This window comes from Ictidomys tridecemlineatus, chromosome 8 (assembly GCF_052094955.1).
Source record: "Ictidomys tridecemlineatus isolate mIctTri1 chromosome 8, mIctTri1.hap1, whole genome shotgun sequence".
Classification (NCBI taxonomy): domain Eukaryota; kingdom Metazoa; phylum Chordata; class Mammalia; order Rodentia; family Sciuridae; genus Ictidomys; species Ictidomys tridecemlineatus.
The window spans coordinates 68,694,404-68,766,492 of NC_135484.1; positions in this window are offsets into that span (position 1 = coordinate 68,694,404).

Here is a 72,089-nt window from a genome sequence, read left to right on the forward strand (position 1 = left end):
GACCAAATTTAAGAGTTATTGGGATAAAAGAAGGCATAGAGTTCCAAACCAAAGGAATGAACAATCTATTCAATGAAATAATATCAGAAAGTTAACCAAACATGAATAACTAATTGAAAGACCAAATTCAAAAGGCTTACAGACACCAAATGTATAAAATCTCAACACATCCACACCCAGTCACATAAAAATTCCTAACATACAGAATAAAGAGAGAATATTAAAAGCCACAAGAGAAAGGAATCTGATTATATATAGGGAGAAACCAATCTTGTTATGTGCAGATTTTTCAACCTACACCCTGAAAGCTAGTAGATCCTGGAACAACATGTATCAAATTCTGAAAGAAAAATGGATGCCAACAAAGAATTTTGTATCTAGCAAAATTAAGCTTTAGATTTGATGATGAAATAAAAACTTCCCATGATAAACGAAAGTTAAAAGAATTTACAGCTAGAAAACCTACACTAAAGAACATCCTTGACAAAATATTCTATTAAGAGGAAATGAAAAACAACAATGAAAATCAGCACACTAGTTATTACACTAAAGGAAAAGCTAATCAAAGGAGAAACCAAGTCAAGTTAAAAAACAAAAATGTCTGGGAATACAAATCATGTCTCAATAATAACTCTCAGTGTTACTGGCCTAAATTCACCAATCAAAAAACATAGGATAGCTGATTGGATTAAAAAGACCCAACAATATGCAGCCTCCAAGAGACTCATCTCATAGGAAAAGACATACACAGACCTAAGGTAAAAAGTTGGGAAAAATCATACAATTCACATCACATGGACTGTGGAAGCAAGCAAGGGTTTCCAACCTCATATCAAGTAAAGTAGAATTGAAGCTAAAGTTAATCAAAAGGGTCAAAGAAGGACATTTTATACTGCTTAAAAACACCAACAAGACATAACAATTATAAATATATATGCTGCAAACAATGGAACATCTATGTTCATCAAAGTCTTATGAATTTCAAGAGTCAAATTGACCACAACAGAATAATTCTGGTTGACTTTAACACATCTCTTTCACCACTGGATAGATCTTCCAAACAAAATTTGAACAAAGAACTACAGAACTCAATAATACAATCAATAAATTAGACTCAACTAGAGTTGAGAATGTTTCATCCTTCAATGAGTGAATATGCTTTCTTCTCAGCAGCACATGAATCCTTCTCTAAAATAGATTCTATATTATGCCATTAAGCAACTCTTAACATATACAAAAAATTAGAGATATTACCCTGCATTCTATTAGATCATAATGGAATGGAATTAGAAATCAATGATAAAATAAAAACTACTCCAACAACTAGAGATTAATAATATGCTACTGAATGAACAATGGGTTGCAAAAGACACCAAGAGTATATTAAAAAATCCTTAGAGGTAAATGAGAACACTGATACAACATATCAAAATCTCTGGGGTACTATGAGGGCAGTACTAAGAGGAAAGTTCATTGTATGAAGTTCTTTACTTAAAAGAGAATACGTCAACAAATAAATACATCTCAAAGCCCTAGAAAAAGAATAAATCAACACCAAAAGTAGTAGAAAACAGGAAATAATTAAAATCAGAGCTGAAATCAATGAAACTGAAACAAAAGAAACAATTGAAAAAAATTGACAAAACAAAAGTTGGTTCTTTGAAGAAATAAATAAAATTAGCAAACCCTAAGCTATGCTAACAAAGAGAAGCAGAGAGAAAACTCAAATCACTGACATCTGTGATGAAAAAGGAAATATCACAACAGACACTACAGAAATACAGAAGATAATCAGAAATTATTTTGAAAGCTTGTTCTCCAATAAAATAGAGAATATCAAAGGCATTGACAAATTTCTAGAGGCATACAAGTTGCCCAAATTGGATCAGGATGTTGTACACAATTTAAACAGATAAATTTCAAACAAGGAAATAGAAGACACCATCAGAAGCTTACCAACCAAGAAAAGCCCAGGACCAAAGAGATACACAGATGAATTCTACAAGACCTATAAAAAATAATTAATCCTATACTCTAAAAATTATTTCATAAAATAGAAAAAGAGGAAGTACTTCCAAACTCATTCTATGAGGTCAATATAGCCCTGATTCCAAAGACACATCAAAGAAATAAAACAAACAAACAAAAAAAAAACATTAAAAACATAGTGCACCACAATCAAATGGGGTTTATCCCAGGGATGCGAGGCTGCTTCAACATATGAAAATCAGCAAATGTAATTCATCTATCAATAGACTTAAAGTTGAGAATCATATGATCATCTCAATAAATGAAGAAAAAAACGTTCAACAAAATACAGCTCCCCTTCGTGTTCAAAATGCTAGAAAAATAGGGATAACAGGAACATATCTCAACATCATAAAAGCTATCTATTCTAACCCCCAGGCCAACCTTATTCTAAATGAAGAAAACTTGAAAGCATTCCCTGTAAAAACTGGAACAAGACAGAGATGTCCTCTTTCACTACTTATTAACATAGTTCTTGAAACATGGGCCAGAGCAGTTAGACAGATGAAAAAAATAAAGAAATACAGATAGGAAAAGATGAACTCAAATAGCACTATTTGCTGATGATATGATTCTACACATAGAAGAGCCAAAGTATTTCACAAGAAAATTTCTACAACAAATAAATTAATTCAGCAGAGTAGCAGGACACACAAACAATACCCAGAAATCAAAGGCATTTCTGTATATCAGTGACAAATCCTCTGAAAGGGAAACAAGAAAAACTATCTCATTTACAATAGTCTCAATGAAACAAAACAAAACAAAACAAAATACCTTGAGAATCAATCTAACAAAGAGGTGAAAGATTTATACATTTAGTGTAGATAATACAGATTTCAAATATACAGATTTAATGCAATTCCAATTTAAATGCCAATGGTATTCCTCTTGTAAATAGAAAAAGTAATCATGAAATTAATCTGGAAAAATAACAGACCCAGAATAGCTAAAGCAATCCTTAGCAAGAAGAGTGAAGCAGGTGGCATCACTCTAACAGATCTTAAATGATAATACAGAGCAATAGTTACAAAAAAATTATGGTATTGGCACCAAAACAGACTTGTAGACCAATGGTGCAGAATAGAGGACAAAGAGACAAACCCACATAAATACAGTTACCTTATATTAGACAAAAACATACATTGTAGAAAATATAGCCTATTTAACAAATAGTGCTGGGAAAACTGGAAATCCATATGCAACAAAATGAAAGTAAACACCTGTCTCTCACCATGAATAAAACTCAACTCAAAGTGGATCAAGGACCTAGGAATTATACCAGAGACCCTGCACCTAATTGAAGAGAAAGTAGGCTCAAATCTCCATCATGTTGAATTAAGCCCCAACTTCATTAATAAGACTCTTATAGCACAAGAATTAAAATTAATAATTAATAAATTGGATAGATTCAAACTCAAAAGCTTCTTCTCAGCAAAAGAAACAATAAGTGAAGTGAATAAAGAAGCTACATCTTGAGAACAAATTGTTACCACTCATACATCAGGTAGAGCACTAATCTCAAGTGCATATAAAGAACTCAAAAATCTTAACACCAAACAAAACAAAACAAAACAACAACAGAAAATAACTTAATTAATAAATGGGCCAAGGAACTAAACAGACACCTCTCAGAAGACGATATACAACCAATCAACAAATATATGAAAAAAGTGTTCAACATCTCTAGTAATTAGAGGAATGCAAATAAAAACTACTCTAAGATTTCACCTCACTCCAGTCAGAATGCCAGCTTTTAAGAACACAAACAGCAATAATTGTTGGCAAAGTTGTTGTGAAAAGGCACACTTATACATTGCTGGTGAGACGGCAAATTGGTGTAGCTAATATGGAAAGCAGTATGGAGATTCCTTGGAAAGCTGGGGATGGAACCACCATTTGACCCATCTATCCTACTCCTCGGTCTATACCCAAAGGATTTAAAAACAGCATACTACAGGGACACAGCCACATCAATGTTTATTGCAGCACAATTCACAATAGTTAAACTGTGGAACCAACCTAGATGCCCCTAGGTAGACGAATGGATAAAGAAAATGTACTCAGCAATAAAAGGAAATAAATAATGGCATTTGCAGGTAAATGGATGGAGTTGGAGAATATAATGCTAGGTGAAGTTAACCAATCCCAAAATACCAAGTGTTGAATGTTTTCTCTGATATAAGGAGGCTGATTGATAGTGGGGTTGGGAGGGGAAGCATGGGAGGATTAGATGAACTCTAGATAGGGAAAAGGGGTGGGAGAGCAAAGTGGGGCATAAAAAATATGGCAGAATGAGATGTATATCATTACCTAAGTACACAGATAAAGACACAAATAGTGTGAATATACTTTATATACAACCAGAGACATGAAAAGTTGTGCTCTATATGTGTAATATGAATTGTAATGCATTCTGCTGACACATATAACATATTACGATAATAAATAAATAAATTTAAAAATAATTTTATAAGATAGAATACTTTTGACTACAAGAAATGCAGTACCTTGAAAAAGTGGCTTTCACAATGAGAATGTGGAAATTATTCATCTTACAGTAAGACAGAAATTAGACAACTACAGAGCTGGGAAGTGGCTCTATTTTGACATCAAGATACTAGATACATTCCCTCTTTAAATTATCTTTAAAATATATAAAACCAACTATTTAAAGTCTCTAAAAATTTTATTAAGAAAATATAGTGCATGTAGAAAATTAAAAATATCTACAAAGTATCAGTAGGAACATCAAGAGTCATGGGTCTGAGATTCCATATAGGAAAGTCAAGCCTATAGAAGAAAAGGCTTCTCGCCTCACAAATGTTCTATTCATATAACAGGGGTGTCACTTTGACAGGAGTGAGAGGAGTCCCTGCTCCCAGTTCCAGAGAGTGGCACAAAGTTTCTGTCTAGAATAAGATATAAGTTCAAAGAATAAGTCAGCCTAAGGGACTGACTTTAATTAGAACAGTTTGGAGATATTGAAACCTAAGGCACTATTGAAAAAAACATGAGGATTTTGGTAGTGAGCCATTAAAAAGATACTGGTTGCTTAATGATAGAAACAAATGAAAGAGTAAACATGCTAGAAGGTTATATGGAGAACCAGAGAGGCTATTAAAAAGAGGTCACTTGGTATACAAAAACAAGAAAAGTACCCCTGAAATGGAACTTGAATTTAATTGGATCAGATTGTGGAACAATTTATTTTCCAATGAATTATCAAAAACAATAGAACAGTAAAGTAGCAATTAGTGAAGGCCAACAGCTTATTGTGGTATCATTTAAGGGAAATCTGAATATTTTTTCAATGCTGGGAATTGAAGCCAAGACCTTGCATATGCTAGGCAAAGACTCTACCACTGAGCTATAGCCCCTTACCCAACTTGAATTTTTATGAAGATGAGAGAAAATAAAAGAAAGAATAGTGAAAATCACTGACAACCAATGGATTAACAGAGTCAGGGTGATGGCAAACACTAATTCTGCTTGTTCTGATTAGTGACATACAAAGCTACGTACTATGAGAAAAATATACTTCCCTGTGTTCAGCAAATTCACAAATAAATGAGAAAATCAAAATCTATATGAGTATTCAGGTTGCTAAAATATATTATCTTAAATGTCTAATTCCATATAAGAAGAGGGAGGAAGAATAAGAATAAAATAATTTAAAAAATAAGGAGAAGAGGGTAAGTAGAAGTACAGGGAAGGAGAAGGAGGGAAAAGGGAAGAGGAAGAAGATAGAGTTAAAAAATTGTGAACAATATACAATAAAAAAGCAAAGTCAGGCAATTGGAACTTCCTTTGACAAGTTCCAGATGTCTAACTTGACAAAAATTATTATCAAAAACACATTACAAATGTTTAAAGAAGTCAAGGAAGTTGTTGTGACAATGTTTCATCAAATATAGTATATCAAGAAAGAGAGAAATTATTCACAAAAAAAAATAAAATAGAAAATCTGAAATTGAGAGCTCAATAGCAGAAATGAAAACTTCACAATGATCCTCATCAGAAGGTTGGCAAAAAAAGAATCAATGATTTGGAAGGTAGATGATATTATACAATGTGAAGAACAGAGAGAACAAAGAATGAAGAAAAGTGAATATCACTTCAAAAATGTGGGATATATTAAATATAGTAAAATGAGTATGTATATAAGGAATAACATGGAGAACAATGAAAAATATGACTGATATGAAGAAATATGACAGATAGTTACTAGGCATGATGAATATCAACAAACTCCCATTTGTATAAACACAAAGAGATCCAAACTCAGAAAACCCAATAGTCAAAATGTTGAAAGACTCCACTTGGAAAAGGAGGAACATAAAAAAACAACATGATAGTCAAGAGCCCACAGCATGTATCCCATCATGTTGGCAGAAACAAGATAGACAGCACGTTCTCCTGGCCATGGACTTAGTTTCCTGACCGACAAGCCCTAGATTTATTTTTGAAGAGATTTTGACAAGTTATTTGTGCTCCATGACCTCAGGGGAGGGGGATTGAGAAGAATGTCTCTTTGGGAGCCTATACTTTCTAGGAGTCCAGTAAAATGTATCATTTATTTAAGAAATCATAAAGTGTATTGCATCATTATTTTATAAATCTGAGTTTTTCACAAAATATATCTTAAAAATACTATGGTTTCAATTAACTTTCACATTTTGAATTTCATAGGCCTTCAAGGAAAGTCAAAATTTGTTCTGCCTTTAACTATTCTTAGAAATACTTAATTCCCAGGCAATAGCTATAGCCTGAGCATTCTGCTAATCCAAAGGCCTCATTTACATTCTATTTTAGCTTCCCACTTAGGATAGTTTGGGGGAAAATATACTGGAGTAGGACAGTACTACTAGCCTCTTCCTTTCCTTATAATTCAATGCTTTTTCTTTTTAAATTTTTTTATTTATTCTTTTTAGTTGTATATATGACAGTAGAATGCATTTTGACATATTATATGTACATTGTATATATTCTTATGGTTGTACATGATGTGGAGTTACAGTGGTGGTGTACACATATATGAACATAGGAAAGTTATGTGTGATTCATTCTACTGTCTTTCCTATTTCCATTCTCCCTCCCTTTTTGTCTAATACAGTGAACTTCTATTCCCTACCAGCCCTCATTATTGTGTTTTAGCATCTGCATATCAGAGAGAATATTTGGTCTTTGGTTTTGGGGGGGGGTTGACTTATTTCACTTAGCATGATAGCCTTCAGTTGCATCCATTTACAGGCAAATGTCATAATTTCATTCTTTTTAATGACATTAATATTCCATAATTTATATAAACCACATATTTTTTATCCATTCATCTCTTGAAGGGCACCTAGGTTGGTTTCATTGCTTAGCTATTGTGAATTGTGCTGCCAAAAACATTGATGTGGCCACATTACCAAAATATGCTGATTTTAAGTCACTTTGGTATAAACAGAATAGTGGGATAACTGGGTAAAATTGTGGATACATTCTGTAGGGCATGATGTAATATATGGGGCATGTTGCATCAGAAAAGAGAAAACCTAACTTGCTGGCTGCTACCCGCTTCCTTGTCCTGGGGCCACAAGTGGCTAAGATAGTGCCTGGCGATCAGCCAGAAGGCATTACTGTGGGTGTGACGAAAAGTCAGACCACTTCTGGGATAGACTTGGAGCCCTTCAGCCCTTGTGGACAACTCGTTGGATGGGGGTACACGTGAACTCTCCCCACCCTGATGACCTTTATCCTGAATGGTTCCTGTACATTATATTAGCTGTGTGTGTTTTCTCAATAAACTAAGATCCTGCTTTGACTGGTCTCCCTGATGCATCTGATTGTCCTCCTGCAAGGGAGGGCTGGGTCAGTTGGCCGGCCTTTTCCTTTCATGGATCATCCTGGTTGGGGCTTATTCTCCCCATCTCTCCCGCAGGTCAGGAGGGAAGGGGGGTGGCTAAAACCCCTGACACATTCCATGTTTTCTAAGGCATCTGCATACTGCTTTCCAGAGTGGTTCCACCAATTTGAAGTCCAACCAGCAATGTATATGTGAAATTTTTGCCCACTACTCATCAGTATTATTGATCTCTGTATTCTTGATAATGGTCATTTTGACTATAGATGATAACTCAGTGTAGTTTTGATTTGTATTTTTCTAATTGTAGGAGATTTTGAATGTTTTTTATATGTTTCTTGAATATTCATATTTTTATCTGTGATGTGACTGTTCAGTTTCTTGGCCTATTTATTCATTGGCTTATTTTGTTTTTTGGTGTCAAGTTTTTTAAGTTCTTTATACATCCTGGAGATTAATGTTCTATCTGATGTACAAGTGGTAAAGATTTTCTTGTATTCTGTAGGCTTTCTGTTCACGTTCTTAATTGTTTCCTTTGCGGTGAAGAGTTTTATATATAGTTTGATACCATCCCATTTTTTAAATTTTTATATATAACAGCAGAATGCATTACAATTCATATTATACATAAAGAGCACAAATTTTCATATCTCTGGTTGTACACAAAGTAAAGTCACACCATTCGTGTCTTCATACATGTAATTAGAGTAATGATGTACATCTCATTCCACCATGTTCCATACCCCCATTCCCCCTCCCTTCCCCTCCCTCCCCACCATGCCATTATTTGATTCTAAATTTTACTTCTTATGCTTTAGGAATCTTATTGAGGAAGTCTGTTCCTGAGCCCGCATGATGGAGATTTGGGTGAACATTGAGTTGAGTTTTGTGCAGGGTGAGACATAGGGGTTCAATTTCCATCTATAGATTTCCAGTTTTCCCAGAAGTATTTGTTGAAGAGGCTGTCTTTCCTGCAATGTATGTTTTTGTCTAGTATGAGATAACTGTATTTATATGGGTTTCTCTTTGTGTTTTCTATTCTGTACCAGTGCTCTTCATGTTTGATTTGGTGACAATACTATGCTGGTTTTGTTACTCTAGCTTTGTAGTATGATTTAATATCTCGTATTGTGATGCCTCCCATTTCACTCTTCTTGTTGAGGGTTGTTTTGGCTATTCTGCACCTCTTACTTTTCCAAATGAATTTTATGACTGCTTTTTCTATTTCTGTGAAGAATGTCATTGGAATTATAATAAGAATTGCATTAAACCTGTATACCACTTTTGGCTTATGGCCATTTTGGCAATATTTATTTTGCCTATCCAAGAATATGAGAGATCTTTCCATCGCCTAAGGTAGTCTTAAATTACTTTGTTTAGTGTTCTGTTCATTGTAGAGGTCTTTCACCTCTTTTGTTAGATCGATTCCCAGGTATTTTATTTTTTCAAGGTATTGGGAATGGGATAATTTTCCTGATTTCTCTTTCAGTTGCTTCATTACTGACATGTAGAAATGCAATTGATTTATGGGTGTTAGTTTTACATGCTGCTACTTTGTGGAATTCATTTATGAGTTCTAGAAGTTTTCTGGAGGTGTTTTTTTGGGGGGTTCTTCTTTATATATAATCGTGTCATTGGCAAATAGGGATCGTTTGAGTTCCGCTTTTCCTATTCCTATCCTTTTAATTACTTTCTTCTGTCTAATTGCTCTGGCTGGAGTTCTCAGATCTATGTTCAATAGAATTGCTGAAAGAGGTTATCCCTGCCTGTTCCATTTTTAGAATAAATGCTTTAATTTTTTTCCAAAGTGTCTGCACCACTTATTTTTCCACTACTGCTGTGGGAGACCTCCAGCTTTTTCACAACCTCATAAAAATTCAGTTTGCTTATTTTAATTTTGCAATTGCTAAATTGCTATCGAATTTCATAATGACTAGTGTTCTTGGTTAGCTTTTTGTGCTGATTTACTATTTATTTATTTGCATGAATGAAATTTGTTCAAATAATTTGAATTCTTTATTGGGTGGTATTATAAAATTTTGAGATTTTGTTATCTAATATGGATATAAATTATTTTCATCATTTTTATTGGTGCATTATACTTGCATATATTGATGGATCTGTTGTTTCCTATTTGTACATACACACATTATAACAATATAACTTGGCTAATATCACTCCCCAGTGAATATAAATCTTTTCTTCTCTACAATAACAAATATTCTGTTCTGGTCTGTGATCTTTACATTAAAATTGATGTATTTGTATAAACATTACATAATATATACATATATCAAATCATCACACTGTATCACATTAATATGTACATTTTTGTGTGTTTTTGCATAAATTTAAAAGCTCAATACAGCTAAACAGAAAAAAAAACGGTGTTTTCAGAATAAAAAGATAGGAAAGCATGTTGTATAGTTTAAAATAAGTTCCAATTTTGTAATACTTTATTATGACAAGTTTGTAATTTACACCATTAGTGATTTCTTAAAGAAATTATTTTATATTTCATTTATGTTCTCTTATTTTTCAATATTCTGAATCTAGCCTTGCATTCATATATGTGGAATATTTTTTTTCTTTTAATTGGGGTGCATGAACTATATTTGAAGTGATTATCAATACGACTGTGTTTAAATTTATTGTCTTCCCTTACAATCTATTTTCAAGGGATACTTTGTCACTTTACCAATAATATGAAAACCTTATAAAAATGCACTTCAGTTTCTCTCCAAAAGATATGCTGTCATTATTATTATTATTATTATTATTATTATCATCATCATCATTATTATTATTTTGGTTCTGAGGATTATACCCAGATATTCCTTAACACTGAGCTATATCCCCCAGCCCTTCTAAGTTTTTGAGACTGGGTTTTATTAAGTTGCTTAAGGCCTTGGTCTGTTCTTGAGGCTAACCTCAAAACTCTCTTCCTCCTGCCTTAGCCTCTAGAGGCTCTGGGATTAAAAGGTGTGGCCCACAGTTTTAGGGTATTGTCAAACTTTTTACTTTCTTATGTTATGAATAAACATCATGCTCCATTGTTATTTTTATGTAACTATCAATTTCCTATTGGGGATATATAAATAATAAGTAAATACAGTTGCACAGATCCATATTTCCTTGTTGTCTTTCTACTGGAATGAAGACTTCTAACATTTCTGATGGCCATGACTTTGTTTAACTCTTGTTTCTCAAGACTCTGATTTCATATTTATTGTTAAAAACTATTTTAAAGAAATAGATAATGCTAAGATGACAACATTTTTCTTTAATTATTTTAAATGTGACTCTACTATTTTTTATATTTTTCTACATAAAACATGCTGTCGAATTTATCTTTTGTTTCTCTCAACATGTATTTTGTTTTTTTCTGAAAGCTTGTAAGATGTTTTTATTACATTACTGAATAATTTTATTCTGTATGACTTATGGAAGTTTTCTGTATTTTTCTTTACATCTTGTGTCAGCTGAATTTCTTAAACATATTTTTTATATCTGGAGATCTTCATACCATTATCTCTTCATGCATTTTTTCTATTCTCTCTCTGCTCTACTTGCATTCCATAACATTTCCATAACATTCCATAACTTTAATTAGATTGATTAAAGTTATGCCACAATTTACTGATTATCTGTTCATTTTTGAAAATAATTCTATCTTTTCTTTTTGTGATTTCAGTTTGAATAATTTTTATTGGCATGTCTTCAAGATCACTAATTTTTCAAAGTATTTTAAGATTATTTTTAATAATATATATTAGTGTACATTTTGATATAATCATAAAAGCATGGAATACAATTTGCTCTAATTCAGTCACCAGTACTTTTCTTTCTGCCCTTTTCCCTCCTTCAATTTCCCTCCCTCTACTCTCTCTACTCTACTTATTTTTCTATAATTTATTTACAGCTTTTTTTTAATTAGTGTCTTGTGGATATACTTGATATTGGGTTTCACTGTGTTGGTGGGACTGCAAAATAGCACAACTACTCTGAAAAGAAATATGGAGAGACCTCAAAAAATTAATGATGGAACCATCATAGAACCAGTTATCACACTCTTAGGCCTATATCCGAAGGATTTAAAATCAACCTACTACAGTGATGCAATTACTATTTTTTTCTGCATTAGTCAATTGTCTCTTGGGAATATCTACTGGGACTGGAGATATAGCTAAGTTGATAAGAGTGCTTGCCTTACATCTTCACATGCACAAAGCCCTGGGTTTAATCCCCAGTTCCAGAAAGAAAGAAAGAAAGAAAGAAAGAAAGAAAGAAAGAAAGAAAGAAAGAAAGGAAGGAAGGAAGGAAGGAAGGAAGGAAGGAAGGAAGGAAGGAAGGAAGGAAGGAAGGAAGGAAGGAAGGAAGGAAGGAAGGAAGGAGCAAGGAAGAAAGGAAGGAAGGAAGGAAGAAAGAAAGAAAGAAAGAAAGAAAGAAAGAAAGAAAGAAAGAAAGAAAGAAAGAAAGAAAGAAAGAAAGAAAGAAAGAAAGAAAGAAGCAAGGAAGAAAGGAAGGAGAAGGAGGAGGAGGAGGAGGAGGAGGAGGAGGAGGAAGAGGAGACCTACTGTATCATTTATCTGACATTGCAGTTTTCATCTTTAAATGTTAAATTTAGGGCTTTTTATATTACTCAGTTACCTATTTTAATTTGGAATATATAGAATAATTATCATGACTGTTTTAATAGCTTTGTCTGCTACTTAAAACATCTATATCAGTTCCATGTTAGTTTTGATTGATTGGCTAATTTCTCCATTGTTGGATACACTTTTTCCCTCTTTGTTTGCCTGTCAAGTTTTGATTGTATGTGGCTAATTTCTCCATTGTTGGATACACTTTCTCCCTCTTTGTTTGCCTGTCAAGTTTTGATAGTATGACAGATTTTTGTAAATTTTAACTTTTTGAAAAATAAATATTTTTTAATCTAATAAGAATGCAATTTGATTCTTTGAGGACTTGTTCTTAACATTTTGCTATGAAAGACCAGTGTTGTACCCAGTTGAGAATTAATTATTCCCTTAGGTAAGAAATTCTGGATACTCTACTCAGTGCTCTGTAGATTTTGAGAACACCATTCTGGTTGGTGAGGACAGGCATGTTTCCCAGTTCCCTATGATCACTAGGCACCTTTCTACAATCATTATTTTGGTTTCTTCCCAGGGTCTGTATAGTGTCCTCACTCAAGTAATGATCAGAACACAGTTAAATACTACAGGGAAATACATGCATATCCTAATGAGTTTTCTCTGTGCAGCCCTCTGTTCTCTTGTATTCAGTTCTGTGAACTCTAGCAATTTTGGCCTCTCCTTACACTAACCTCCCTCTCTTTAACTCAGAGAATATATTAGTTTTTTCCTGAGTTCCCTCCTTCCTATAACAGAGACTGGAAAGCCTTTTAAAACACTAAGGCAATTAGAGGACTTATATTATCAATCGGACGTCACTCTTCTTTGCTGCTTGATGTTCAGTCCCTCTGTTGTGATATCTGCATCTTTTATTGTTGTTTCAAACAAAGTATATACAATCTGTATCATTCAATCATATTTCCACTTCTTGTTTTCAGTTGTGGGAATCAAAATCTGAGCCTTAAACATGCTAGGCAAGCACTCTCCCAGTAAGTCACTTCGCCAGCACCAATATTTTATTATAATAATTCAAATATTGAGGAATTTATTTTGCAACATCTTAAGATATATTATAAGCTTAAAAAAGATACAAGTTCATGGTCAGTATGGTCTTCTATTTTATATACTATTGACTGCTGGCTAGTAACACTGTGTAACACTTGATAAATGTCTTTACCACTCCTCCAGATCTATTCTTGACAATACAGTGTATACAAACTTTTAAAAAATATTACCTATGATGGTATTAACAGATCAGTCTCTACATCATATATTTTTTCACACTTCAAAACCACATAAATGGAAAAAGATTATCTTTTTGAGTTTAAACTGAGTAACTAAACCTTCTATTTCTCTGATAAACCATACTTCTTCAATCTCCCCTTGTGAATTTTATTCTTGTGCCCCAAACTCTAGTACAAGTTCAAACTTTCCTAAGTCTCTGATAAAATTAATAACTTGTATTCATACAGACCACATTTTTTTCTTGTATCTCCTTAAAATACCTCTCTTATATAATTACAAGGATGATGAGTAAATGTTTATCAGGAAAATGTATACACACACACACTGAATATTTAATTAATGGGAGGTACAGAATATAACAAGAAAAAGAATTATGTATGAAATGAGAAATGTGGCATTTTATTTTAATTCCAAAAAAGAGCTTTTTCTTCCACTTGCATGGACCAAGACAAAAAAGAAGCTAAGTATAATATTATATATAATTATAAAATATTATAGTCAACAAAGAGCAACACATTTTGGATATTAAGAGATGATAAGAAATTATTTCTCCTTACAACTTTTAGAAACACAAATCTTAAACATTTACTGTCTTAAACACTCACAAATTTTAAAAGCAACTAACAACTTAAATAAAGCAGTTGTACGAAATATGACACAGCAAAAAATGAGTCAATTGTAATGTAGTCCACATAACATAAAGAACACACTCAATCCATGGACAGAGGACATGACGAAAATAAAATATGTAGAGAAGAATGCATCTAAATAGTCTGTGCAACAATAAACCAATGTTCTCCATATTTGAAAACTAAAAAGAATTTTTTTTAACTGTCAACAAGGAAAAGATATTCTTTTTACTAAACAATGTTATGTATACACTTAAGCTTAATATTTTGGGAAAGCAACAGTCCATCATCCCATCATCTGTTACAAATATTAAATAACACATCCTTTTTTTTATTTCAAAAGTTTTCCTTAGAAATTTATCCTAAGAATTCAGATAATATTTCTTATATATTTTTTTATATTTTCTGGTGCTCTGACTTCATAATTAGAGGAAACAACAAATTATTGTTATGATTTTGAAAATCTAAAACAGATATCAACACCAAGTATGATTTTCACCTCTTAAGAAAATGAAGCAATATCTAAATAAACTTTTCTTTGTGTTATTCCTTTTACATTATATGTACACACACACAGACACACAGACACACACACACACACACACACACAGAAGTAACTGTAGATCCTTAGTAAAAGTTTATTTATGTAGATTTTTTGGAAGTAAGTTAACTTTCTTGCAAAAAATGAGGTTTAGGTGAACTTCTGATTGGTGATTAGCTACACAATACTTTTCTGACATTGATTTAAAAAATACCCATCTAGGTACATAGTGATAAGAATAAGGAAATAGAAAGTAATGCCTATATAGATGAAATAATTGACATATTGCTCAGACACTATGAGCTAATGGTATTTACTAAGAGAAGACATGTAGCGAAACATGCTTGGTATATATCTTATCCTATCAGTAATACTAATAGCTTTTGTCTAATGAAAATTTACCATATGCTAAGAACTTTGTGCACAGTAGATTTATTTACAAAGAACCTAAAAGTCATGTGTCAGTTTTATAGAAAAGAAAACTGGGTCAAGTGATTTTTGAGAAATTGATTTGAGTTGCACAATTATTAAATATTGAAAATAAGATTTCTGAATAGGTCTCCAATACTTAAGATAAAAGTTCTTTTTTTCCAAATTAATTTTTTAGATCTCTTGAACTCTTTAATGTTAAAGGAGACCTGGTAGATGGTATTCTGCACCCCAGTCTACCTCAACCATCTTCTATCCTTTCCCTTTTTCATTTTTTCTCTTTTGTATATAGGAGCTAATGATAAGATTTTATTTGAAAACAAAGGATGCAATCACAGATGAAATGCTCTCCACCAAATTGCACTTCTCTGTCCTCTCTCTCTCTCTCTCTCTCTCTCTCTCTCTCTCTCTCTGTCTCTCTCTCTTACTTTCTGCTCCTACTTTCTTCCATCGTTTTGGTTCTTCCTTTTTGTAGTTCTTCACTACCTTAAAAAGCTCCTTGAAACAAAAATGAATACTTTATCAAGGATATAAACATGAAATCCATAAACATTTATCATGTAGGTGAAAGGGGAAAAAATTCTGAATTTAACTTGTTTCCAAAACCTGAAATTGTTATATTCTCTATGCCAATACATAGCTCTGCATCAGCTTTTCAAAAAAGAAGTTGTTTATTTAACTGCTCTAGAGGCAATGGTTGGAAAATGTAGCTTTATTAAAAGTCACCGAGGTCAATGCAAGATTTTTGTGCAGATGGAATATATGTGTCCCCAAAGACTTGCCAAAATGACGATTACAAGTATAATTAGAGAGGTTTACTGAAGCTGCAACTGAATTTAAGGTTCAAATTCATATATTAAAGTAGATGTACTTAAATTGTTTATGTCATGGAACAGAAGTTCACAACCATGGGGGTGAATCAGAATTACTATGTCACCTTATAAAAACACACAAACATGAGATTTATTCACAACAGTTGAATCAAAATCTTCAAGAATAGTTACATTTGCTTCTAAAATTTTTTAAAATTCTGTAGGTGATAATGATATGAAGGATACAAAGCAATTTAAATTTAAGTACATTAAATAGCATATATCTTCATTATTGTAAATACATACACAAAAACACATACATATATAAATCCATACACATGTATATTTATATTAATATTCATATGAGTCCTTTAATTAGAAATGCTCTACCTTTCACTTTGCTTTTACTTTGTTCTTGATAGCTTAGATTTAATTTTGACCCAAGCTAAAATTTAAAATTGACAAGGTCAGTGATAATTATAATGAGACAGACTCTCACTGAGATGTTAATGTATTGAACTGAACTCCCTTTAATATTAATGGGAGCTCAATGGGGAGATGACAGTGATAAATATGTAATATGAGTTTTCTTCCTAAAATAAAAATCAATTTTAAAAATATGTGAAATAATTCTATTTGTTTGTAAGTTAAAGGGAAATAGTTAATTTAATCTTTTTTGAGAATTAACTAAAAATTTGAAATGTTAGGCATTTGTTTCTTGTTTAAAATTTTATTTAATTACCTTAAAATTAATATTCAGGCATAGAGAATTATAGATACAAACCAAAGAGATACTGGATGATTTACTATATCTTTCTGAAACAGCATAATCAGAGTATAGAGAAAGTTCTATTAATTTATTCTGCTACAAAATGAAAGCCTATTTTCGAAAAGCTAAAAATTAGTTTTCTACTTTTAGTAATTCAATTTACAAGGAAGGTTGCAGATAATTTGTGAATAATTGTTACTAATTTTTCAAAGAATATTTCAATATGGCCTTTTCATCTTCTGTCACATAATACTTCATTACATTCTCACTTGATTGATAACAGATTGCATTTGTGTGAATTTTGTAACTCAAGAAATGGGTTTCTTTTTATTGGTATATTTAATCTGCACTGAATTCCTACAAAGTAGGTAGACACATACTACTAACCCTACTTTATAGATTAAGAAACTGAGTTTCCCAAATATATACACCAGTTTTTCCAACAAAAACAGCTAGTGTCAAAGGTCTTTTCATTCCAAGTCCATAAAATTAAGGGATCAATTATATACTAAAAATTATTATTTTTTTATTTTTATTTATTTATTTTTAGAGAGAGAGAGAGTTATTTATTTATTTTAGTTTTCAGTGGACACAACATCTTTGTTTGTATGTGGTGCTGAGGATCGAACTCCGGGCCTCAGTCATGCCAGGTGAGCACGCTACCGCTTGAGCCACATCCCCAGCCCCCTAAAAATTATTTTTTGGGAAAAAAATTAATAAATCATAACTGTGGAGTTTTTAAATTTTATTCATTTAATATCTTTTGTTTCATTAGTGCACTTTAGTTATACAGAATTATGTATTTCATTGTGGCATATTTATACACACACATATTTTGAATTTTTTCCTGTTTCACTAAATTACTGAGATTAGATTAGTAACAAATTTAAAAACCACATGAAATGTTACACAGGTAATCTAATTTCCTAATGATATATTTATACATATTTTGATATATTTATACACATTTTTACATAGAACATTAAGTATGCAGCTCAGTGACTGCTGCAGAGAAGCCACTCAAAGGTTTGAAATGTGATTTCTTTATAGAGATAGTATTGGTCATTTGAGGTTTAAAAGATCTATCATGTGCTCTACTTATGAATTGTTCATAAGTTTTCAATCTTTCAGAGAGAGACTTGCAGTCACTCTGCAAACTGACATATTGGCAACTAGTGGAGGTTAGCTTTGGATATAGGAAGTATCCAGGAAGTCAGATATGAGTATTTTCTTGGCAAAACTTGGAACACAAGTGAATTGGAAGTCCCTGTGATGCTATTTCACAATTTATTTCCAAATCCATCAGTGAGAATAGTATTACCTAGTGTACTTCTTCCTCTATAATCTCAAGGAATCTACTACTGCAAGTATCATTTCCTGTAATTTTCTTATGTTTGTCATATACACATGGAAATAAAGAGAGAGAGGGACAGAATCTCCTCCATAGAGGAAGGGGTCCAAGTTGATGCCTGAGGGAGTGGGGTATCCTGCCCCTTTCTTCTCATTACTTCTTCTTCTCCTCTTATCTTGCCTATATGGCCAAAAGTGAGAAAGGAAACTTCCAGGGGTACAGACAGGAAGAGAGTAGCCCAGGGTGCATTCATTAACAACTGCCACAGGGAACAATTCCCTGGGAACAAGTAACCTTAGCAACAGGTTGGAGGAAGGGGAAGTTTTCTGGAGACATTAGCATCCAATTTGTCTTGAATCAGCCCCCTTCTTCCTGACCCAATCTTTTGTTACCTACACTGACTGTGCTTTTGCTCCCTGGCCTCAGTAAGATACCTCTGTCTCAATTCCTGGTATAGCTTAAAAAAAAATGTTGAACCAGATTTTTTTGGTAAGGTTTTTGTAAGAATGACAACACAGAATTCGAAGAACAGCTATTCTCAAAGGAAAGTCCATGAAAATTCCGGTGAGTAAATTTTCGGTAAAAATGCTTTAAATTAAGTATAGATAACTATCTTCCTGTGATTAATAAAAATAACTTATTGAAGGATCTCAATAGTTAATTACTAAAACTTCAATAAATAGAGAGTTATGAAATGGTCAGCAATAAAAAAATGTGGTTTCTGAACAAAGTTTCTTTCATGATTGTGGCTGTGAAAATAGATAGTAATTTAGCCATGTCTAGAGCATGTGATACAGTGGGGATACTGTCCACATGAAGAGGATGCTCATGCACTAGACACTTGTAAAGAACAGTGGAATTTGCAGCCACTGCTGAGTTACCCAAGGCAAGTTTTCCTGCTCTTATCTTTTCAATGTTTTCAAAGTATTTTTCCCCTTTAGTAATTTTCATGCTACTCTCATTAATTACAATCTATACTTTGCATGATGATGGAATGTGAAAATTTTTTGAGAAGATAATTATTGTCACTTTTATTTCTCTTTTTTTTCTTTTCTTTATCTTCTCCATTCTTTCTTTTTATCCTCAGAGGTGGTTTTTTTTTTTTTTTTTTTTTTTTTTTTAACAGTGGCCCACTTCATGCTTTGAATATAGCCCTACCTACTCTGCCAGGGAGGCTTATTTTAAAACCAATTTTGGGGGGCTATGTAATAGCTCAGTGGCAGAGCACTTCTCTAGTATGTGGGAGGCCTGGGTTTAATCCTTAGCACCATATATAAGTGAAACAAATAAAAACATGAGACCATCTACAACTATAAAAAATAGATAAATAAATAAAGTAAAAAAATACAGTTAAAAAAAGAACTTTTTTGTTTGTTTGTTTGTTTTCTATTCTCCCTCTCTCTCTCCCTCACCACCTCACCTCTAGGGAAATAGGACTACTTTTCTTCTCCATCCTAGGTTGAGTCATCTGTCCTTGAACACACAACAGCCTTTGGAATGAAGTAATCAAGACATCAGGAATGACCAGAAATTCTAAGAAATCGCTACCTTCCAAACTAACAAGTGAATTACAACCCTTGTGGGGGCACACCTGGAAGATAGTATTGAAATCACCTCTTTAAATACCCTGTGTTCCCCTTGATGGGCAGAATCACAGCCATTGTGACAGGAGTACCTTGTTTCTCCTTTGCTATCAAAGCAATAAGACTTCTCTTTCCTTTTTCTCAAAACTATGTCCTCATTATTGGATTGGCATCTGAGACAATGATCAGGCTTTCGGTGACTGTTTGGGTTACTGTGTGCGTATATTATATCTTGTAATCATTTTTCACTCAAATGATGGCCCATTCACAAAAAAAGTTTATCTTTTTTTATTTTTGCTTTTTCCCCTCCCTCTAAAAAACATGTGACAATTATCCTAATTAACAAGTTTCCTGTGTATCCTTTAGTTTATATATGCACTTTAAAATGAATGTTGCTTTGTTAGCAGCTAGTGGGTTGCAACTGTTGTTAAGCTAAATTGCCACAAAATAAATCCCAAACTGTAATATCTCAAAAAAGATGGGCTTTTATTTTTCTTTCTCTTGTTGCATTCTGGAGTCATCATTCAGGGCTCAGTTCAAGGTTTCTAGGAAGTTCCTTAGGGAATCAGGATTTCTCATGCGTTGTTTCCCTTTGGAACCTCTCTGATTCTCTTACAACTGGTTGCAGCTGATAGAAATGAGAAAGCAAGCATGGAAAAGCCAGCCAGATGTTTATGGCCTTAGTGAAGAGATGACACACACGAAAACACTCATAACCCATTGCCAAGAACATGGGAAAATGGCCACACTCAGTGCTTTGAGACCTGGGAAAGCTATTCCTAGCCAGGTGGTCACAATTCAGGGTAAGTCTGCTTCTGTAAAAGAAGGGAAGAGCAGATTTAGAGCAAAATGTAATAATTCGTTTATATACATATTTAATTTGCACGGTTTATGTCATATATCTCCTTCTGTGTGGGGGTAGTTGGGTATGTATAATTTTATCATTAGGTTTTTCAAACTCATTCTTTTTCTTGTGTATTTTTATAGGCTATTACTTCTAACTTATAGAAAGTGTTTACATACCATGGAGTGATAGTACCATCCATTCTAAGATATTCAATTCCTAATTGTTTCTTGAATAAATTAATAAACCCAGCTAGGCACAGTGGCTCATGCCTGTGTCCCAGCTACTTTGGAGGCAGAGACAAGAGGATGGAAAGTCTGAGACAAGCCTTGCAACTGAGTAAGACCTCATCTCAAAATTAAACAAATAAATAAAAGAATAAAAATGGCTGGGATGTAGCTCAGTGGAAGAACTTATGTAGCATGTTCAAAGCGCAAACTTCAATCCCCAGTACTTAAAAAAATATATATATATATATGTGTGTGTGTGTGTGTGTGTGTGTGTGTGTGTGTGTATCAAATTAAACACATACATGATGTTGTATTAAAGACATAAAATGCTACAACATAGTTTTGATTTTATAATGGTACCAAAGCAATACACATTGTGAAAATACTATTTTGAGCTCAGAATCTTTTTCCAAGCTAGTTATATGCAGAAAAATAGTCTTGTGGTATAGGGCAGGAGCAGCAAGTGGGAGTTGCCAATTGGTTACTCCAACAAAAAACAAATAACTGGTACTCTACAGTGTTCTGTGTTGCTAAGTTATGTTGATTGGCCAGTTAGATATATCAAATGTATTCTTTAACTTACTATAGTTTCAATGTATAATTAGTTTTTGAAGTTGTAACTCCATTATGAATTGAAGAACATCTGTGACCCCAAATAGCACATTCAAGTCCACCTGGAACATTCACTAAGTCAGTTGATAAAATGACCATGAAAAGTATCATTAAATAAAAGCTTGACAATTTGCATCACATATTCTCTGAACATAAAGGAATTGATTAAGAACCAATATCAATTTGTCTAGAAAATACCCAGGTATATGTAAATTAACCAGCAAAATATAAATGACTTATGGGACAAAGAAATATCAGAAGGGAAATTAGAAAATATTTTTGAGCTAAATGAGAAAAAAATGCAACACATCAAAGTGTGTGGAATTGCAAATAACTTGGTATCTGGTGGGAACTTTAAAGCCTCAAGCACTTCGAATTTTATAAAGAAGAAAGATTCAAAATCAATAAGTTTCCATATTAAGTTGGAAGGCAATAAAACCAAGAGAAGAAATCAGCAAAACAGAAAAGAGAGAAACCATACAGAAAATGTAATAAAAATTTTAAAATATATATTTTTATTTAGTTTATATAGATTGGTAATCTTAAAATGTACCAAAGAAGAAAAAATGAGATGTAGCACAAACTACCAATATCATAAATAAAAAAGAAGACATCAGTAATATCTTACTTATACAAAAATTTTGTCAGTAAATCTGAAAACTTAGATCAAATCGATTAGTAACTAAAAACACATCTTGTAAAAGTATATAAAATAAAACATAGAAAGATCAAAATAAACATATCTAATAAATAAATTTCATTAATTAAAAACATTCCCATAAAGAAAGTTCTATTCTCAGATTATTTCTCTGTGAATTTAACATTAAAGATGTTAAAGTACAAAACTTATACAAACTCTCTCATAATTCTTCTCAAACTATGTTAATATGACATCAAAACAATAGAGCAAAATAAAATGAAGACATTTTAGTAATGCAGGACAGAGTAACAATCTTTATAAATATACATGCAAAAATTCTTAATAAGATAGTAGCAAGTTGAATCCAGCTATTTTGAAAAAGAATAAACCCAACTGTGGTTTACTTCAAAATATTAGTTTGTAAGTGCTGAAAGTGTGTTAAGTGTGATTAAGAGGATTTAAGAATGATATGTCTTAGTTTTTCTAATTTATCATGATTATGTAAGATGTTAATATTAGGATTATTTAAGTGAAGAGTATACAAGAACTTTCTGTACTATCTTTGCAACTCTCTTCTAAGTCTAAAATTATTTCAAAATAAAAAGTTTTAGAAAATCTTGAATAAAAATCAGCATTGTAACAGAATAAAGGAAGACAACCATATAAGTGTTTCAATAGGATTGATTATAAAAAAAAAACTTTTTACAAAATTCACTATTCATTATTTCTAAAGTCTCTAAAAACCTTTGAGAAGGAATTCCTTTGATTTAATAAAGGCTATCCATAAAAAAATATCACAGCAATATCTTGTTGGGAATGGTGGTTTCAAAGTTTACATATTAATTTAAAGTCATCAGACTATGCACTGAAGATGTGTGATTTCATATTATACAACTTTGCTATGCATATATGTATACACACATACACATATATATATGCATGTGTGTGTGTCTATGTACATATATACATATATATTCATGTATGTATCTAATATGATTTTTGCTTTATGATATTTTCCATGTATAGTTGTTGATTGGCACTCAATGTCCATTACCACATGGCTTTTGAAAGACATGATTTGAAAAAAATTTGAATCTATAAAGTACCTTTACTCAACTTCCTTGCAGCTGGAGCTCTAGATGAAAATGTAGTTTCACCAATTCTTGCATCTGTTTCTGATGGCAGGCAACTAATGAAGACAGGCATTCCCAGAATGGGCTGCAGCAGCTGACCTCAGCATTCCTGTCTAGTAATTAGCTTCCTGTGGGTTAAGCAGTGATTTGGGCTGTAGCAATGAAACTGGTTTGCTACCATGCAGATATGGGAGACTTTGAAGACAATATTAAATTATTTAGCTTTAGGAAAAAATAAGATATTGTTCTATTCTCTGTATTTATGCTTTTAATCACTTTTTGTTATAATTCATCATGAAAATTGGAGAAATTCTCCTCTAAATTTTAATTATATTTACATATGCTTATAACTGAACTTGTTATCAAATTTTTTTCTCTCTTCTATTAAATTGACTTTATATTTTGTAACAGTTACAGGTTCATAACATTATTGACCAGAAGATGCAGAGATTTCTCATATATGTATTCTATCCACATAAATACAGGCTTTCTAAGAAAAAGTCCCTATGCCAGAGTGCTATATTTACAAAACAATATGGACCTATGTTGACACATTGTTACCACCCAAAGTCCACCATTTACTTGCTGTCATAAATTATATACCTCTCTCTACATGTATATTACTGTGAATATGTATATATTACACTATAGTGTAATACATGTAAGACCACTATAGTGTGATATATGTGACAGAACTGCAATATTATACAGAGTAATTTCATTTCTATTAAAATCCTCTGTGCTCTACCCATTAATACTTCCTTAACACCTATTCCCTCTCACTCTCTGGTGCATTTACCATGTCTGTAATTTATCTTTTCTAGAATATAATATAACTGGGTTAACCCAGTATATACCTGTCTCATATTTGTTTCTTTAACTTATTGATGTCCATTTAACCTTCTTTCATGTCTTTACATGGTTAACAACTCATTTGGTTTTAGCACTATATAATATTCCATTGTATGGGTTTATTATACTTTATTCACTCACAGACTGAAGATTATTCCCAGTTATGAATAATGAAGCTATAAATACCCTTATGTAGGCTTTCATTGGGACATAGATTTTAATTCATTTGGATAACTATTGAGGATTACAAATGCTGGTTCGTGTAGCACAAGTGTATTTAAATATATAAAAATAATTGCCATATCCTTTTTCAATTAGCTGTACCATCTTGCTTTCTCACTAACAACTAATGAGTTTCTCTTATTCCACATCCTTAACAACTTTGTCTTGTCATCGTTTGACTTTTAGCCATTCAGTAGGTTGGTGTGTAGTAGCATTTGATTGCTTTTATTTGCAATCCTCCAATCACACATAAGTTGATCCTCTTTTCACCAATTTTTAATCAACTTGTTCATTTTTAAATTGTTGATTTCTAAGAATTATTAGTATATTTTGTAAAAGTCTGTTACCAAATATGACTTTAATGAATATTTTCTTCCAGCTTGTAGCTTGTTTACTCATTCCTTTGACTTTCACATAGTGTAAGTTTTAACTTTAATACAGCCAAGTTTATCTGTTCTCTTTTGTGGCTCCTACCTTTGGTGTTATATCTAAAAGTTCATTGCTATATCCAATGTCATCTGAGTTTTCACATATGGTATCTTCTAGGAATTTTATTGTTTTGTATTTTACACATAGAACTATGATACATTTTCAGTTGAGTTTTATAAAGGGGATAAGTACTGTTGTGTAATTTCACTGTTTTGCATGTGGGCATTCAGCTGTTTTAGTACAACTAATTAAAGACTCTGTTTTCTCCCTTGCATTATCTTTGCTCATTGTTCAAAGTCCAATATGTTATTGAGAATAATGTAATTAGAGGAGACATTTTTACACTGTTACTCACCTTAAAACTTCTATTTTCCCAATATTAATAATAACATTAGTTATAGGCAAGTTTTTGGGAGGCAAAATTGTAAAATTGGTAAATTTTGGTAATTCTTCTCTTTTCCTAGTTAATTCACAGTTTTTAATCATGAAGAGATGCTGAATTTTTCAAGTGCTTTTTCAGTAGCTATTGACATGACAATATGATTTTTTTTCTATTTTAGTTTATTGATTTGATGTATTACATTGTGATTTTTTAAATACTGAAGCAGTCTTTCATACATGGAATAAGTTCCACTGTGCAATGTTACATAGTTCTTTTTATATGTTGGTAGTTTATATTTGCTAATATTTTGTTGAGGATTTTTGCATCCAAATCCTTGAGAACATATTGACCTATAGTTTTTGTTTTTTTGGACTATTCTTATTTTGGTATTGATGTACTAATAGCTCCATAGAATAAGTTGGGAAGTCATCCCTCTGCTTTTATCTTCTGGAAGAAAATGTAGAAAATTTGATATATTTTCTTCCAAAATATTTTGTAGAATTTCAGTGAACTCGTCCGTGCTTTGTGCTTTCTACTTTGAAATTTAACTAATAATGGATTTAATTTATTCAATAGAAATAGATTTTTTCAGTTTGTATTTTTCATCTCATTTAAGATTGCTAGATTGTGTTATTCGAGAAGTTGTTCCATTTCATCTAGGTTATCTAATATGTGGGCACAAAGTTGTTCATAATTATCCTTTACTAATCTTTTAATGTAAATGAAATCTGTAACAATTATATTTATTTCTTCGGTAATTATAAGTAATCTAGACCATTGTTTAAAATAATTTTTGTTAGTAATTTTCCTAGAGTTTACAATATATATTTCAAATTCAACCCCACTTCAAAATAACAGTACATTTTATAAGTAGTATAACTCTTATAATTCCTGGGCTGTTGTTGTTGTTGTTGTTTTATTTCATTGTTTCTTTATTTTTTCAGGATTGCGAGGTGAAAAAACCTCAGAGTTTCTTTACCAGTGAGCCCTTTTTATTTTAATTGAGACAGGGTCTAACTAGTTGCAGAGACTGGTCTCAAACTTGTGATCTTTCTGCTTCAATGCCTTGGGATGATGGGATTATAGGTATGTGCTACCATGCCCTGTATAATAATTCCTTTTCGGAAACTCTGATTTCCTTCCTTCAGTTTGAATAATTTTTGCCATACATTTTACTTAAACATAAGGATATATAAGCATATTATATGCATTACCCTATGTAATCTAAAAATTTATGTTCTGTAAGCATAAACCCACTATGGATCAAAAATATTTGAAAAAAATTACTTAAATTCCCAAAATGTAAAGTTTTGAATTTTCTGAGCACTAAGCACATCCCTGAATGTATGCAAATGAAGAGACCTGCAGGCATACCTTATGTAGCCTCCTGCCATTTCACAGATCCTCAGTCTGTCTCCAGCACTCCTTTGAGCATCGTTTGGCTTGCATCTCATTCATGTACAGGTAGTTATGCCTGTATTGCTTGTGTCTGTGCTCAAGATGCACAGACTTTTTTTTCCTTGCCATAATTCTTTAAGCAATATAATGTATCTACCACTTGCATAGCATTTGCATTGGGTTAGCTATTTTAAGTCACCTAGAGATGATTAACTGTATATAGGAGTAAGTATGTAGGTTACATGCAGACATTATCCCATTTTACACAGAAGATTTAAGAAATGTGAATTTTTTGCATTCTGGGAAGGGTGTGTCTATGGAACCAACCTCAGATGATACTGAGACATTGTTGTATCCTCTATTCTTTTTCTGTCCTTTTGCAGGTTCTAGTTTCTGGTGCATATCATTCGCCTTCTCTTGAGGAAATTCTTTTAACATATCTTGTAATGTACATCTACTGGTGACAGATTCCTGCAATCTGTGCATGTCTGAGAAAGTCTTCACATTTGAAAGATAATTTTACAGAGTACAGAATTCTAAATGTTTTTTTTTCCCATCAACACTATAAATATTTCACTCTACTCTCTTTGCCTGCTTTCTGAAGAGAAGTCAGATGTAATTCTTATCTTTGCTCCTCTGTAGGTAAGGTATTTATTTCCTCTGGCTTTTTTCAATATTTTTTTTATCTGTGATTTTTTTCCAGTTTCAATAGAAATACATAAGCATAGTTTTGTGATATTTATCCTACTTTCTGTTCTCTTAGCTTCCTGAATATGTGGTTTGTTGTATGACATTTTGGGGGAAATTTTCAGTCTAATGAGAATATTTGCTTTGAATATACTTTTGTTTTTTTTTTTTCTCTTTTTCTTCTTGTTCATACATATATTCCAATTCTTCTTAATTTTAGCCACAGTTCATAATAATCATGCTCTGGTTTTTTAAATTGTTGTTGCTGCTGTTGTTTAGTCTTTTTTCTTTTTTGCTTTTCAGTTATAAAAGTATCTGTCTTTATAGCCTCAAACTCAGATATTCTTTTCTCATACATTCACTTAAAACCCCATCAAAATCATAATTTCTGCTATGGTGTTTTTAATCTCTCACATTTTTCTTAATAATTTCTTAATATTTTTAATTTATTTGCTTATTATATTATCCATTTGTTCTTGCATGCTATTTACTTTTTTCACTAAAGCCCTTGGTATCCTAACTGTAGTGGACTAAAGCTAAGGCCTGTATATGCTAGGTGAGTACTCTACCACTGAGTTGCATGACAAGCCTATGGATATTTTATTCTTGCTCTGAAATTTCCAACATTCCTACTGTATTTGACATGCTTGCTCACTTTCTTCAAATTGCTTTTATTGTTTGCATTTTAGTATGCCTTTTAATTTTTTTTTTTTTTTTAATATTGACATGTTGTAACGGATAAGCTTTTATGGTAAGGTTTGGGGAATGGAAACAGTATACAGTCCTATGGTTAGGTCACAGACGTTGGTGGGCCTGTACCCCTGGTCTGTGAATGTACAATCCCTTCACAGTGTCCCACTTCCCTTCTGATGGCAAAAAAAAAAAATGGCTAGATGGGGCTGGAATTATGTATTTTTTTCATTTCACATCAAGACTGGTGCTGGCTAGAATTATGTATTGCCATTTTCTCTGTAAGTCAGGTTCTTATAAAATCCCTTCAGGTCAGGCTCTGGTAAAACATTTTCTCCGGAGGATAGGCCTTGTTAAATAAAACAAAATGCTCTGGCATGTTTCAAAAAGGTTTCTTTCTGCTTCCCTCTACCAGAATCATGAAAGATTTTTGTCTGATGTTCTCTATGAGGACCTGGTAGATCCCCTGTAGGTAAAATTCGCAAGACTGGGAACCTGACTATGACTGGGTCCCTCTGAAGTTTTTGACTCATAGACTTGTCCATGTGGAGACTTTAGCAGTTTGCCAATTACACTTTAGGTTTTCCTACTAGGGCACTGATTTCCACGAAGGCTTCTACTCATGAGTTTCTGCAGTGGGGAGATGTGTTCCTCTGTATTGCCTATGTGTCTCTCCAATGTGGGGTACAGCAGTTTGCCTTGTGGCTACATTTCTCTGATGCATTTGAGAAAAGTTATTGATTTTGAAGTTTGTTCTGTCTTTTGTTTTTTACAAGGACATAGTAGCAACATGTAGGCTCCTGTCCTGCCAGACCCAGGAAATTATCTTTTGATTAATGGTAACTCTAATGTGGAATAGGTTCTGCATTTTAAGATTCCACGGAAATTATAATGTAGATTTTCCCTCCTTGATCTAAAAACTGATTTTTGAAACAATTATTGGTGCATTCTTATACCATTCAATTCACTTATAATGTACAATGTACTGTTTTTTGCTTTATCTGATTTTAGGACATTTTTATCAACTCCAAAGGAAACCCAGTACCCATTGATGGCCTCTGTCTTGTATTCTTCCTCCCCTTTTTACCTCCCCTCTGCCCTGTGAATGTTCCCATTTTATTTGTCTTGAATAACTAACTACCTATGTATAGACCCAATGCTATATAACTTTATGTTCAAACTTTTAAGGAGCAGTCACACTGTTTATAAAGCGGTTGAACTATGTACCATTTCTACAAGAAGTATGAGGTTGCTAATTCCTTCATATTCTCACCAAACTTGTTAAAATCCAACTATGTAATTAAGGCTATATTAGTGTGTTTGAAGTGTTATCTCACTGTGATGTTGATTTGCATCTCCCTGATGGCTAACAATGTTGAGCATCTTTTCATCTGCTTATTGATTATTAATATATTATCTTTGGAGAACTGTCTATTTATATATTTTGCCCATTTTTAATTGGGTAATTTATCTTAGAATTGATTTCTTATATAAGAGATTTTGCTGATCTTAATCAGCATTACCTTCTTAGGATTACACTCTACTTGGTCAGGTAATAATAATTCTAAGGTAAACTTACCTTTCTTTCCTAATGTCTTATACGAAAGTTAAAAAATAAACGTGTATAAATGAGACTGTTGTTTTTAATATATATGTTCAATTTTAATAACAATTTGCTAATGTTATAAAGTAAATTGGGAAGATACTTTTTTTATTTTTATTTTTTTAGTGCACTGTAGTTTTTTTGTAATCAGAGAATGTTCTTTGGTGATTATGGGTATGTTTGAGACACTGTAATCAGTGAGAGCTGAGGTGAATTTAGTGCAGACAAGAAGGCTGCTGGGCTCTGAGAAAATCAAGAAAAAAATGAATAAAAACTCATATTTTAATTTTGCCCACTTGGGCAAGCTGTTCCAAGGGGTAAAATTCATCACTAGTATACTTGTAGAAGTAAAAGAATTGTAGGGAGAAAGAAAACAAAACTCCATCACCTTCTGATATCTCCAAGGTTGTATACAAAGGATAGTAACATCCTAAGGACAAAAGTAGTTGTAGAGTCTGTGTAAAGGTCTGAACATTTTTAGCCCAGGGGGAATAAAAGACCATTTAATTGACCTAACTTACTAAGGCAAAAACTACAATCCACATTGGACATTCAGTTATTTTTCTGTTTCTTTCAATCAGGCAGATGGTAGTTGTGCTGGACTGCAGATAAGAAATAAACAAGGGAGCTGTATCTGTCTGAGTTTGCATGCCCAGTAATACTCGGTTCTTGAAACTTCAAAGAAGTCTTTCTCTGCAGTAGTATTACTTTAAACCACAAATTATAATAATCCTGACATATATTGCTCTCATTTTTACTTAATTCTAGGACTTGGCTTTCTTGTTTTAGAGGTTAAAAAGAAAAATGAATCCGTTTTATATTAAAGACAGCAATATTTTCTACAGCAATATTTCAATGTGAAAACACTAGTCAAAACAACTCACCTGGTTCTCTCCTTGATCTTCAGACTGTGCTTCAGCCTGAGAATCTGCAGTTCTACTAAGTTACAAGGTTATGATGTTACTTCTAGTTTGTGGGCCACATTTAGATCACTGAGGGTTTATTGCAATTTGAACATAATAATAATATAAAAATCACTTGAAGAAATATTTCTGAAAAGACATAAAATCCCACATTCCCTTCATTACCGAGAGCAGAGGACTTATCAATGATTATTTTGAACATATTTTGAAAAAAATAAAAGTAGTTTAAAATCTTAAATGATTTTTCATGGTATATCTTTACTAGGAGGTTTACAAACATGGCCTGGTAAATACAAGAGTCAGGCACAAAATCCCCATATTTTAAGTGAGAACCTATAATTACGTAATCAAGTTTAAAATGGCTTTACCAAATCTGGGATAAATATAGAATGGATAATTCTAGTTTTGAAAGAATGATAAGTTGGATATAGTCTCTTTGGAAAATAGAGAAATGGCCCCAAATTGTCAAGATAAATGCCAAATTGCATTAGGTGCCAGACATGCATGAACTTCACTAATACTCCCTTGTCCGTGTGATTCTAATTGCAACCGCTGTGGGCATGCTAATGATTTTAGCCTCGTATACATTACAATGACATTCAATGACAAACTAGATTATTCACTCATGACTTTATTTAGGAAGAAACTTATTCCCATTAGGAGTAACTTCTCATTTTTCTCCATGGAGTCACAGTGTATTTCCTAGGAGAAATCACTTGGTCAATGCCAGCAGTCTGCTTCAATTTTCTACTATCCAGGGATCCTGAGATTCAAACATCTGTGAAATTTCCAATGACTTCTTCATGCCAGTGGAAAGAAAAAAATTTCTTGCTTTGATGGTGTTTCCAGATGTTTTTAATGCTGCACATATGGCAAGGGCCATTCTTTCCTAATAAGCTGAGGCTTTCAAAGAATCACACCAGGCAACTGAAGTGCAACAGACCCTGAAATCTATCTATAGATTAGTTTTATCTGAAAAGTATTCGTATTCCTGACAACCAATATAATTATCGCAATACCTATATGCAAGGCTTTACACAGCCATAATGATGAAGCAATTTGTAAAATAATCTTGGTTTGTGGCAAAAGGAAGCAGCTTAATTGCTGAAAATGAACTTTGGTTTGCTACTAATTCCATTTGAAATTATATTTTTTTCTATTTTTAAAGACGCTGGTCATTAGATTTTAGGAGTTATTTCAGGATCATACACCTGGAGAAATGAAGCAGCCTTTGGTTTGTTACTTTCTCTAAATTTGTCATAATCCTCAACTATTACATTCAATTTTTGTTTACATTATTTTAGAGATTCAAATATGATTGTTTGGTAAGAAACCATGAGACATTTTCTGATACTTTAACAAAACCTGTTTAATTTGATATTGTTGTTGCTGTTGTTGTTTTTACCTGAAATATTAAAATATTCTCATAAATTCATTTGACCAGTGCTTCTAAAAATACGGGTCCAAGACCAATAGAAGAAACATTACATAGAAACTAATCAGTTTCTGCATATCTAATCAGATATGCAGATTTTTCTAGCTTTTGTCCAGATCTACTGAGTTATAAACTGTGGGGTATGATTCAACATGCTGTATCTTATTCCATGTGATCCTAAATCAGGGTATAATTTGAGAACCACAGAATTAGGCTAAAGTGCTGACACAGAAATCTGAGTAACTGTGGTAGGACAAAATGGTAAAGTAAGGTACAAATAGCAAGAACAAGGATATTTTCTCAGTGAATAATCTATATCGCTTAAAAAATACCTTTTCCAAGTGAAGTAGGGTTTATTTTTTCAAGAAAATAGGATTTATTTTTTCTGAAGTAGAATTTATTTTTCCAAATTCGGAAAGAACATCAAATTCTCAGAAGAATGCATTTTGCGTTGGGGACATGAGAAAATCTGAGTGGTTCAACAAGATTACATAGTACAAAGTGACATTTATGAGGGTGCAGAGAGCTATTTGACTCAGCCTGTCTATGGAGCACTTGCCCTCAGAAAGAAGAAGCCCATTAAAATCAAACAGAAGAGTGGCATTGTGACATTTGCTTTCTAGCAGCGTAACTTTAGCAGCAGTATAGGAGACTGAGTCACATAGAGAGTAAGTAGGAAACCAGTTAAGAAGATATATGATATAAAGCCAAAAGATAAGGTTTGACATTAGGGTTATGAGAACCAGGGTCTGATTTAGGCAGAGATTTCTAAGGTAGCGCAGTGGCCAATTAAGATATCAGTGAGAAGATCTTCTTTTAACTCTTATATAGAAAGCTACAAAATTCATTGCTTGCATCTTAGCAACAAGAGGACTCTAAACTGGAAAAGATCGTACTTCTCCTAAAAATCTTCAGAATGGTAAACATAAATTTAAATTAACTGATTCAAAGGAAAGATCATAACACAGAGACAAATAAAGACCAAAATTACCTTAAATTTATAAATTAATGTTTATTATCAATAATAATATAGCTTCCACATCAGTCAAGGTCTAGTAAGAAGACAAAAATCGTACCAACAGTTTGAACAGGGATGCTTTGATGTAAATTATTCCTATTATTCGAAAGAATTACGTAAGTTAAAAGAATTACAAGACCAGAATGTAACTAGTATGTCTGTGCTGAAACAGTATAAACAGGGAAGGAATTAGAACTTGAGAAGAGCTTCAAAAAGCTGAATTTTAGAGTTCTTTTTCCTGGGCATGGTTGCCTTTGGAAAACTGTCTTCTAGTGGAAAAGAAAGGTTCTAGAGTATGTTAATGGGCTAGAGTTGGTTGATACATATGGTTCTAGAATGAGGTAAGAAGGTATATAACATTAAGTTAGTAATTAAGGAAATCAATATAGGATAAAACATGTACCAAAGAGGACACAGGTGAAACATTAGGGGATGGTAGGCCCATTATGTTAAGACAGGAAGGTGAGATGAAAGGAGCACATGCAGTCTTGTAAGTCAGAGAGTTTAATACGTAGCACATCATTTACTATCATTTTCTAAAGTGGCAGCAATATTTATAAAAGGAAACTTCATTTATATATACTGATGAAAAGAATTAGCTAAAAGTTCCCAAATAGGGGGAATGGATATTCAAGTTATAGCCAATCTAATATGATAGGTAATATAGAGATTAAAATATTTTTTTACAGAATTTATAATCATATGAGAAATATAGTTGTTTAATTTAAGGAAATATGTGATATGATATACATAAAATTATTACTGAACACGATTGAATTCTGTTAAGAATTCAATGCTGACAAAGACTAAATAAAAACAGAAGGTGAGACATAGCCATTCAGTGGTCATACATGATCCTTGTTAGAAGACCCTGGGTAGAATGGGAGAGGTAGAAGCTACCATGAAATGCATTGAGAAGAAAAGAAAATCATTTTTGGTGGGCTATATATTAAATATATCAGAAATGATTAAAAAGGGAAGGATTAATGACTTGAAAAAGGTGGATAAAAGAAAAAAATGAGAAAAAATTTTGAGACTATTTTGGTGTGTTTTTAATGTATATTTATATGTTATGGGGAATGTAACAAGGGGGAGGGTAGATTAGAAACATAGAAAATAGAGGGGATAATTGTGCATGAAGGTCCTAACAAAACAACTTGTAAGGAACTCCCAGTGTATATTTGGAGAACTTGTCTGAGTTTATTGCATATCTTGTAGAATTTGATGTAAATTCATAGATATACACAGAAACACATATATGTTTAAATTTAATCCATATAATGAGTGACATGGGTACTTTTCTTGGCATATGGAAGGAAGTTGCCCAGGGTCTAGACAAATTATATACAGATAACATGATACCTGACACATTATGTTATCTACAAATACAACCAAATTTTTAATTAATCTGAAGTGAGAGGTTTCATTCATAACATAGATAGGGAGGTATATGCACAGATATATTTTTGAGTGCATTGTGTAGGTACATGTCTATGTGTTCTGTGTGTTTGTACTTTTAGGAACATCCCATAAAGTAATAGGGTAAGTCTGATTTGTGCATTTCTTTGATTTAATGTCACTCTATTAGACTTAGTGCTTAAATATACAAGAAACAATATTGAATAGATTTTTTTCTAGGTTATATTAATCAGCTATATGCCACTGTGATCAAAATACCTGACAAGAACAAATTAAAGGAAAAAAAGTTTATTTTGGGATCCTAGTTTCATAGATTTAGTACATAAGTGGCCAACTCCATTGCTCTGGGTCCAAAGTGAGGCATGCTTGGTAGAAGGGCATGGCAGAGGAAAGCTACTTAGTTCATGGCAACCAAGAAATTGAGAAAGAGAGAGAGAAAAGAGAGAAAGAGAGAGAGAGAAGACAGAAACAAGATATAATCCAAGGGCTTGCCCCCAGTGACATGCTTCCTCCAACCACATCCCACTATCTACAGTTAGCCCCCAGTAATACATTCAAATTATTAATACATAAAATGAATTAATCCACTAATGAGCTTACAGTACTCATGATTGCATCATTGCCTAAAAGCTCCACCTGTGATTTTTGCTGAATGGGAGCCCATCATTTCAAAACTGAGCTTTTGGTTGATATTAAAGATACAAATCATTACAAATGCCTTCTATTCAGATCAGGATGATTTTTTATACGAATTGAAAAAAGTTAATTGATGGGATAAGTCTATAGGTTATAGAAGGTGGTAAAGTAATAAAAAGGTTGAAGAGAAATAAGAAGGAAAAGGAGAAAGAGGAAAGACAAGAAAGAAAGAAAAAGAGAAAAGAAAATGTCACTGCTGTCATTTATGTGTGTGTGTTTGTGTGCATGTGTGTGTGTGTGCATTTCTATGCATAAGTGGACAGGATCAGGGCAAGTGCATGGGAAGAGTGAGAGAGGAGACATAGCACAAGCCTAGTGTGGACACACTGACCTCATGTTGGCAAGAGTGTCTGGGATGTCAGTAACTAGACATGCTGCTTCCATGATTTCTGGAGCAGAATTAGATGTAGGTCAACTAACTTGCATTTGGAAATAATTTCATAACTGATGAGACCACCTATGTATCTGCTCACTTGCTATATTTGTATGTATATTATATAGACATGCATGAAAAATTGAGTTGCCTTTCTCCTAAACACAGAAAAATTTACTTTTGTTACTTTATTTTTGGTGGAAAATCATGGTAAGTAGAGAAAGTAGCATAACATAATAAAATAACCAGAAAATTAATACATCAAAAACATGCAAATGAGAGAAATATAAAATTTGGAGGCTACATGGATTTTTATGTGCTTTTATTCTAGAAGATTAATACAGTATTTAGAGTAACAAGAACATAAGATGGGCTAAGAAACTAAGAGCATGATTTCTATTTCAAATTCTGCCATTTTCTTTCAGTAATGAGACCTTGATCAAACAATTAATTTTTTCCCTGTCAAGTTGTTTCACAAATTAAATAGAGGGATTTGACTTAATGCTAGAAAGTTAGATACTAATTTTTAATAAGAGAAAATTATTTGATTTATTTTGACTCTTAATAAAATTCACAAGTTTTTTCAGCAGGAGGATGGAAAAATGTCAGTAGAATTGAGGCAGGAAGATGCAGAGATATATGCATGACCTTCTTTCAAAATAAAAACCCAGATTAACATTTCTGGAATTAAAAAAAAATGAGCAGACTTTGGTCAATGACAATAATTGTAGCTTTGTCCTGGTTCAGATGGGAGATATTTCTCTCTTTTTAATTTATTTATTTTATCTTAGTTCCTGAAGGTTGTATTGTAACAACTTCCATTGAATTACAAATCAGGTTTTTATGTGATTTGTATATGCCCAGTGCATGTAAAATATGCCCAGTGCACGAGGTTGAAAAATTTATTTGATAAATTAATGAATTACTATTTTTAGCTCAGAAAACTCCTTTATCAGCTATAGATATATATAATTTTCCTGAAACAAACAATTTGTTGTACTTGGGTGCTAAAATAATAACTTATTTTTGAAAGAGTTCGTATCTTTATTGGGTTTGAAGATCAGAAGATGTATACATAATTATTCTTAATATATACCATGCACTAAGGTTCATTTTTAATCTACATCAAAATCCTGAAAATATTAACTCCTTCACTTTTAAAATAAGAAAAATTGGCCTCTAAATTTAAATTAATTCATTCAAGGCTTTATTTATTTTTATTTTATTTTTATTTATTTATTATTCTGTTTTATTTTATTACACAATTGAAACTAAAATTTTAGCACTTCACCAAATTTTAATTTTTGCCTCTAATATATATATACATATATATATATATATATATATATATATATTTTTTTTTTTTTTTTTAGAAAACTTCTTCTAGACCCCTGAATAAGGCTGTGCCTTGGCCACTCTGACATTCTCCAATCCAATGTCAGTCACACGTGCTTAATTGGTCAGCACTTTTAAGTTAAGGCATCAGAGAAACTGCTTGAAGATCCTATTAACTGAGTTGATTAAGGAATCTATTTCTCTTTTTTATTATTTTTAAAATTTGTTCCAATAATTACACATGAGTATAGAATGCACTTGGATACATTTTACACCAATGGAGCACAACTTCTCATTCCTCTGGTTGTACATGATGCAGAGTCACACAAGTCATGCAATCATATATGTATATAGGATAATAATATCCATCTCATATATTTTCATAGCTATATCATGCATTTAGAACTGTTCAATCTCTTCTTATAAATTCTTTCTTAAAATGATATGAAAACTTTCACAAATATTAGACTCAGCCTTGTGTAGTTCCTTTAATACTTTTTTAAAACTTGAGCTCTGCATTTAGTCTGATAAGACAATTTAAGTATTGACTCTATTACCAAACAATCTCATGATCATATAAGGTTAATCAAATATTTAACTTAGTTTTTTTATACATATAAATTTATAGGTGAAAATGACATCATTTTAGTCAAGAATATGAAAGTTTGGAAATGCTTGGAGTTATGAAATAATAAGAATCCAAATGCCAAAAATATCATTATTATTTTGTGTAACTGTCATATTGATTTAAAATGATGACCTTATTCTGTATCTAGACTTATGAATTAGGATTTAGTTTGTCTTCTCCCCTGAGATTAGGTGGAAGGAAATTGAAGTAAGTGCTATACATCTGTATCCATCATAAATAGTTAACTTAATCCCCTTGGTAAATGCAAAATTCCTTCTTTTTTCCTATATGGGATCAAAATGTCCTTCTAGCTAATTGACTGGGACAGTAGCAGGATAGCATGAGAATACTCACTAAGCTGAAACATGGAGATTGCTGTCAACTAATATTTGCTGTAAAATGCTTAATATATTATTGTAAAGAAAATGTGAAATGAATACTAGTACTACAGAGATATCTTTTGGAATTTTTGTGGGTTTTATGGTTAAAGGTGAAGCAAGGTTGTCAGAATGATTGATTGCTGTGTTTCATCATACCTGCAATAGCCATATAATTCGAAAGGAACCTATGGAGTTAGGAAAATCTATAGATTTTTCTGGTTTCTCTTTGTACTGCAATGAGCCTTTTGGAAATTGCCACTTTCTTTGTAATGTCTTACAGGATGTAGACAAAGAAAAAGTCAAAGGTGAGACACTCTATTGAGTTAAAAGACATAGATTTTTGACCATGTATAAACACAACTATAAGATTGACTATTCTCATTGAACTAACCAATCAATTTGGTTCAAGAACAACATTAAGTTTCATCTTTTTTCAGTATATCTGTTAAATGCCCTGGTTGTTTTGGTGAATTTGCTTGTGTGTAGATAGTTATAAAACATACAGTTTGTTAACATAGAACTTAGAGGATGTACAGTGATGCACACCTGTAATCCAAGGGACTCCGAGGTAGAGGCAGAAGAATTGAAAGTTCAAGGTCAGCCTCAGCAACTAAGTGAGATCTTCAACAACCTAGTGACACCCTGTAGCAAAATTACAAATAAAAGAGTTTAGAATTCATATAATCCTCCCATGCTCACCCTCCTTACCTTACTATGAGTCAGCCTCCTTATATCAGAGAAAACATTCGGCATTTGTTTTGGGGGGGATTGGCTAACCTCACTTAGCATTATCTTCTCCAATGCCATTCATTACCTGCAAATGCTGATTTTATTCTCTTTTGTTGCTGAGTAAATTTCCATTGTGTATATATGCCACATTTTTTTTTATCCATTCATCCACTGAAGAGCATATAGTTTGGCTCCACAGGTTAGCTATTGTGAATTGTGCTGCTATAAACATTGATGTGGCTGTGTCCCTGTAGTATGCTATTTTTAAGTCCTTTGGATATAGTCAAAGGAGAGGGATAGCTGGGTCAAATGGTGGTTCCATTCCCAGATTTCCAAGGAATCTTCATACTACTTTCCATATTGGCTGTACCAATTTGCAGTCCCACCAGCAATGTATGAGTGTACCTTTTACCCCACATCCTCTCCAACACTTATTGTTGTTTATCTTTATAATAGCTGCCATTCTGACTGGAGTGATATGATATTTTAGAGTAGTTTTGTTTCTCTAGATAGGGAAGAAGGGTAGGAGGGAAAGGGAGGGGGCAGGGGATTAGCAAGGACAGTGGAATGTGATGGATATCACCCTGCAAAGTACATGTATGAAGAATTGAATTGGATGTCAACATTAATTTATATATAAACAGAGATATAAAAAATTGTGGTATATTTGTGCAATAAGAATTTTAATAAAAAAAGAAAACAAAGTACATGTATAAAGGCATGAATTGGCGTGAACATATTCTATATAGAAAGATATGAAAAATTATACTCTATATGTGTAATAAGAATTGTAATGCATTCTGCTGTCATAATTTAAAAAAATAAAATTCATAAGACTAAAAAACAAACAGACAAACAAACAAACAACAACAACAAAAAATAAAATAAAATGGCTTAGGGTATAGCTCAGTGGCAGAATAACCCTGAGTTCAATCCTGAGTACAGCAAAACAACAATAATAAACAAACATGGGCTTTAGACCACCTCAATTAATCCTGCCTCCTCCAGAAATAACTAGGTTATCTTATTTTACTTTACTTTTCTCATATGAAAAAATGGAGATTTTAGGGCTGGGGATGTGGCTCAAGCGGTAGCGCACTCGCCTGGCATGCTTGCAGCCCAGGTTCGATCCTGAGCACCACATACAAAACAAAAGATGTTGTGTCCACTGAAAACTAAAAAATAAATATTAAAATTCTCTCTCTCTCTCTTTCTCTCTCTCTCTCTCTCTCTCAAAAGAAAAAGAAAAAAGAAAATGGAGATTTTAATGATAACAATCTCTTAGTATTATTTTGAGAATTAATAAAGCAGACTTGAATATTACATCTGGAAAAAAATAAACCTATTACCTATTGTTTTGTTGTAATTACATGTATACCTACTTATATATAAAAAGAGCCCTGGCCTAAAGTTTCATATATAATACAAGTTTCCTCAAGATAGTTTAAAAACTCACTAAATAAATCAAAATTTAAATTAGCTTGTTTAATTTGACCTGTTGCCTAAAATTGTGTGGAGAAAATGGCCAGATGTTTGACAACCTCTGTTGTATCAACTAGCTACAAAAAAGCCAATTCAATTTTAAAATGTAATTATTCATCCCAGTGATCTGTTTACACAGTACCAGGCATTTAGTTTGGCCACATTTTTACTTAATTGCTCCAATAATTAGACTTTTGGTAGATATAGCCTAGAATGGTCAAATTTGATGCTACTGAATGATTTGGTTGTTTAGATTTGTCATGACTCATTAAACATAAGTAGCAACAGAATTATTTCTGGTTTCCTGCCATTCACAAGATCATGTAGTTAGGTTGCAGAAAATTTTAACAGCAAGAACATTTTCTTCTTGTATCTAATTGTACTTCATCCATGAAAATACAATATGAATTGTTTAACAACTTAGTATTTATTCCATTTGGAGGCTATCCACACACACACACAAAAAAAAAAAAACTGTATTTACACACTAATGTATATGTAGTTTTCAAATGATGCACAAATACAGGTAATTAATAAATGCAAAAATATATATGTGCACAATGATTCTCATTAACTGAATTAATCTTATCAGGGTGTGATATATAGTGAGGAGTAAAATTTAAATGTGTTCCTGCTAACTAAAAAAAACTGAATGTATCTCTTTCTGTCTCTTCTGAGATATTTAAAAAGCAAATATTCTAAACTGCTTCATTAAATAATATGGTACTGTGATATTTTTTATCATCTATGTTACAAAAATTAAGCATAATAATCAGTGAAGAAATAGAAACATACAAAAAAGCTATTTTTAGAGAATTCAACTATTTATAATAAAACTTGTCACTAAAGGGAATTCAATTATGAACAACCAATTAGTTTATATGTTTTTAGTAGTATGGTTAGCTTTACCGCTGAACTCAACATGTAAGTATTTTTTCAGCCTCAAATACTTCCTGATATTTTGTGATATAAATTATAATATAAAATAGACAAGACCAGAAAAGAATTTCCTATCAAGAGCTTACATGAGAAATTAAATTATTTAAAAAATCAGTTGTATATTAACTTACTTTGAAATAAATTTAAAAGAGAAAGTTCCAGGTAATAAAATAAACCAATGAGAGAGAGAGAAAAAGAGAGAGAGAGAAACTTGTGCAATTTCAGGTTTTATATTTTTCTTTTGTTCTTTTATTTGCCCTTCTTTTTTAATAAATTATCAAAAAAGGCAGAAAGCTTTTGCAGTTGTATTACCCTAAATATATTAAAGTATATATGCTCATATAACATCTCTCTACTCATTACCTGAAATATTCTTATAAGGTAAGTAATAAAGTTAATAAATGGAAATTTGCTTGCTACACTACCGCCTGGCTAAAGAAAAAATAATAATTTCTTTTCACTGAAAAAAAAATATCATATCTCTTCTCAGTTTGCAGACAGGGTCTTTGGTGACCATCATAACCCCCTAGTGTATCTGAGGTGAGGAAACAATATCATTTAAGTGAAGTTGTTTTCCTTTGAGGCATGAAATAACTGGTGAATGTCTGTCCCTTTTTTCTTTTTCAGCTGGAGTGGAATGTGTATGAATCTGATATGTCAAAAATATTTATAATAGATGACTTGGGGTCCAATGCTGCAGCCCTCAGGCAGTCAAAACTCCAATTGACTTCAGTGGGAACTTTACCTGTCGAAGGTCCAGCTGCCTTGTGCCTGTAGGGTAAAAAGAAGAGCTTAAATGAAGCACTGGTACAGGGCTTCAAGAACCATAGACACAAAAAAAAAAAAAAAAAAAAAAAAAAAAAAACCATAGACAATAACAAAACAAAACAGAACTAAATCTTAGACAATAAGAGAAAAAAATCTGCAGATAGATGCCTGTTTGAGATCTTTAATTGACAAAAGTATTCAGGCCCACTAACAAAAGAGTCATTCTGATCGATTATCCTGCACTCAGGAACATGAAGTCTGTATACGTGAGCAGCAAAATACAATCAAATGCTTCCCACACTTTCAACTTCTATTTTGATATAAAGTGCTTTTAATAAGTATTCAGGAACCGTTCCTCTTCCCCTTAGATTTAGCAATTACAGGGCTCCAAAATAAAGACATTAAACATCAAAAGATCATTACATGCTAATAAAACAAAGAAAAGATCATTACATGAATTGTTAAGGAAAATTTTCCATTCTTAGAAATTAAAGGCAAAGTGAGATGGGACACTTTGGAAATCTACTAGTCCAAAACCTAATTATGTATGTAAGTTAATGGACCCTAGGGGTGGGGGATGGGAAGAATGTCATTCCACTCTAATATAATGACCTCTGGTTCCTCTTTCTCTCTCTCTCCCTCCCTATCTCTCCCCATACTTCTTTTCTCACCTATTTCTCTTTACCTTAGGAAACTGCAACCTTCATCTTATAGACACTCCTTGATTTATTGATGAGGTTATATCTCAATAAACCCAACTTAAGTTTATAACATCTAAGGTACTAAAAATATAAAATTCAAAGTTCAAAGTATGACTTCTATTGAATATGCATCACTTTTGCATTATTGTACAGTTGAAAACATATGATGAACCATTATATGTCAGAGACCATATGTACACTTTTCAGGGTCAAGTTTTCAATTTTAGTTGAAGAAATATCAACTGGATTTAAAAAACAATGTATTAACTGGTAAACATATAGAACCTCAGACTCATTTTCAACATCTGTTAAATAGGCTGTGCTAAATTACTTTATCAGTTAACATTCAGCTGTTTGTAAATTTCAGTCTCTTTTTCGCATTTTCACTTCTGTATTACCTTAATAATATTGTATACTATTCCTGGCCCAAACCAAAAAACAAACAAAAAGTCACAAGAACAACAACAAACACTTCAGTTGTTAACTTTGTGTTTTATTTCTTTAACATTGCCCTCCTTTGCTTCAGATACGAGTATCTGTACAGGTTTCAAGCATGGTGATACAGAAGTATACAAATATTAACTATTATCCACAGTAAGAAATGCATAGTCATCATGCATTCAGTGCACATGCCCACACACGATCGATTATTCTGCACTCAGGAACATGAAGTCTGTATACGTGAGCAGCAAAATACAATCAAATGCTTCCCACACTTTCAACTTCTATTTTGATATAAAGTGCTTTTAATAAGTATTCAGGAACCGTTCCTCTTCCCTTTAGATTTAGCAATTACTAAATTACTTTATCAGTTAACATTCAGCTGTTTGTAAATTTCAGTCTCTTTTTCGCATTTTCACTTCTGTATTACCTTAATAATATTGTATACTAATATTGTATACTATTGTTTACAAAAAATTGTAAACAATTTTTTGAGTATTTACCCTTCCTATTTGTAATAATATGGCTTTTCAGATATTTACTTTGTTCTGTTAAAAAATGCTGGGTAAATCATGATAAATAGATTTAAAACCCATTACTATAGTAACAACATATTGTTACTAAGTAGGGAACTCTCTTACTTTGCAACTGTTAACTTACAGGGACTATTTTATTGTAGCTATTCTGAATGTAATTGCTTTCATTATTTATTTTTCATCCGCCTTATTATTGGTGTACTGAGTTTTGAATGTTGATTTTGTATCCTGAAACATTACTATGTTTGCATTTTAGATAAGATAGCTGGAGTTCTGCTACCTTTCCTGAAGGGATAATCTTAACCTGGTGAGCATATGTGCCACTGAGAAGAAGTAGAAAGGAAATTTGAATGCAAGAGATACTTTCACTGATGACCTACTCTCAGATGCTCCACAGATATTTGTAACTTTAGAATTATCATTAATGAGACTCTTCCATGTGCTACTTCAGAATTATAGAGACATTGTCATATTTAACTGATAATATGTGGATATGACTATCAAGAGAAGATTTACTAATGATTAGGTTTCTCGTAGACAATTTACCAACATGATAATCCAGATTGTTGCAAACTGATTTTGTGTTCTGGGCTTGCCATACTGCTACCAGTTCTGAAAATGTCCTCCTGACAACTATGAATCAAGGTTTGCCATTGTCCTTTCTCTCCAAGACTTCTTTATGCCCTAGAACATTTTTAATTGTCAAAAAGACTTATAGTACTTGAGTCAAGTAGAAACTTCTGAGGGAAATAATGAATCTTTTTAATGTTTTACATTTGATCTAAGGTAGATATTTGAAGATAAAAGAATACTTGGGAGAGCAATCAAACCAGTATCACCAATACTTCCCCAGTGCAGGTACATGAGACCCAATCAGCCAAGAAATGACTGATTAACTATCAATGGAATTTCATTTTAATTAATGCGTATTACTGAAATACATTAATGTGATTCACAGGGATGTTTCAATACACGAATATGGTGTGTTGAAGAAATACAGCCTCTTTTATCAACCTCCCTACTTTCCAAGCTCTGGTAATCATTATTCTACATTCAGGTAAATTTTCTTTTATAACTTTCACATATTATAATATGCTGTACTTATTTGTCTGTCTTGATTAATTCACTTAATTCCATACTTCTACAAATGACAGGGTTTTATTCTTTTTATGTCTGAATAATATACCAATGTATATTATTTTGTATGTGTGTGTGTGTGTGTGTGTGTGTGTGTGTGTGTGTGTTTATACCTTATTTTCTTTATCCATTCATCCACTGGTGGGCACCTAGACTAATTCCACATCTTAGCTATTGTGAATAATGCCACAATGTATATAAGTCTGCCAGGTATCTTTTTGAAAAGTTAATTGCATTTCCTTTGGATATATACCCAGAAGTGGGGTAGCTGGGGCTTATGGTAGATATAATTATACATTGTTGAAGAATCTCTGTATTGTTCTCCATAATGCTTTACTTACATTCAACTAATGGTGTTTGAGCTCTACTTTTTCACTAGCATTTGTTGTTTGCTCATTTTTTTTTTTTTTGGTAGGAGTCATACTAACTGGATTGAAATGATATTTCATTATGGTTTTAATTGAATTTTTCTGATGACTAAAAATATTGCCTTATATTTGTTGTTTATTAGTGTTTGTTCCTTTGAGAGGCAGCTACCCAAATCATTTATCCATTATTTAATTATATTACTTGGGTTTGGGTTGGTAAATTATTTGAGTTGCTTAAATATTCTGTATATTAATCCTTTGTCAGATGTATAGCTGTCAAACATTTTTTTTTCTCATTTTGTAGGTTGTCTATTCCTTCCTTCAAATTCTCATTGCTGTAGAGAAACATTCTTGTTTGATATAATCCTGTTTGTTTTTGCTTTTGTTTCCTGTGCTGGTGGGTCTTATATTTTCCAATGTGGTGAGCATTTCCTTATGTTTTCTTCAAGTAGTCTCATAGTTTTAGGATTATAGTTCCATTTTTAATCCATTTTAAGTTGATTTTTGTAAATAGTGAGAAATAGGAGTCAAGTTTCAATCTTCAACATTTGAATATCTATGATTTCCCAGTACTACTTATTAAAGAGGCTGTGATTTCTCCAATGTATGTTTTTGACACCTTCATCTAAAATCTGTTGACTACAGGTAGATGCATGGTTTTATTTCTGGGATCTCTATTCTGCTGCATTAGTTTGTTTGTCTGTTTTTATGCCAGTACCTCCAGTCTTATTTATCAGGGCTCTGTAGTATGTCTTAAAATCATGTCTTATGGGACTTTTGGCTTTGTTCTTTTTATTCAAGATTGTTTTGGCTATTTTGGGATAGTTTTTGTGCTTCTACATTAATTTTAAATTTGTTTTGACTAGTTCTGTGAAGAATTTCACTAACATTTTATGGAGATTGCAATGGATCTATAAATTGTGTGGGCTACTATTGACAATATTAGTTCTTACAATCCTTGAATGGGGAAGGCCTTTCCATTTTTTGACTCATTTAAAAATTTTTCCCATCTCTATTTTGTAATGTTCACTGTAGAGTTATTTCATTTCATGGGTTTAATTTATTCTTAGGCAGTTTATTTTATTTTATTGTAGCTATACTGAATGTAATTGCTTTCATTATTTATTTTTCGTCCAACTTATTATTGGTGTATTGAGTTTTGAAGGTTGATTTTGTATCCTGAAACAATATTAAATTTCCTCATCATATCTAACAGAGTCAACCTGGTGCTCTTATGATTTCTGCAAGATCAAAGTTGTTGGATTGGAAGGTACATGAAACTTTCAGATATATTCATCTGCATTACCATTTATTTATTAAAAAAAATATATTGACTACTTACCTGTTCCTGGAAATGTTGCAAATAGCAAGTGCTAGAGATTAAATGCTGAATAAAATACTTGTTTATAGAGCATAGAGATAAAATCTAGGAGTAAAGTAGCTCTAATAATACTTTTTTGTTTTGTTTTGTTTTGTTTTTTGGTACTGGGGATTGAACTCAAGGGCATTCAACCACTGAGCCACATCCCCAGCCATATTTTGTATTTTATTTAGAGACAGGGTCTCACTGGGTTGCTTAGTGCTTCTCTGTTGCTGAGGTTGGCTTTGTACTTGTGATCCTCCTATTTCAGCTTCCTGAGCCACTGGGATTACCCAAGTGTGCCACCTGGCTCTAATGATGCTTTTAAGTAGCAATGTTTTCACCAGATTTATTCCAACAATGACATTTATGTTCACAAAACCAGAGTTGCTTCATTTCTTCATATTCTTGTTTTGCTCTGAACTGTAGTAATCCACTGACAGAATAAGAATGGTGCAGAAAGAGAAATCAAATCATATTTTTTTAATTTTATGCCAAAAATTATAAAGCAATCTTCAAAGTTATTTTGCTACCAAAGTAATTAATTTAAAATAGCAAGAGGAAATTCTACAGTTACTCAGGACCCATTATTCAGAATTCATTGTCCACAAAAGCATTTAAAATAATGTTTTTGGCAATATAAAATGAGGAAAATAAAGCTTAAAAGACAACAACTACTGATAGGAGGTATAGGTAATGTTTCCTAGTGGGAAAATACATTATCATAAAGAAGAAACACTTACCATAAAATATTCCAGAGGGGAGTGATTGGAATTATGTCCCTTTCCGCTGTGTTTACACAAGGAGAAAACAGCCAGTTAAATCAGTTCTGATTTTTAATTGCACCTAATAAAACAACCAGACAATCATTGACAATATCAGTCACTTTTGAACTTGTTTTGCATTAGGAGTAAAAAGCTTTAATTCTGTCTTTTGGTCAGTTCTATACACAATTTCAGTTAAAGATGTCATGAGTTGATTTAGTTTATAGATTTTACATAGGATACATATCCATTTTCAGTTAGAAACTGTTCATTTTCTTGATTACTTGGGACTTTAATTGTATGCAGGGTTGTCCTCCTGGAAAGGCAAATTGATGCAATTGCCCACAGACCCTCAGGATCTATGATAGGCGGAAAAAAGGCAGCTAGCAGCTGGTGGCTGAAATATAATTAGTGTCAATATGTAAAATACAATTAGCATCAGCATGCAACCTGCTCCCCAGACCTGTCTCAGCTGTCTTTGGTCTTCTGTGGTTCCTCTTCCCTCAAATCATCTACCTGCCGACCAACTGCTGTTCTTGATGTCTGTGGCTATTAACTATTGGTTAATATATTCACCATAACAGAATTTCCCAATTTAACCTGCATAAACATGTGAAGCATGCAGAACAGGTGATTTAATAATGTGTCTGGGCCCTGTACCCCCATTGAAGTGGCCTACTTATACCTGAACTTGGCTATAAAGTTGTATCTTATTAGTATCTGTCTCATCTGTCACAACAAAGCACTATCATTTAAAGCTATAAGAAATTTTTACTCTCCTGTTGTCAGGTTATCAAGATCAGACAACTAAATACTAGAATGTTTGTACTTATGAAAGAGTAACAGAATAATATTTGATAAGGAGATCATACTAATGACATTAAATTTTGATTTATGAAAGGGAAAAATAAAAAGCTTGTTTAATCTTATTAAAATGGAGGAATTTAAACAACTCACAAAATTTCCCTTCAAAGTGATGAAGACATTTATCAACTTAGGGATGACTAGTACTTTAAACAATTATAAGCCCTTTGCTTCGAATTTAGAGTGTGGTTTTAGGCACTTTGGGAATAACGTGGGTTTGAGTTTATAAGGGACCCAAGAAAAGTCTCAAAAAACATATCTGTACATAGAACACTGTCCAAAATAGGACTTTTTATAAGATTAAGATCCTGCAAATTCTCACTGTTGTAAAACTCACACTCACATTGTTCACATTAAATCTTTTTATTCTCTTCTTTCCTCCCTCTCTTCCTTTTTATTTTGTAAAACATTTCATATTGAATCATTTTTCCATTGATTTACATTATAAATTTTCATATACTTTTTTTTTACCATTATCTTGACCTTCAGGTAAATGCTAGCACAATATACATGAGCCCAATGGTTCTTTTCATAATTCATCATCAAATGATTTATTTCAACAATTATTAATGCACCATAAGATTTATCATTTGATGAAATTTCTGTGACTCAATTTACAAAGAATAGCAGCCTTATGAAATGCAAAGTTAAGCCATTAGTTTATTGATTTATCTTCTTCAAAACTTCAAATATTTAACATTATAAACTGATGAGTTTTAAGAAGTGCATATATTCACTGGGTTCAGTATGATGCCTATTATACGGAAACATTAGATATGTCTTGAGGGGTTCTTGGATTTCACCACCAGTTTTATACAAACTCAGTGTTAATACCATATCTTTTCCCAGGTCTACACTATGTCTTCCCAGGTAACATGTTGGGTAAGGAGTTGGACTTAAGAGAATAGACATGAAGAGCTTGACAAATGAAGTATATTTTTAAAGATAAAGTAGTTTTGTCAATCATGCGATCTTCAGGCCCTAGCCACCTGATGTCAAGCCAATTTTGTAAGGTTTTGTCTGTTTTTTTTTTTTTCCCCCAGAGGTATTTTAACAGTCATGGATACTTTGACCATTAATCCCCAACTCAGTCATTATGAGACACAAATGTACTTGGTGATTTTAATTTTCTCATGAGAAATGTATGTGTAATACTGAGTAATATTGTTTTTTATATGCTTTACATATATATATATTTTTTTTTTCTATGAATCACATACTAGATATTTTTTAAACAACCAGTTTATATTTTAAATATATTAAAATTATAAGAAAACATTTTATGTATTCTATGTAGGCTCTGTTCCCAATGATCTTCATTCCATTGTGCACATTTCTATTTCTACTTCACATGGTTTTCTTTCTGATAACATTTTCGGAGTATAGTCTGTTTCTGTGGATTTTTAATTTTTTAATATTCAAAATATTTTGTACTTTAACAATATTTTGCTGATTATAAATTCTAATTGACAGCTTTATTTATTTTTTTTTCTTTCAGTACTTTAAATATATTCTATTGTCTTTTCCTTTTCATTGTTTTTCATGTTAAACCTGTGGTCTGTACAAACCATGCTTTTACCTTCTGGTTTCCTTGAGGATTTTCTTCCTATTGCTGATTTCGAGCAATTTAATAGTTTTTAGTTCTCTTTTTTCCTTGATCTAAGCCTTCATTATGACTCAACAATATCTGGTTTTACAAATTAAAAAAATATTGAATCATTATTCTCTGAATTTCTTTTTTTCTATCCAACCTTTCTCATTAGGAAACTCTAATTGTGTATATTTTTGTCTATCTTTATTTCAAGTTCACTTTTCTTATAAAATATTTAATAATTATACATACAGTATATAATTTTCATCTCAGTCATGGTGCTTTACAATTCTAAAAGTTCAATTTGGGTTCAATATTTTTTTTTCAAAAACTTTCATGTCTCATTCTAAAATATAATGCCCATACATACATTTAACACATACTGAAATATTTATGACAACCCTTTTACTATCCTCATGAAGTAATGATTATATTTATGTCAATTTTGCATTTATAAGAAGCAAATTATTTATTCACTCTTTATGGAATATATTTTTCTCCTTCTGTACCTGCCTGCCATTTTTATTATTAGATATTTATATATTATATATTTTTTAATTATATGGGACTAATGACTGCCTACTACTGAAGCAAGATTCCCCTGAATTCTCTGCCTAATGTTCTGAGAATTATGAAGATTTTTGTGCCTGGCTGGTAGGACCCCATGCTATTCCTTACCCTTTGCACATGTATTAGATACTGTTTCTCTATCACTTTGGATGGTTCTCTTTGCCTTTGTATAGCTTCTTCACACTCATGCAGTAATGAGCACTTGGATGAATACTTGATAGGTTACATGTGCAGATATACAATGTCACCTCTCTGTGAAGTAACTTCATCCAGTTCTATCCTCCATGTTCTACCCATCTGAGCTTCTCCATGACTTAGTTTTAGTTCCTTAACTCTGAACTATTGGGATCTGTCTGGCTTATCATTTTTTGCTGCAACCTAAACCTCCTTCAGGGTATTCAGCTGCCCTAATTATAGGGCTTATCTATTTTTTTCCATCTCTCAAGGATTATTATCTTTTATTGCCAAATATCCAAAGGTTTAAAGTCATCATTTTATATATTTCTTACAAAATTTTGTTGTTTCATTGTTGCTTAAAAATGCAAGTTTATATTTTAATTCTTGATACTATAAAATGTTGTTTTTCAAGCATTGTTCCAAGCAGGATTAGAATTTCTATTGGTTCTCTTAATATCTTTATGAGAGTGGTGCAGTCCCCACATAATAATAATTATGTTGTTTGTACTTGTTGATATAAAAATTATAAAATGACAAAAGATGACTCTTAATTTACTATGTATTTATACTTTCATTAAACTAGCTGCTTATTTATATTCAGGTAATTCTTGACATACAAATAAATTGAGAACTTTATAAAATTCCAGAGTTCCATAGAAGTCAGAAGACTGAAAACAGAACTCAGGAAAATAATATTACATGTAAATTTAGATATAATTTAGATATAATAATGGGATAACCCTTTGGGTTTATTAACAAATGCATAGTATAATAATAGTAGTAGTTTTAATAATAATAGATGAATATAAATAGCTACTCAGAGGGCTTAGATTCTTCTCATATTATTTTCTCTTTCTCAGGAAATAAACAAAAAATACTGTGGACATTTAACCTAAAATATATAAATTGGAGTATACTCCACATTTTATAATCATCTATTTCCTCTGCCCATTTATAGTCAGGTGGTGTTATCCATTGAGTTTAAAAGAAGAACAATTTTTGTTCTCAAATAAGTTTTCATTCACAAGTTGTATACAAATTTGAGAATAAAATAACAAATTAAGTACCCAATTTATATAGAATACATGTGTATGTGTGGGTATGTGATCTCCAACATGAAATAAAGAGTGATTCATGAAAATAATAATAATTTTCTTTCTTCAAAGAATACATTTAATCTCCTTAAATCTCTTATTTTCTTTAAAGGAGCTTTAGAAAAAAAACTCAGGCCTTTAGTGGAAATCATCAAAATAATTAAAGTGAGCATGCATAGAGATTAAAGTCAGAGCCAACAGAGAAACAAGAGAAACACGTAAGTAAATACAATAGGAAAAAAAAAAAAAGTCAAAGGCACAGGATCTGTTCACAGAGCACTTCCCAAAGGTTACATATCAGCTCCAGGCAAATAGCAGCAGAGAATCTCCATTAAATCTTTCAGAAGATTAGGACTGATAACAAATTAAGCAATAAAAACACAGGGAACACTTGCTGCTCTCTGTGCTCCTCTAAATCAAACAACTACAAAAAGGTTGCTTGCACCATCTGTGGAATCAAACAACTTTTCTTTTTTCTGCCCTGTCTGTGCTTTTAGTAGTACCTTTGCTGTTGTTATTTTATAATACATTGAGTATACAGATGTACATTTATAGACTAGTTGTTGAAATAACACTGAAATTTTAACTTACATTTCATGATTCCATTTTTAGAATATTGCTTTGTTTTTGTATGTCAAGATTCCTTGATTATGGTTGTTTTCTGGAGTCTGACAAGAATGTAGCCTATAATCTTATTCTTCATTACTGGAGCCATCTCAAAATTTTTGATAATTTTTGACTTGTGTATTTCTTCAATGTATTTTATTAATATCCTATTGGATGGCAAATATAAATAATTTCTCCCTTTAAAGAATTTACATGTTATGTTAGTATGCTGATTTTAAAAAGGCACTATATATGATAGACTAAAATGTTAATAAGTGCCAAGAGAAGCATAATGTTAGGTGATGTTTCCTGGGGAAATAAAAGGAAAATAAGAGAGAACAAGTAAAATTGTGTTCGTTATAATACAAGTTTATCCCTCCTTTCTCAAGTCAATATTCTTAAATCTCTGAGAGTTATACCTTTTGTCAATAAAATGAAAAATCTTTGTTATATAAAAATTTTTAAAGGTTAAATTATTTTATTGAAAGATACAAGTAACTAGTCAGTACAGAAAGATTTTACTTACACTCATTTTACTTCAGGAGCTCAAAGTTTTCACAAAAAAATATTTTAGACTATTATTCAAATAGAAATGAAATTGGTCATATTACAAGAAATTAATACGGATTAAAATTATCCAGAAAGAAGTATATATGAATGAATACAAAGACTCAGGAAAGTATAGGGAAAGTACAATAATACAAACTGCAAAGTTCTTAAGAGAAAGTTCTTAAGAGAAAGAGCTTATAAAGAAAGCATAGGTCACATCCAGAAAATTATTTTTTCATTTGGTTATTTTTAGTTATACATGGCAATAGAACCCATTTTGATATAATTATACAAGCATGGACTATATCTTATTTTAATTAGAAAGAAAATTCTTAAAAGCTGGAAAATATGTACAGGTAATATTCTAATATTCCGTTAGCTAATCAGAACTATCAAATGTCTTAAGCAGGCCTCACTGTGTAAGTACTATATAGAAAAAAAAAAAACAAAAGTTATAGGGCTATCGAACCAACTGGCTTTCCTCTGTTAATTTACTTGACTTATAAACTATGTCCATACTAGATTTATTTTTCCGTATATGTGTGTATGTGTGCATACGTGCATTTATATACATTAATTAAACTTAAAAAATGAAATTATGTTTTGGGTAATAATGTATATATTACATATATATGTAAATATATATAATATATATTATATATATATATTAAATAGGTGAAAGAAATACTCTTAAATGTGTCTTTGGGCATGAATGTTATAATATTTAGTTTATATAACAATTTCCAAATCAGAGCTGGGTCCAATAACAATATGTAACAATAAAGTTTGGTGCATAAAGTTACATGAATTCAAAAAATATTTTCAAGCTATGTCTTATTATATCTTCATTTTCCTTTTAAAAATAGACGTTTTAATTGAAAATCTTAATTTTCTATGTGCAAAATCAATATACAGTTACCTAGTTTCTCTTTGACAAAAATTTTAGATTAAATTTCTTTAATCTTTTTTAATAACTGTATTATACTACAAAACTCTTACCTAATATGTGCACCGTATTAAAAAAAAAAAAAAACTACAGCACCAATGTTGTTTTGTAAGTAGCAACTACTATATAAAATCACTCTGATAGCTGAGAACAGGGAAAAATACAACAAAAACTAGGATGGTTCCAGGCTTCTAAACATAAAGAATTTTACATACATAAAACCACTGTTTCCAAATCGGGTATTAATAACTCTGTTTCACAAATCAGAAGATTCAAACTTGGCCTAACAGATAGATGCAAAGAAAAGGTAATAGACAGACATGGAGTTCTAAATGACTGATCAAAATATGTTTGTTTTGCTTTAGCAGCATGCCCAATAAAATTTTAGTCAATGAAATTATGCTATGTGTGCACAAACCAAAGTACAGAAATTAAATTAATGACCCCATATATATATAAAAAAATAATTTGCTTCACAAGGGTGACGGACAGGATAACTAAAGCAAACTTTCCCAGCAGAGCCACAGACATGGATGATTCACATTTGATAATATAAGCATTTATTCTCTCAGAAAACAATAATGTTGACATTTTAAAATGTTAGATATGTTGGTCCTTAGTTATGGGATAAAAGCCAAAATTATCTTCTAATCTCCTTTTAATTTTCAAGGAGAATTTATTAGTTACTGGTTTTGCCCGAAAGTTTTGTTAATCACAGCTAGACATGTGTGTATCTGCTGAGTTACACAAATCACCAAATTGAACAATTTAAATCCATAAGAGATAATTATTTCAGAAGGAATTTTACCATACGGTGAGTATAAAACATCATTCTTCTGCCCATGTAGTAAAATATCATGATGCAAGAGGAAAAAAAAGATTTTCATTTTTACTTTATCTTTTGGAATGTTTGAGAGTCATTTATTTTATGGATGAATTGAAACAATATCATGCTGTACCCTCTTAAAAACAAACTTAATATGTACTTTGGGAAATAAAAACTAACAAAAATATTTTTCTGCTGACACTTAATTTCACCAAAGTTAAACCAGGGGAGAATAATAGAGTTGTCGAATTATATTACAATGCAAAAGAAAACTACAACATGGTGGATTTCACTTTTTCAAAAGTGACATTTGTCTTTACACCATAGTTTAGATAACACATACAAATGATACAGAAAAAGGCACATTTCTTTTGTTGTTGTTGTTTAGGATTGGTCATCATACCTTATGTTTGGGCTATACATCAGTAAATGAAAGGGTCTAGAGAAGAGATATTTTAAATGTATTCCCTTAAGTCAAGCTAACACATGCAGTGAAGTACTTGTATTAAGCTAGATTTCTGTGTAAACACATACACACAGGTACACACAAAGAAAACAAGAGGGAGTCAGAGTGAAATACAAATTAAGGTGTACTTAATTTGAAAAGAAGGAAGTATAAGTAGAAATGTTGAGAAAAAAACAATTTCAATAATACTTATAAATATATATTCACACACACATAGGCCTTCATTACACCATATATTATTTTTTTTTGAGAGAGAGAGAGAGAGAGAGAATCTTTTTTTAATATTTATTTATTTATTTTTAGTTTTCGGTGGACACAACATCTTTATTTTATTTTTATGTGGTGCTGAGGATCGAACCCAGCGCCTCACACACGCCAGGCGAGTGAGCTACAGCTTCAGCCACATCCCCAGCCCTGCACCATATATTTTTATGCATTGTATTGTCAGGGAACCCCTAAGATGGGTCTGTCATCCCTAAGCTAAATATTAGAGGCTGAAGACTCTAAGGCTGAATCAGAGAAATAAGTCATTAATACATTATCATTCCTAAAACCAATTAAACACACAAAAGTCAATGGCAAAATTGAATTAGTAGAAATAAACACTAGCATTTTATAGTATTGAAAAAATACTACATGTCATAAAAGATGGTCTTACAAATCTGCAATTACAACAGTAGCAAAAATTAAGTAAATATACCTGTACACACATAGATGTACAGTGACATTTCATCATCATTACTGTATTACATGTAAAGTAATGAGTCAGATCAGCCTTGACATTTTCTTTAGTATTAATGACTTCCAGTAACAATGGAACAATTGAGTAAAATCTATAACCATTATACCCAGTCTTCTGCCATTCATATTCAAAGAGTGAGGGTTTCTTAGGTTTGCCTTACAAAGAGCATTAGCTAACCATTTTATTTGCAGATTTTAGATAACTGAGGAGTGGCCTTTTAAAGAAAAAATTTACAGTTCATTTGTTTTCACAGGTTATTAGAAAATCCTTTAGATATATAAGCAATAAAATAAAATCATCAAATACTAATGAGAAATAAATTGCTACTTTAAGCTTAATTAGGTATAAATATTGATATAATAAGGTCCACCTGATAATATTATTAAGAAACAGGTAATTTTAGGATATTTCAAATTCGTTGAGAAAATTAATAATAAAAAGTAAAGATGAACAGAATTAAGTCAAATGATAAACTTCCTAGTTGTAGAACTAAAAAATGAGGCACATTATGTCAACAAAAACAGATAAATATGAAACATTGAATGGGCAACATGATAGACTATAGATTGCAAAATTGACCACAGTATGTGGAAGCATTTCCCATCAACATTTAAAATTTGTTCTTGAATACCTAGAAGCTGGGATGACCTAGTGATTGCTCTATTAATGGGTTCTGGCTGAAATGATGCTGTTTGAGTCTTGAGCAGAGCAGGCCTCAGCCCAGCAACTTGTGCTCTCATTTGTAATCCTGCCACCCACCATAACAGAAGTCCAGGCTACCTATGGAATAAGGAAAAACATGTGGCACACTAATTCCTAACACTCAGGTCAAGGACTTGAAAACCACCAGGTACATGGGAGGCCTTCTGGAATCCTCTAGCCAATACCCGATTTGTCAGATGCATGAGAGCCCAGGAGAAAGGAGACAAGGCCACAAACACAACAGCAAATTAAATAAATTGTAGTTCTAAGCCACTAAGTTGTGGAATAATTTTTATCTAGTAAAACTAAACCACTACAAAGAATATTTTAGAAAGAAACTAGTTAAATTTTTACCAACGGATTTAAAGTAGTGAAATTATATAGAAATATCCAAAGCTAAACTATATGCTATCCCCTTTTTTCATGACACATGTTGCATAGATAGATCTTAGAGTCTCAAATCCTGCCTTATTTTATTGACCCACACATATTTTAATTGCTTACTGTATAATGGCATATATTATATATCTCATGATAAGGTTGACAAGTGTTTCCTGAAATTCTTAATCCTTTTTGATCAGAAAATTTCTTAAACATTACGAAGTATAAAAGCAGCAAAGGGACCAAAGTCATTCAAAAGAAGAATGAAATCCACAAAGAAACTCAATTTGATAGATGAAAGCTGGGTCTATATAGGAAAGTTCTAATTAGCCAATGGAATTCTACTTCCATAATAGAGATAATTATAAATCTGATTAATCTGAAGATATACTGAGGAGTTAGGCTTTAAAAACCAATTTTATAGGGAAACAAAGGAATAAATACACATCTGAAATAAAAGCTCTGAACAAAAATAAAAACTCAGAAAAAAAAAAGGAAAACAAATTCAGCAGCACAATTTAGTAAGAGAGAAATGTGACAATTCGAACTTTAAAACATGCCACTTTTTATGATACAGCTTTAGTTATTTGAGGACTAATTGTAAAAAATGTATCAAGGTGATAGATTGAGAAAATAATATCATCAAATATGACTGCACAGCAGAAAATAAAATATACGAGTCTGCACTTTCACACAAAATGGTACCATGTTGTAAAAGTAGAAAATACTGGCATTTCTTTTTCATTGCACCATCCAAATTTTAAACATTAAATTGTGACTTTTATTAGCATAAAATATGCTTAAAATTTCAATTCTAAATTCAGGCTCTATGCAAGAAATAATAGACGGCTTTCATGTTGTTTATGGGAATGCATATTAGTACTATTCTTAGAATGAAATATTGGCAATGTATAACAAAAATTTTAAATTAACACATCATTTGATCCATAAATGTTAGGAATTTATCTTAAAAATCTATGACAAATGTAGACAAAAGTAAGAAACAAGAATCCCATTATTTAAATGATAGAAGTTTTAAAGTATGTATATTCAACTAGAAGATGCTGATAAGTATACTATAATGCAAAATAACATTGTGAAAAAAGCAATGATGCATTAGTGTTATGATATATTAAAATTCTAGCATTATTATATGAAAAAAATAAAGCATAGGCTCTCAAATATAAGCCCTTGTCTTTTAAGAACATTTATTAATTTAGTATATCACAATATGCTAAGCACTTTTCAAACACTTTAAAAATATTAAATGATTCCATCTTTCATTCTAATGACACCCATTTGAAGTAGATAAGAAGTTTTCCTTATCATGGGGCTTGCTTTTGGTAGTTTTAGTTTACTTGTGTTTTTAAAAATATCTAAAAATTTTAAATTTCATAAATAAACAATTCATTGTTTTAAATAACTTTTGTTACATTATTATTGTATTTTATTATTTACTATTGCTATTAATATGTTATTTGTTTAATTTATAAGTTAAACATTATCATAGGCTCATAGATATGTATGCACAGGAGAAAACATTAAGTATTTACAAATGTGTATATATTTGCCATAAATCTAAGGGGTGTTTTGGAAATGTAACTTGTGTAGATAAAGGGAAAATATTGTTCCATTATTTTCTCCATTCTACCAAAAAAACACTGTTGAAAGGATAGCTTATATAACTTTTCTGAGGTTGAGCAACTAATAAAGAGCATCATCCAAACCCAGCCACTGTATTTCAGATTTTCAACTTTTAATGCACCATAACACTATACAGCTGAATATTCATAGGTGTGTGCATGCATGTGTGTAAGCATGTGTGCATATACAAAAACTTGATGATTCTTTTTTTTTGTAAATTCACACATACTATCTGTACCTATATGCTTGTAACCATTTCAAGTATGTTTATATCTTTTTATGGCATTGAATTGCAGTCTAAAACAATCCATGTGACTAAATTAATTTTCCTGAATATGATTAGAACCTTCTCAATACTATTCAAAAGAATACATCAGTGATTATTTAAGATGATAATTTTTAATGCAAATAAGTTCTGCTACCCTTCCCCAAATTTTGTATTAGCTATGTGACATTGTCAAAATATAAGGAATCGTCCACCATACTCATTTGTAGCTACAGGTAGAAGCATGAAAAGAAAGGCTCTGGAATCATGTGTGTGAACATAATACATTCTATGTAGTTGACTTAATATTTTTTCATGTAGTCTCAAATAATAATCCTATTAGAACTGTTTCAGGTGGTGTTATTGTTCTAATCTCATAGTGAAACAAATTGAGGTTCAGATAAACATTTTCTCTGGGTCACACACCTAATAGTTATGGAAACTCTGCCCATCCCCAGATTTCAACTTTTAACTTTAGTGTGCTTTTCAGTTCATGCTTTACCATTTTCTCCATTCTGATTGAAAGTTCAGATGAGAATCAGGATTTTCCAAAATACCTCAATGAAAAGAATTTGTTTTTCAATAGGAAATGCTGCCTTTTAAACTCCAAAGGAAAGAGTGTTTGATATTTTAAAAACCACATATGTGCTCCCCCTCCTCTCTGTATTCTAACTGGTATAAATTTATTATGTGAGAAAATACTATTATTTAATAGGAATGTCTAAGATTCCTTTTTTGATTGTTCCAATATGTTTAATTGAAACAAAGAAAGCATTAGTGTAAACTCCTTTTATTAAGGTGACCAATTTTAGAACAAAAACTGGTGCTATTATTTTCTTCCTTTCCAAGAAAAAGGCAGCTCCTTAGAAGCAGCACCGGAAATTTATCAAGAAATAAAAGCAGCAGCTGAAATTGTACCATGGATTATGCATATGTTCCCTGGATATGAGTTTCTCAAAAATACTAAATATTTTGTGTTCATCTATCAATTTTTAACATCAAATTATATATATTTATAAATGATTTCTTTATTAACTCAGTTGATAAAAAATAAACTGTCTAGAAACTCAATGTGAAATGACAATACACTCTTTGAGATCAATTTGAAATGGTTTCAGGTATCAATGACCCACTGATTATCTCTCATCTCCTTTTATTCCAATTACTCAGAGTTCCTATACACTGCTGTTGGGACAGCAAATTGGTGCAGCCAATAATGAAAGCAGTCAGAAGATTTCTTGGAATATTGGGAATGGAACCACCATTTGACCCATCTATCCCTCTCCTCAGTCTGTACCCAAAGGGACTTAAAAACAGCATACTTCAGTGACACAGCCACATCAATGTTTATAGCATCACAATTCATAATAGCTAAACTGTGGAACCAACCTAGATGCCTTCAATAGATGAATGGATAAAAAAAATGTGGTATATATACACAATGGAATATTACTCATCAATAAAAGAGAATAAAATCATGGCATTTGCAGATAAATGGATAGAGTTAGAGAAGATACTGCTAAGTGAAGTGAGCCAATCCCCCCAAACCAAATGCCAAATGTTTTCTTTGCTATAAGGAGACTGATTCATAGTGGGATATAGAGAGGGAGCATGGGAGGAATAGATGAACTCTAGATAGGGCAGAGGGGCTGGAGGTGAAGGGAGGGAGTAGAGGTTATAAATGGTGGTGGAATGTGATGATCATTGTTATCCAAAGTACATGTATAAAGACACAAATTGATGTGAATACACTTTGTATACAACCAGAGATATGAAAAATTATGCTCCATATGTGTAATAAGAATTGTAATGCATTCTGCTGTCATATATAAATAAAAAAATAACTGGTTAAAAAATTTACAATCTATGGTGAGTTTAGAAAATATATTTGATTTTTTCATGCCATATATACTATAACCTGGAAAAATAATTTTAGGCAATAGTATATGGGATTGTATATCATATAAACCCTGTATCCCTGGATCTTGGAAAGCTAGAATTATGCATAAAAATATTATTCACAAGTTTATTAAGTATAATTTCAGACAATGTTTTTCTTATGTGAAGGAAATATTCTTGTTGTTGCTATTCATCGAGGAGTTTCTTGAGTGTCAGTAATAGAACATTTGTTTTGTTTCCCAGATATGAGGTGAATCCAATCTGAAAACCACAACAAATTTCCATGAGTATTCATATTTAATATTTTCCTGATCTGCATACAGTGATATATTCACAGTTATAATCTTTAATTTGGAGCTCAGCTGAATTATATTTGGTTTGAAATTAGAGAGGAGAATATGGCGAATACCCTGTGTGGAATTGAGAAAATGGAAACTTGAGGTTGAATATGAATTAAAGGGATACTAATAGTAGATTAATGAAAGAACTTTATTTTTAAGAGTGATCTGCAAAATAGAGCAAGACAATGTGTCTCCTGTTTTGCATTGTTGTTGTTGTTGTTGTTGGTTTTAATTTGAACCATGAACAAAATAATGAGAAGCTGAAGAAGCAGAATTTAATGCTGTTTTAACTGTACGAAGCAGAGCCGTTTGGCAAATATTCCCCATTCTCTCCATATGTGAACATTTAATACATTTTTGCTTTCTAGCCCTCTCATACTTGGGTGAGGCTATGTAGATAGTGCTGACTGATAAGTTTCTAGAGTAATTTCCAATGTAGCACATTCAATTCCTTGCATGAGGGCTCCAAAGTTATACTTTCACGCTGACAAAGAGTGGTAATATGGGAGATAAATGCTGTACCATTTTTCTGGATACTTGTGGAACTATTTTGAGTGAGTAGGTTAAATGGGTTGAGTATTTCAAACAGATGATTTGAGAAAAACATATAGCTTGGGCAAGAAAAGAATATTTATTCTTTTAAATTAATGCTGCTTGAAGCTTGTTTATTATTGCAATAGAACTCATTCTACCCCAATCTATATACACCAAACTTAGAAATCACTAGCTACCTTACAACCTGAAATGTGTAGCACAATTTTAGAAGCCAGGTTGCGGGGAATAGACATATTTAATGACAGAATAACAGAATTTAATTCATATTACTGTGTTAGATAGTGGAAAATCATTTGGAAAAATGTTTGCCTAGATAAGTTGCAAGGCAAACAATTTATCTAGTGATACATATGATCACAAACACACAGGTGTGAGTGAGAGAGATTATAGGAAAAAGAGATGGGAAAACAGAAGGCTAGCATAATGAGCTGGTTAGTATTGACAAAGTACTAAAAGAACAATGAGAGACCAATACATAAATTAAAAAGTTACCTATCTTGAAAGCAGGAAAAATGAAAATGATGTTCATAAATAAATCATTTGTTTTGAAATGTAATTGCTTTTCCCAGCTACCCACTAACCATGCAATGGCAGTAGCAAAGGAAAATTCTTAGGACTCACTGCATGCCAAAGGTCAAATAAAGAGGTTGACTCTCGTACCCACTATTAAACCTCTGAATGAATTATTGTAGCAGCTTGTAAATCTTCTGAGTTGGAAAAATATCTCAGGGAAAAGAGATCAATTTACTGGAGACATGTTGAGAAAGCTATTTAGTCCGTCCATGGGAATACATTCTTCAACACTCAAATAGATGGAGTCAGGAGTTTAATGAAATAGAAATGGCCTCTCCAGTGATGGAAATGAACACCACAAAGAACAATGAATGGGATGCCCTCCTAAAGAGCAAGAAGTGGAGACACCTGCCCCAACTGTAGAACAGTGCTCCTTCATTCATGTGCGCAGTTAGATTTCTGAATTGCAATGGACCAGTGACTCTTGTATGCCTCTCATTCTTCTCCTAGAAAACAAAACCAAGAAGTATATAGAATGCAGTTATTCTGTTTTTCCACATAATATGCTGGACTTTTAATTTGTAGACTTCCAAACTAAAATTTTTACTTTCAGTGTTAAATGAATAACTACTTGAGTCTGATAGAGAGGCTACCACACATTGCACAGAGATTCTGAAGTTTGACCTTGATACTGTTGGGTTGGGTGAGTGGATGTACCATGTAGCAAAGAGGTTAAATGGGCTATTTCATGTCCAAAAGTGTAGACTTTACAGTAATTACCAATGTTTATTAAATATCTCCACTTAGTTTCCTTTCTCAGCATATAGCATTATGGAGCTTTCTAGTTCCTTGTTATAAACAAGCCCACATTACTAGATATGTTAATGACAAAAAATAATTTCAATTATCCCTTGTTGAGGTAGCCCAGTAATTTTGGCTGTATTATATCTTTGTTTCCTGGATATGCTGCAATTCATCCCTCAACGTTTGAGTGAAAGAGGTGAAATTAGTACAAATCCATTTTTGTGCTATGGGACAAATTTTCTCTCCAGGAAATCAAAGCTGTATTTCTGTACTCAGACTGTACTTCTCCTTCAAATGAATTAGATAGCATTGCCATAATTCCTTTGTTTGCATGAAAACAATTAGGACTATTTTTTGGTAGATGTTGACTATGTCTTACCTATATATATGAGCAGTTCAACATTTTAAAATTGTATCAACTTAGTTGTCTTAATTTTACAATGCAATCTGTCTTTGAAAGGCAAATGAACTATGAATATGAGTAAAATACAAACTAAAAGTAAATTTAAAGCTGGGTGTGTGGTGACATATGCCTATAATCCTGGAGACTCCAGAGGCCAAGCAAGGAGGATTGCAAGTTTCAGGCCAGTCTTGGCAACTTAGTGAAACTCTGTCCAAAAATGAAAAATGAGAGGCAGGGGAAAATAAGACCTGGGACTGTAGCTCAGTGGTAGAGTGCTCCTGGGTTCAATCTCCAGTAGAAGGGGAACAAAATAAAAAGTAAGTTTAAGAGATCACATGATTCAGCTTGAAGCATTCTCTAGTAGTAAAATCTTTAAGGAATAAGAGCAAGAAAGAATAAGTGGATAGGAATATTGGATCTGGAAGAAAAAGTTTAAGATGTCTGAAATATGGACTCCATCAAATAAATTGCAAGGCATTCATGAATCCTTGACCAAGATTGATTCATGCCATATAAAGAGACACAAATTATGTCTTAAAGGTAGAACTTACATTCTGGAAATATGCACAGATTCAGATCTACTAAATGCATGACATCAAAACCAAATTCATTGAGGTAACTTCCTCCATTGTGATTTACTTCAATAATTCATGGTTTGTCCTTAGAACTCTAGCTAAATGAAATCATGATGAGCTGTGACATGACTAATGGAGAAGATGGGGAATTTCCAGAGGTTATATTCTTAAGTTCATTGTGTTTCTAGAAGAAAAACTTTTTCCACCTTATATATCCTTTCCTTGTTGATGGTTACAAAAGATTATTGAAGAAATAGAAGCTTAGGTAGTGTCATTATCTTTTTGAATCAATCTACATAATATATTTTCTGCTTGTTAAAAAATGTTCAGATTAGTAGAAACAACTGAGAGTAAAAATTCCATTTGGTACCTGAGAATAAACAAAGGGGGCAAAAATTTACCATGAGAAACCACAAGTTGGTATCTTGCTATATCCCAAACACATTTGTAAACTGAAAACATATCTTTTCATTTTATGTGTGACAGCTTGTGTGTGTCTATGTATACGTGTTTTGCAATTAATGAGATTTATTACTTTATTATAATGAACCAGCAAAACACAAATAAAATAAAATAATATAAATGAAAGAAGTTGCAATTCTGGAATATTACATTAAATCTTTGACTCTTTTGATAAAATGCAACTTGTATTAATATTAAGATTATAATAATATTGAAGAACTTTAGGCATTTTTTGACTACTTTAGCACTAATCCCATTCTAACAGAAAAATGAATGCCATGGAGATACTCAAATCTTCATCTCATGTTAGCAGTCTGTTGTTCCATCCAATAGGCTTATAGTTATAAGGAACTAAAGATAATTTATAAGAAAACATAAATACATAGTTTTATATGATTCTGCAACAAAAATATTTATCAATTTTGAGTGGAAACAAGCTCAATTTGTAGTTCAATTAAGCATTGGAACAAACACATTAAGAATTCTTCTTTATCATTCATGTAGCTTTAGTTTATTGTTGGGGAAACTAAGTATCTATACCTTAAGAGAAATATTTTGCCTTCATATTTTCTAGACAGAAAATGCCTTTGGAATACAGTTTCAGGGAATTCACAAACAGGCTCATCAATCTCTTCTTTCTCTTTTCTTCCCCCCTGCCCACCCGCCTACCTTGCCTGCTTCTCATTAAACAGCTTGTATATGAAAAACAATACATTCCAGTGGCTGATAATGAAGAAAACAGAGATGTACACCATAGTTTATATGATTTGTCAACTATAAACTGAAACTATGTCTCTGCTTATAAATAAAATTGAACAATTTGCTCATGATACACTTTACTTTCGTATGGAAATACAGAAAAACTTTAGGAAAGTTTTGTAAATTTTTTTCATATCTTGTGATATTTACAATTCTCTCTCTCTCTCTCTCTCTCTCTCTCTCTCTCTCTCTCTCTCTCTCTTCTCATTTGCTATTACAAGAATATCTACAAATATTTACAGCAGCTGTTGCCATCATTCCTCTCATAGGAATCTTCATAATTTACTTATATCTAGTGAAGTGATTTTAGGAAACAATCAGTCCAAAAGACTTTCTGTTGTGCCTTACTACAATAGAAATAGAGAATGAATAATGTGGGAAGGGTATGTATTCCCTGATATCTGAAAAATCTATTTCATTAATATGAAATGCTTGGGTGCAAATTAGCCTACTCTTATAATTTGGTCCTTTGCCCGTTAATGTAAGCTCTGGAGAGAGTAATGCTTTGCCATATTAAAAAATATGAAAAAAAAGCCATTGAAGTTTAAATTGCAAAGCAAAACAACAACAACAACAACAAACTATTAGGTGGTTTCCCCCTTTAATTTTGCTGATGGTACAATTCTTGTACATTATCCCCATGATGGTTTCTCATGCTATTAGGAAATCTAATTAGCTATTTAGGGCTATATTGAAAAGAAATGGTTTACTTAATAAAGAATAGTAAACAATTGACAATGTGCATTTTCAATTTGTGGCAAGAAATCTTTGGAGTATATATTTAAAAGAAAATTTAGCCTTTGCTCTTAATAACAAAAATTTTACAATGACACTAGAAAAAAATGTAATAGTAACTTTTTCCCCTTTGACAAAAAATAAGCTCATTTGACCTTATAAACATATATATCCAGCACTGTAAATATAAAATGAAGTATGGTGATATAATTTAACCAGTATGTTATAGTTAATCATTGTGTACTACTACATAGTCAGATTTTAATTTCTCATTAACCTTTTAAAATTAAATACCAAAATAAATGAAAATCCCACTTTTTTAGTCATTTTGTATAAGCCCCATATAAATAAACAGTTTCTGATTCTGGGTAGAAATACCTTTTACATATAGGATTTACACAAAGAAGGACATTTTTTAATCTGAAAAAGACAACTTAATCCTAAAATGAAGTTTTTAGTTTTGGATGGCATGGTTATGGTGCCATTTTGTGGATTATCATACATCCATTCATGCATCCTCACTGTTCCCTTGTCTCTAAAACTTTGGAAAGCTGGTGGCAAAGATTCCTAAACTGAAGGGCAATAAATAAAGTAGAATTGTAGAACCAATATATATGTGAAGATTGGACATTATAAAATATGAGTTTGTTGTTCAGAGATTTGTAGAATGATTATCAATCCCATAGTAATAGAAGGTAATCTTTGGTATAAAGTTTTTAGAATATATATGAAAAAAATCTGAGGTTGTATTTTGGATGCACAGTTCTCAAACAACCTACAATGTCAGTGCAACTCAGAAGTGAAGTTCTTAGAACACCAAGAAACAAATGTGTATTGATTTGTGTGTGCGCCTATGTACACAAAACAATAGTTCCCGCATTCTGATTTATGCATTGCATTTCACTATAAAAATATTCCACAATTTGTTTATTCATAATTTTTTGAGAGGAAATCCTTTGAAACTTGTTTTATGACTCACATTATTGTGAGTTTTGGCAAATATTATGTGTGCATTGGAAAGGAATATGTATTACATTATTGTTACCAGAAATATTCTATAGATCAAATAGGTCAGTTAGTCTTCTACACTTTACTGATTGTTTTATCTTTATTTCATCAGTTACTGACAGAAGCCTTTGAAATTCCTTACACTGTAGACTTATCAATGTGTGGTTATGTCAGTTTTTGACTTGTATAAATAGAAAGAAATTATAAGATGTCCATTTTATAATATTTGTTTCCTCAAATGAGTTGATTGTTTTGTGATTATTATTCCCAGTAATGTTTATGATTTAAAGTGCAGACTGCCAGAATTATATATCAAGATTGGTAATTTTTAATTATTTGCAGAAGATGTAATTTTCTACCTTTTAATTTCAGTCCTTCTATGGCCTTATATTTTATTTATTCATTCCTTCATGTTTGGTGCTAGAGATACACCCTGTGACTTCTCACAAGGTAGGCAAACACTATGCCTCTGTCTATCCCTACAGTCCTGGCCTTATATTTAAAGCACATAACTTATAAACAAAACATGATTTGGGGTTTGTTTTTTTGCTTCCTTTATGACCACCTTACAATTTTTTCTAGATATTACAATGTATAACCCACTTAATATTTAATGTAATTAACAATATGTATGAGTTTATATCTAGCAACTCAATACTGTTTCCTATTTTTTATATTTCCTTCATATTTTTTATTCTTCTTTCTTTGCTTTCTTTTTATTTTTTTGTAATTCATTTTTAGGTGTGCATGATTTTATTATGTTTTAGTAGTTGCCTCGGAGATTATACACCTTTAATTTATTACATTATAATGTAATTTGCTTTATACATTCCTACTATTGGCAGTTCTAGGACCTTTGCAAACTTAAAAACACCTTCTATTTCTTCTTGGCTTTTTCATCATTTTTAGGTACTTTAATTCTCTCTATATTTAAACCTCTTAACTATTGTATTATTTTATAGTATCAAGACCACATTGTATTTATCCACATATTTCCTACTTCTTTTACTCTTCATGTTTTCTTCTATTTGCATGTTTCCTTCAGTGATATACTTTCTCACTAATGATCTCTCTATAGTATTTTTTTTTTAAATCTGGGTGTGCTTTTAGTAAATCCTATCAGTCTTTGATGACTTAGAAATGTTTTCATTTCAATATCAGTCTCAAAAATTGATTTGAAAATGGATGGCATTAGAGAAGATTATGCTAAGTGAAGTTAGCCAATCCCAAAAAAACAAATGCTGAATGTCTTCTCTGATATAAGGAGGATGACTCAAAATGGGGTTGAGAGGGAGAGCAAGGGAGGAAGATTACCTCTAGATAGGGAATAGGGGTGGGAGGGAAAGGGAAGGAGAAGGGGAATAACATGGATGGTGAAAGGAGACCCTCATTACTATACAAAATACATGTATGAAGATGTGAATTTGGTGTCAATATACCTTATATATAATCAGAGATATGATAAATTATGATATAATGCTGTATTAAGAATTATAATGCAAAAATAAATAAATATTTTTAAATAATTTATTTTAAAATAAGCACAGTGGCACATGTCTGTAATCCCAGGGACTCAGGAGGCTGAGGCAGAAGAACTGCTGAGGGCCATTGCCAAGTAGGAATGACGCATCAAAATCTCCTTGCCAGCGTACCCCATGCTGCTTAGAGGGCATTTGATGGGACATTGCATGTATGCTTTAGTAAGGTGACCTTGCTCAAAGACCAGGGCGGATCCGGGTTTAGAGCTGATCAGGTTTGAGGAAGTTTCCCGCTCCTTGAGTTTAAGGCATTCCCGGTTTAAGACAAGAGGGGTTTTAGGGAAGTTGGAGGTTGAAGATTATTGCTGCTGGGATTAGGGTGTTCCTGCTGCTTGTTCCCTTTGAGTTCTCGTGAGATTCAAATGGAATTTGATAAAAGCCTCCTGGAATAGGTAAATTGTTTGGGCAGATTTTGGATTTCCCCAGAACCTGTTTGTGTAGAGGCCGGTGTGAGTTCGGGATTAAAGGATTGCTGTTTGAATCTACAAGGTGTGTGGTGGCCCGTGATTCAGTGCCAAGCCGAGACATTGGCAAAGAACCACAAGTTGGAAGTCAGCTTCAGCAATTTAACAATACAAAGTATCAAATATAAAAGGCTGGGGATTCAGCTTGGTGGTAAAGTGCCCCTGGCTTTAATCTCCAGTGGAGTGGCAGCAGATGTTTTAGCCAAATTTTAAATTCTCTATTGATACTTTTTCATCCTGCATATATCAAAGGTGTTGTCTTCTACTTTCTATAGTTTCTATTGAAAAATCAGCTTTGAGTATTATTATTCCTTTGGAATAATGTATCTTAACCCCAGAACATACAATTTTTGTTTCTGTTTCTGAAATTTGGTGTATTTATATTTGTTTTCACATTAGGAGTCATTTGTGTTTTGTCTTCAGTCAGCTTCTTTCCTGCTGTGACTAAAAGACTTGACAAGAACAACTTTAGAGGAGGAAACGTTTATTTGGGATCTCACTGTTTCAGAGATCCTAATTCATAGATAGATGGCAGGCTTCATACCTCAAGGGTCCAGGCAAGGCTGAACATCATGGCAGAAGAGTGTGGTGGAAGGAAATGGCTCAGGTGGGAATCAGAGAGCAGAAAGAGAGCTTATACTCACCAGATACAAAATATATACCCCCAAAGACTTGCCTCTTACAGTCACACCCTATCTGCCCTCAGGTACCACTTAGTTGATTCCCATCAGGGATTAATTCACTGATTGGTTTAAGGCTCTTATGACCCAATCATTTCACCTCTGAATGTTCTTGCATCATCTCACACATAAGCTTTTGGTGTATATATCACATCCAAAACACAACAGGTTGTTTAATATGTGTATTGATGTATTTCAATATTTTTGAGAATTTTTCATTCTTTTTCTTCTTCTTTAACTATATCCAATTCTTTTTCTCACCTTGTACATCTGCAATGTACACATTAGATTTTCCAATACTTACTCTCTCTCTTTCTGTGCTTTTATCAGAATATTATCATCACATCAAAAAATCTATTTTTGGGCATTCAATCATTAATGTCCCCCAAAAGCTCATTTGTTAGGCAATGCAGGAAGGTTCAGATGTGAGATGATTCAATTGTGAGAGCTATAACCTAATCAGTGGGTTAATTCAATTAATAGACTGATAGTTTGAATGGACTACTGGGTGGGGAACTAAAGGCAGGTAGGCAGGATATGGCTAGAAGAAATAGGCCAGTGGGGGCATGGTCTCAGAATATCTTTTCTCTTTGGCTTCTCTCCCCTCCCCCCACATGTTCTGAGTACCTTTAGTTGATCAGCTTTCTTTACTTTGCCCTTCTGCAATGATGTTCTGCCTCACTTTCAATCAGAGCAATGGAAGCAGTAACCATGGATTGAACCTCTGAAACCATAAGCCAAAATACAATTTTTCTTCTCTAAATTGTTCTTGTCAGGTATTTTGGTCACAGTGACAGAAAGCTAACTAACGCATTATTCTGTTGTGCTCAATTTACTTTAAAATTCATGATTTTCTAATTTAAACTTTAATATTTTTAGTTCTGGAGTTTCCAATTCACTTTTTTTTTACAGATGTCTATTTGCTTATGAAATTATTTCTTTCAATTTTCAATTTTTTGTGATTATATAAATGAGAGTTATTTTAGTCTCCTTGTCTCACGACTCTAACAACTGGAGCACTTATGAGCTTACTTTAATTTTCTGTTGTTTTTCTTTTTCTTTTTTTCAGGACACCCTATATATTTGGAAGAAAAATTGTAGAGAATTGGGTTACTATTATCTTCCTACAGAAAAGCCATTACTCAGAGCATTATTTATAGACAACCAAAGGAAAGAATTAATGGAATTCTGGATCATGTTCGTGAGTTTCTTCTTTAGGGTGGTTGATGTCCTCAAGTCTGGCTGCCTCAGCAGCTCTGTAAGTGTGAAGAATTCAAGTTTTAAAATTGTATTTTAACTCATCCAAAAATAAAATATACTGATGCCCAAGTTCATTTTTTTAAATATGTTATACAAAAATTTTAGTTGAGAAGATTAGTGTTTTATATGGCTTTGGTTGGAGGAGGTTGTTGTCATGAAAAATTTGTTTTATTGTTGTAGTGTAAACATTCTTAAGCCCACAAATATTTCTACAGAATGAGTGCTGTGTACATGTTTTAGACATGCAAATATTTATCTGACTTCTCTGACTCCAAAGCATAATAGACTATTTTTCTAGATCTATAAATTCATTATTTAAAGGTTAATATTGTAGACAGAGGTTATGACAAAAAATGGTTGGGCTTTTTGAGGAGTGCTGACATATCAATAATATTCAACATCCCCTCAGAATGAACATGCAAATTAAAAGTGATGTTTTGCTATGTAATACTATCTTCAGGACACACATTCTTTGATATCACTTCTTATCACTTTTTAATTTATATAGCAATGCCAATTTTAAAAATGTGATTAAATTCATCTTCAATTAAATTAACCTCTTTTTTGGATTGATGAATAAAATATTAGTTACAAAATATTTTTGTTCCACCTTCTTTCAAGTGTGTTCTATGTAAATTTACATTGTATATTATGTAAAATAGAAGATACATAAAAGCAAAATCAGAGTTTCTACGTTTTGTCCATTTACCAGAGTAAATAGGAAGCCCCTTTGTTTTTGACAGCTTAGGTCATCTTCATAAATAATAATAAAAATCTCTTGTAAATTTTTTACTTTATAACCCAGTTGAAATGGGGTTTATTTAACTATTAAGAGAGGAATATATCCAAGAACAATTTTGTACACAATCACGTACTTTAACTATCTACATGGTAGCAAAAAATCATGAAATCATATACTCTGTAATGCTTTTTATAATAGTCTTGGCTATTTAAAATTATATTTTAAGACTATGTTGCTTTTAAAAAAGAAATATAGAGTAATAATCATTCTATTTCAGTAATTACAGTAATAAAAGTTGTCAACATGGTCAATACTTTATTTTTGTAAATTCTTTCTAAATATAAAATAATACCATTCGTTCAAAAACTTCATGATTGATTTCTCATTCTCTAGTCAATTCAATTGAACTCTTCATATTATTGGGTGCTTCTATAATATGATTAATTTACTATTTTATCATCTCCTCAAAACACTTTACCTTAAATATGCCAAAATAATTTTACAAATATTGATTCAAACATTTTTCTCTCCTCACAGTGAATTTCTTGGGTGCACTTAGCATTTTTTACTCCACTCTTCAACTGGTCATGGATATGGGTTCTGATTCTTATAACAGGAGTTGGCTTCTCGTAGCAGAAGTTCATGAGAATATCTAATTTAGTCCGTATAAGTAATGATATAAATATATAGTATCAAACTTTCAGTAAGACAGCATTTTTGGTCAGTTAACATCGTTGCTATTAACAATAATGACAGCTAATTATTATATAAAATAACTATAGTATAAATTTGTTATAATATAAACTCAATGTATTTGGGGGAAAATAAAGAAATTATAATTGTATCCTATTTTTTACTGAGTGGAAAATGAACCTTCAATAATTGTTTTTTCTATTATCTTA